Here is a 72,089-nt window from a genome sequence, read left to right as displayed (position 1 = left end):
TGTTCGGATTGATGATGAGAGAAGTAGCGATGTTACGAGTTTACGGTTACAGGCACGGCTATCTTTCACTACAAACGTCAAAAGATCACTTACTGAAACAAGGATCGCGTACGCCCCCATTCTGTTTCAATTAAACCGTTAAACTGTCAACTCTAGTGCAAACATGGGACACGGGACTTGCACCCAGAATGTTGTTGGGGTTTTTTTTTTTGGGGGGGGGGGGGGGCTGAGAAGAATCCTTTTCAAATCCGGTTACTTGTCTACATACAGGTATTTCTATGTTCCAACAATAGATAAGAAGCGGCAGAGAGACGGATCAACTACACTAGCAACTGTCAGTTGGAAAGGGGAAAACAGGACTAATACTTGATTTCGACACATAGAGAAATAAATTTGGACGATTTACTACACACATTGCCATATTTTCAGATTGGCAACGCCACATTGAAAGATTTGGTCGCACTTGGACGTGGATACTTAGAGATTTTCTAAAATTTGGGCGGAGTCGCTGTCATCGCTATCTGCATTTGTTAGAATATAGAAACTAATGGGTCACCTTCTTTAATACAATAAATTGGAATATTTACGGTTGATTCAATTTTCTGCTAATCTCAGCCTCTCTCAATTATTAAGTTAATGAGAGTAGAATAATGATAATACATAATCAGTCATGCGACCCAGACCTATCAAACACACCGCTTAGATTCTATCACCATGCATTAGTTATGAACTATAAATACAGAGCCTGGATTCCTAAAGGAAAGATTAAAAATCCAAACATAATTCTAACATTATTCCAAGACGATGACATTGGGGATTTATATGTCTCAGATGACGTAACGCAATTCTTCCGCCTTTTATAACCGGTATCAGTTATGTCTTTGTCACGACTGGAGTTAAAACTCAGAGAAGATCATACGCGAGTAATGCTGATCGAACCGAATAACATAAAGGAAAAACGATGGATTGAAAGGCAGTTTGCTGTGTTGACAATCACTGGCGTATTTTGTAGATTTTCGGGAGATTTTTCAGCTTAAAGTGGTGTTTGATACTTTGATCAGTTATTGTAAATTTGATGTGTTTGTTGACGACGTTGTCGAGGTTGTTTATTCGGTCTGAAAACAATCAACAACACCAGTCTGACAAACAAACATTGTCAATCCTCGATAAACAACAGTTTCTTCTAATATTCTTCCACTCATGAGAAAACATGCAGTTTTAGTTTTATGAAATATGAACAATTTTGATCCCCTGTCCTGTATAAAATATGACCATATTAATAGTTCGCCACGACCTCGTTCTCTTCGTCCCGTACTTTTCGCGGACTTTTCCGTGGTTACGTGTCTGTAACCAACTATACCACAATCTACCTCCATCCACTCCCTTGAACAGTTCGATAAAACAAAGCGTACTTGGAAATATTTGAATGTCTAAGACAATTGAATTGAATTGGTGTGTTTTTGAGCATTCTTTTGGTTTTGCCAAGGAGTATGTGAAGCATGCTGAATCACACGAGAGTGGTCTTCAGTTTAAAGCCGCTATCCTTTTTTTGTTCTTTTTTCATGTTTGTCAAAATGGCAGCCGTTCAAGACCAACTTTTCTTAAATGCACCATGAGCGCATATTTTTATAGTCTCATTTATTAATCCCATGGCGAGTGACAGCGCTGATAGTTATTTATATCATTTTAATAAACTAATAAGAGTATGGATATTCTTGTACTTTTTAATTGAGATGGGGTTTACCGTACTGCATTTCTGCACCGCCGGAGCTATATTAAAGACGGAATACACCATACAGTGTGCTATGAGGAAACTTGTGCCCGGATAACAAAACTACAGCTAATTCTTATTTCAAATTCCAACTGTCAATGGTTCTCTTGCGTGCACGCCTATGTGTACACGGGATCCAAGTCTTTCATCCAATCCGAACGACTACACTCTGTTCTTTGTCAGGTCCCCCATTCTCCACCACTAACAAGGAGGGAAACCATACCTGAACATCCCGAGGAACATTTTTTACAAAAGTGTTTGCTTAGATATATATACACAGCAAAAGTGAAATGGTTAGGAATGTTTATTATCTTTCTCACATATGCCACAAATCTATTTAATGGCCGTGAATTTACAGGAATAGAAATACTGGTTCCAGCAGTTTATTAAATAATATTTTCTCAAACTGAAATTTACTCATCCAAATTTTTCAAATTCCTGAACAATTTCTAGCATATCTCTTCTCTAATCAGTCACAAGAAATTATTCACCGACCACCTTTACCGCCATTGTTATAATATTGGCCAGGATTGTATTCAATACAGGCGTCAAGTTATGTCTTAATCAGATCACTAGAGTTTATTAAACCCCCATAATAATGAGTTCATATATTAACAGTGGATCAACAGGATATTGCAATATTTGACATTTGAAAATGACCAATGCAGGACACTGGGTTCATATAATGATTGAGTTATGAGTAACGACATATTATTAGTTTCATAGAAGTGAACATTGATCAAAATATTGATTATCGTATCGATTTTCCTATTTCATATATCATTGGAATTAGTACATTACATGTATATCCAACAACGTAAATTTGATTATTCTATATCTTAATCCAATATATGACACATGGGTTCATTATTGTCACATTTTCTATTGATCTTTTCTATCAATGCCAAACGATATTGCAAGAAGAGTATACAGGGTAGTAGAAATGTACCCAGATGATATTCTTCCAAATGGATTAAACCAGACTTCTTCTTGCATCATTGGAATATGGTAACCATTTATAAATGTTTAATTGCATTTCTAGATTGTAGTTTTGAAACTATTTAGTTTTATATCTATATGTGTGGGATGTATATAACGATGACCAGGGGGGGGGGGGGGTCATTATAAAGACAATGCATCGCTAGTAATAGGCTATACATATCTTTAACTTCAGTAGAAGATTTATCTCATATTTAAAACGAAACAAAGGACGCAGGGTAGTGTAGGGAGACCGAAGTTGGGTATTTTATAGACAAGATTATGTACTGTAAATGTTTGTTAAACATGCATTATTCAAGAGGTAAATCTGCACTCGCAGGTCTTTCTTTAGGCCTGAAATTTAATATAAACTATTAATTAGACATTTATTAACATGAAAAGACCTTAACCAACTCTCGATGCCATCTTATGTGTCCAAGTTTCATTGCATTTGATCCGATCTGCTGTTCAGTGCCCATTGATGATTAACCGCAAAAATGGATAATCGAGACTTTGTTAATTAACGCGACAGCGGTAACAATGACAACCGAGGCTATAGTGATTTTAAAGTAAGCTTTTCTATGCTTAGAGTGAAGAAATGTGACTGAAATTTCAACATATTCCCTTTACATTATCTAGTTTTTAACTATTATAGTGAGATCTGCCAGCTCCTTATCAAATCTCCCATAAATGTATATTTAATTAAATACCCCAACACAGCAAATTAGGCAACGTTAAGATTACATCTATATTACTATAGAACAACCACCTGACAGTATTCAACTTATATTTCTTAAATATTCCATGTACCAAACCCTCATCACTGAAACTGATAACCCATTCAAACGCTTAAGTTGAACTGGTTTAAAAAACCCGGGGATTGTTAAACCAGTTTAACTTTGTCGTCGGAACGCAAATGTGGGACACAAAAAGTTTTAAAACCCCAGCTTAAACTGGTTCATCTTGGCCGTCTGAACAGGCTGGCTTAAAACCCCGGCTCCAGCCCGCTTTGGGCATGCGCAGTACAAAGTAAGTTGCACCCCTGGGAAAATGGCGACGTCATGCAGTGCCAGTGTTATCGAAAGCGTGCAAGAACTGAATAAAGAATATGCAGCTACCCATGCGTAGTTAACTCTAACCTCCGACCGAAAAGGTCAGATTAGTTAAACTGGTTTGGCTTATAGCACGTGTGAACGCAACACGACACTGTCTTAAAAACCCCGGCGATTTTGAACTGGTTTAAAAATAAGCGTCTGAACGGGATATGAGTTATAGACTAAACACTTAATGTGGTAATTATTAGTAGAGTCAACGTAACCATATCTCTTTAAATATCATATTTAAATAGAAATACTTAAACATGGCTCTCCTGGTTAATGGAAATAGTAGTCTACCATACTAAGTGTACTCCTGTACAATCATAGGTAACCTTAGTGTCGTGTTTTATGTATAGAGAACGGGACCACAAGGTGTAATGATGGTGGTTATCTGATCCTGTGACAAGAGAAAAACAAACACAAGGTTCATATGCCACGTTTCACATCTGCTCTTTCAAACATTAACTCGTTAAGCTGTGGTAAATACAGTCTAAAGTCGGTCTGTGTTGGTCAACAAAGACTGAACAGTTGATGACAAATTTACCTTGGTGAAGGTTAGCCAACAATCAGTTAGTGCCGTCCGGATAGTTCAAACTTTGCTTAAAGGAGAACAAGGACACGTTCACGTGATTTTATTAAGTTAATTCAATAATCTTTGAGCAAAAAGGGTAGAAATCATTGAAGTTCATGTACCTTGAATTGAACCAAGTGATCTTTTTGTAGATTTCGTTTACAAGAACTTGGGTGTTTCTTTTTTTTTATATCAAAATATATTTTGTTTGACGGATTATTTTGTTTGATAGATTTAAATATGGAATGCAAGGTCACTGTTCAAGTGTAAGCTTTTTTACCTAGTCGTGAAGTTCCAGTATACAGATGCTGCAAACTTTGTCAAGAGATATTTAAAACGCAGCAATAACCTGAATAATTATATAAATATTGGGGGGGGGGGGATTCTGAGTCTTGCTTGTCAGGACGCTGGTCGCCAACCCATGCCTGACAATAGCATCTTAGCATTCCTTGGTGTCAGAATAATGGTTCTAATAGAACCGTCCATGTTAATTCACCATTTTTATTTATTAATTGGACTATATCTGGTATTTATCTTTACTTTAACGAATCGCATTTCAGAACTAAATGGACAACAACTTGATAGATGCAGTATCAAACACTGAATACAAAGGTTAGCTATATAAATGTGCCCATGTAAACAAGAAGTGGTATAGGGTGTTATAGAAGGAACACGCTACGATATACGCCATTACTAAATAAAACAATGGTCAGATTTCAGACCTTTGGGCTACTTGATATTAGATTTAGGCGCCATGTTATCTAAATACGAAAAAAAGTGCAAACAGTTGCTAGCTTTACGAACTTGCCAAATTAATAAACACTTCAATCAGATGAATACAATAATAGGAACAGAAAGAAACAATCGTGTCGTGAGATTCAGAAATGTCTGATGAATTCTGATTACACAAACAAATTGCTGAAACATCACTGCGTAAAGTCAAGTACACCCTGGTCAAATGTTCTCTGTCCTTTAACCAACATGACAACCCACGTTAGCTGCGGTGTCTATTAAACAGTCCTTTATTTATAAAGAGCTATAATGATTTGGTTAAATGCCCCTAACTATTGTATTGTTCTCGTCATGATCGTTGATCGTACTATACGGGTCTTTACCAGTTTCTTTATTACTCGTTTTAAATGAATTTGGGTATCGTATTAACTAGGTGGCGTCTTATAGGTGAAAAGATTGGTCTTTAACTATAGATGATCTGACTATAAACCTGACTATACGACACAACTGTTGTAAAATAATACGTCTTAAATGCACCGTGTATAGGACGCACATTCTTGCATAAAGATAAATAAATCTAAATTTGAAAATGATATCTTTTGTATATTATTCTTGTGGTGTATTTTTGTTTCCTCCAAAATACTAAAAGAAAGATGTTTATTGGCTTAGATTAATTGGGTTTTTTTAAAAAAGCAAACAGTTTTTGTTCATTTAATGGATCTGAATGACAACAAAATGGAGGGGGGGGGGGTCTATCGGCTTCTGCCTGTTCTCCAATCCAGTTTCTGTGAATAAATATTGTTTAGAAAAAAAACTACCTTCACACTAGATAGATAATAATAGAGAGAGACATAGAGAGAGGGCAGTGGGGTTTAAGGTCCACTCGGCACAAACTAGGTAATTTCTGGACTAACATACGGTTCAATTTTATTTCAGTAATTCACTTGCGTGTAGGGGTCTTTAGCAGTAGGAGGAAGCTCACTAGGTTGGACTGGCGACCCTACTCCTTGTCACGTTCAAACGGAGACTCGAAACCACGCCACTTGACTCAATGTCAGACCTTGTGATTGCACGTTAAACCACTAGACCACTCAACCCCTAGATAGTAATAACCAACAAAATATATTTCCTACTTTTGAGAGTTTGTATTGTTATCCTTGTCAGTGGTCCAGGACAGAGGGTCTGACACAGTGGTCCAGGACAGAGGGTCTGACACGGAGCAGTGTCTAGTCGTTTGTTTGTATGGGACGAAACTCCGAGATTCCGTGGCGTGCACTTTAAAGAACCATTGACCGGTGGGATTCGGAAGAGGGGTAGGTCGTAGTGCGGCTGTCCGGACACAATTGTCATTGCAAACTGCTTAGCGTACACCCCTCTGCAGAAAGTAGGACGTTAAACCCATTTTATTTCGCATTTTTATCCACTTTCAAATTCCAGGATTGGCAAAACATTAAGGAAGAATCTTCAGGCATGTTACCATTTGCTTCTGACGATAATTCTGTTCCAAAAACTTTTGCTAGCAGACGAATCGAAATCTTGTCACCGAGGTCGTGTGCTCGGTCTATATACACACGTGTTTCAAAAATAATATACACTTACGACTTCTGCTGCCCAATAACCCTCTGTTTATTATTTAAAAGACTACCATTTCAATAGAGTCTATTATTTTAAGATTTGTACACACGGTTTGTCAATTTAAAATCATTCGGTTTGTTATCCTCGTTGTTTGATTTCAAAGTAAACTAACAGAAATACAATCTGATTAAAGTACAGATCTATATTTCGTTTCGTTTTTTTATACTTTCGATGGCCTACACAACATGAAGATCTGACAAAAGACCGACTTATGACCCTATGACGTCAGACATTTGATTAACCAATCAGCATTGATGTTACTAGTGGATTACCCACAGTTCCGTGAAAACACGCCTAAAGCTCGCCGTAACAGACCGTTTCATTGGCTTATCCCCGACACCATTCAGAACACGAGTTAAATAACAACTCTTCCAGATCCAAGTGTAGTAAAGACAACAAGTGAAACGAAATTTTGAACTATAAAAACGAAACGAAATAGGATCTGTGTTTTAACCAGATTTAACAGAAATATTATATTTTTTCTTGGTCTGTAAATGGACCATAATACGATATTGGAAATTTTTTAAGAACAAAATACGATATATAATAATTAACTTTAATTTTGAGATCAAAGACTAGCTACTCCTTATATCGCCATTATTAACAACGGAGGTAACAGGTGCTGAACGCCATTGCTTCGCTGTTTGAAATTTTAATAAAATGAAACTATTATAAAACGACGGTTTAATATATCCAATTTGCTTACATTTTAATTACATATTTACAAGCCTAAATTAGTACAAGATCTATTCTTTACTTTCTCCTAAATGCGCATGACTTTGACATCAAATGAACTATAACCTTTGTAGTTTATGTGAAATGTATATACTCATCCTCTTAAAATTGCCATTTTTATTTTCATTAGCCGTGCCCCTTTCTTGATTTGCATATCTCTACGAGTTGATTAAACGCCCCTATCGTAAACAAGAGTACATAAGTCACGGTAAATTAACTTCAAAGAACTTGAGGACCTCGTTATAAGTGAAGTAGGAATGGTTACTTACAGACCTCATAACAATAAACATGGCTGCTCAAGATGTCATAGGTTGCAACTTGTAGAGTTGCCAACGCAACCCCATTTAAAGAAATATTTTACGGAAAACGAATGAGAGATTTATTTTATTAATTCTTTTGTTACTGGCGATTAGGTAATTTAACAATCGGTACATTTTGGTGGTCGGATTCCAATAAAAGATAACAATTTTTCCCAACCACCTCATCGACTACCAACCATGGACTGGACAAAGACTGTGTATTTCATTCGGATTTTGTTTTACTTTTCGTAACATAAAATAATAAAATCCCCCTCCCCCGATCGGTAAAAAATAAAAAGAATACAGTCAATGATGTCGATCTTCATCTACTAATATCTGCTTTTAAATACATTTTATTTAGAATGTTCCATGATCCAAGTTCTAGCAAACTTTAATCAATGGATTTATTGCCGACTTAGTTCTTATAGTTATCCTACATGTAGGATTGGGGTATGGGGGTATGGACATGGAGGCACTCAAACCAATTGAAGAGTCAGCGAGTCAAATGTTACTGACGCACTGCCCTTCTCCATGTTGATCTCTCTAGCCACGAGCCTAAAATGGAACATCTGTTTCGTTTCGTTTTTCGTCAAAAACAAACTATTGTACTAAAATTTAAACTTCATCTGAAAGAATCTGAAAGAAGTTTTATCTTAAAAGGATCTTGTTAGTAGCGTAATTAAATTAACTATCTATACATTTGACTGTACATGTAGACGTAACAGTGAATATTTCTGAAATGACATGTTGGTAGAAACAATTGGAATTCCCGCTGGAATCTTATTAATTCAAGTTTTAAATGTATTAAGTGGATGTCATTCAGCTAATGGCTGTTTTTCTTCCATTCTAGGTCAGGGATAACAATCCTTTGTTATTATTTCTAGTATATAATTAAAAAAACCACAAAGTATTAGACAGAGAAAGATTAACGCTCACTCGACATAAGCTAGGTCATTTCGGGACTGGCATGGTACAATTGAACTTCATTAGTTCGTGTGGGTCTTGAGAAGTGGGAGGAAACCGGGAGAAAACCCATGAGGTTGGGCAGGCTACTCTATTCCTTTTCAAGTGCACGCTTAGGATCGAAACCACGCCCTCGACTCATTGACAGACCTTATGATCTAAAGCGCACGCGTTAAACCACTCAACCAGCCCTGCACTTGTGTAGACTGGTATACAAGAATGACCATGACTACGAAGACGACTACAGATGTTACCCAGACAACATCATTAAAATAAAGAAACTATTTTACAAGTTCATCATTATGTAGTACGGTATGTAATTAACTTTAAACACCCCCACCCTCAACAATAGGAGAACCAACCAAAGTGCTACAATAATAAAACACAGTTACAACTTTCACAGCAACCAACGCAACCCCTATACTATTAAATAACAATTTTCAAATAAAAGAAGGACATACGTTGGATTTATTTTACAAGATAACAAGCCCATTGTTAACAGAATGTAATCAAATTTAACAACCCACAATTTAAATTAAATTTACGAGTGGCCAATGAACCTTGATGAGGCTGAACTCTAAACAAAATGGCGGACCATTTACTTTATTTACCCCCTTTTGTCATTAACAGTAAATAATTTAGACAATATATAATAGAGAGGCTTACCTCATACTTAAACAAGACACGCATATTACTCTTTATGAGTGTTTTAAATTCTTTATATAAGATGGCGGTTGACTGTGAAGAACTTTATTAGTTTGCAATAAATGGCTTGTAATGTCTTATTCCCCGTACAGTTTTAATTAAAGGGATACAGCTTTCAAAAAGGTATTTAAAAAATAAAAAATGACATTGTCACGACTGAATTGATTTTTATTCATTTCCAGGGATGCCAAATGGAAACAGATACCCTCGTCACAGATATATTAACCGAATATTTGAAATATTTGAATGTTTTGAATGTGCACTGCATGAGTAAATCCGCGAGAATTTAGTATGCGACATTCACAGTAAAGGAGAGACGCAGTAGATGTGTTATATGCTAGTTGGGTTGCTGAACCATCTTGAAATATTATATGACTTCATTATTTTTAATTCCGGGGTTATTTAAGTGCCAATAAGGTTAAAAGAACAGCCCATCGGTCTATTATTTTACAATTGTTTTGTTTTCAATTACCAGTTTACTCAGGATGTTGAGTGGAGCCGCAGTGGCTCAGTGAGTATGCGTTGACTGCTAAAAAGAGGGTCTCGGGTTTGGTCTCGGTGTTGGACGAGAAAGTTTATCTGGATCTTCCGGTGTGATTTTCCCTTGTCAGTAACGCAGAGCGGAGGGCCTGACAAGAAACCGCGTCTAGTCGTTCGAATGGAACGTAAAATAACCCTTAGCAGTTGGAATTCGAATTAAGACTAAGTCACAGCGCCGGTTTCCGGGAATATCTTTCCTCATTGCACACACCCTGGTGTACGCCATCTTCATAATCCCGATTGGTGCATAAAAATAGGACGTTAAACCCCATTTCATTTCATAATATTTCTATATCTGGATCAATTAGTATAAATCAGTTTTCTCCAAGTGTGACCGCAACAAGCACTATATCTTCATCTTTAGTACTCTGAAATGAACAAAGTATTCAGCTCACGTGCAGATTTTATTGTTCCTATTTATCTATTTTCCTATAATTCTTGATGCATCAGGCTTTAAGGAAATATACTGTCAAATCTCATCTCATCAATAACTGACAATAGTTGTAATACAGAATACAACAAACTATAGAGGATGACGTCTTGACCCTCTAATTAATCAATATCATAATTAACTAATCAAACCTTGTCAATCATTAATGGCGTAGCGATCAAACACTAGCCATTGGCTAATAACTCAGTTGTCATCGGGTGATTGACAGGTTTTATAGGGCTTTTAAAATATTGAGTCAATCGTCATATAGATTTACTGCTCAGATCTGCACCAACGAAATACTCTAATATAGATATCTACATAAATTTACTTCAAGGAACAAACAATGGACAGACCTTAAATATAGATATCTACATAAATTTACTTAAAGGGATAAGCAATCAACATACGCTATCGACAAAAGGGTATTCGATCCATTAGATTAGCTTAAAATATGTTATCTGTGAACTTGGAAATCATATTTTATTGCAAAAATATTGTTTATAAAGAGATAAGAGCAATTTGTAACAAATTCTCTTAATCTCTGCATAAGAGATCACTCCATTTCTGTCATAAACAAGTGTAAAAATGAAACTATTCTCTCGTCAAATTTTTAATGCCTATCTCTCATAAGAAACACATCGCAAAACTTGTATTTTAAAAATAACAAGAAAACTCGGCCATCAACATCCCGCTCCTCTTGTATGCCCAAAACAAAAATTATGAAATCAAAACAACAATTATTAACTGCTATAATAGGTGGATATGAATCTACGGTTTATGAGATCCGCAAACAAAACCGGATCGGAAAGTCGGACTTGACCCCATTTCTTGTCCTAGATTGTTGGTGCTGAATAAAATTTATCTGAGACTAAGATGCCTTTTTAATCTATTAGAAATGAAATTGAACCGACTACTAAATTAAATCTACTCATTATCCAGAAATCTTACAAATCTTACCCTTCACAAGAAACAAGGTCCAATCGTCTTCTGTGAAACCCCATTGTTGGCCCTGAGATACGAGATTGATTTTAATAATTGATTTGTCCAGATCCCTGGAAGATGTATCTGTCAAATTTTTCTACTGGTAACGCAACTGTAGGTAAATACCCGCCCTTTTTAGTTTTATCCCGGGAATTAATGGAACGTGGAAGCCCGGGCCCGGGCATATGTTTATTGATATTGGATACTTCTTTAGAACTGAATGGCTTTAAAACTGAACGTAATCAGTCTTTGAGGCTGATTAGCAAATCGGGGTTTGTGGGGTGGACGAGTAGTCTAAAGCTTACGCTTTAGATCATAACGTCTGTCATTGAGTCAAGTATCGTGATTTGGAGTCTATGTTTTTACGTGATGAGCAGGTCGTCTACCCAGCCTAGCGGGTATTCTCCGTGTCCCCAGGTTTCCTCACAGTGCTAAAGACTCTATGCGCAAGCGAATTATTGAAATAAAATTGAACTAATTTGTGTTGAGCGGACGTTAACTCTCTCTCTCTATAAGCAATCACCATATTCCCTGTTAAAGGATACAATATCTCTTCACAGACAATCTTATATCACACCATGATGTGAAAACCATAACAAATCAAGAGTTTATTTTAAAATCTTTTTCACACGCATAATGACACATTGATAAGAGATTTTACAAATATCATACAGTAACGTTGTTAAAACAAAGAGACTTTTTAAAACAAATATGAACAAGCCCAATCGCCCCAGCCGAATTAGCAAACAAATACAACTGATTCACAATTTACCACTACTCATACAAATATAACCGATATCTTTCTGACTTAACTCAATGATACCCTTGTCTTCGCCAGCTAATTTACAAATAAGAATTTTATTCGTGCCCATAAACTACAAATTATCTTATTTCTTTATGTATTAAAGGTGAATTATGGAAGATTGGATAAAGAGCTGGCAGTTCTCACTATAATAGTTAAAACTAGATAATGTAAAGGGGGTATGCTGAAAATTTCGGTCAAATTGTTCTACTCTGAACCGAGATATTAGCGATTGAAGTTTAGGCCTAGCCTCGATCAGCATTACTAAAGCCGGTACGATAAAAAAAAACATCGTGTCGATTTCCATTTTTGTATTTAATCACCAATGAGCGTTGGGCAGCAGATCGGATTCAAATCCAGTGAAAATCCGATACATTAGAGTGGCATCGAGAGTTGATTATGGTCTGGATAAGTTAATTAATGTCTAATTAATAATTTAGATAACATTTCAGGCATAAAGAAAGACCTGCAAAAGGCAGATTTAGCTCTTGCATAATGCCAGTTTAACCTTAACATGGTTGGTAGAGAATGGTCAAACCATATGTTTTACAGGGAAGCGAATAGGCAAGTCGAACGTTTTATGTTTTCTAAAAAATGACAATATGTTAATGATTCCCTTTTCCTTCGATTTATTAAAAAATTATGCCTTAACATCTGCCTAAAAACTTTCATCTATCAAAAGACTGAAATCACAAAAATATATAAATATTATCCGAAACGAAACCATCACCCCAAAATAAGCACAATAAAGAGATTGAGATTGAGATTGAGTACAAATCTAGTATTAAATTCTGTCAAGTTTTGTTTATTCTAACTGGTATTAAATAAAATATGTTTAATATTGACTCTATCAAATACATGCAGATTATAGTGGACAAGCAGTGGACATTCCAAATGGTGGATTAAATACACTGACTATCGTCCTACCTTGATGTGAAATATCAGTCAACAACTGTCAACATTTATATAGTGGGACTGCTGTTGTATCTACTTCAGTTTTCAATGATACATTATGTAAGAGCTGAATCTGCCCATTGCAGGCATTTTTGCCGGTTTCAAATGCTATGTAAATTATTATTTGGGCTTTTATTCACATGGCAAGACCATAACCAACCCTCTAGGTCATCGTATGGCTGAGATATTGAATAGATTAGACCATACGCTCAATATAATCGTTCAACGCTAAAATAGATATAAAAGAACTGATAATCGAGACTGATAATGATTCTTGACAATCGACTATTTCTTGTTAAAACTTCAAATATTCATAACTTTGCCCAGAATAAAGTAATTTGACCGAAGTTTTGATTACATATATATCTATTTTTTGTCATCTATTTTCGAACAATTATGGCAAAAAGAGATAGCTCTTCATCTAAATCTTACATAATGCAACTGTAAATATTAACATAGAAATATTATTTACATCCTCATTCAATTAATTATCGATGTGAAATTATTGCGACTGGCTTCATGCTTTATGGAAGACATTTCAGAGCAAAATGAACGTGCACTGTTACTATTCGATTTTTTGCATTTATGAATTTATAAGCTTTAGAAAAAGTGGTATTTAAATATTTGTAATTACACACGTGACGAAATAAACATTTAAACAAAGTACGTAGGAATTAACTCATCAATCTCAACAAAAACTTGTTTTCTATATTTCTGATTCATATAATATAGTAGATCTATTTCTGTTAACATAATCAATCATTCTTTAATTGTACAGGCCTTACTCATCTGCCCACGTTAGACCACAATGTAGACAAGTGTTAGTCGTCCTATACGGTGACCTGTTCAGAAAGACATGTCTTTGATGTAGAACATCGAATGAATTTGCCGCGCAAATCAAACATACGCCTCGGTATTAAGTAAACTGCCCCAGTTCATAAAATCATATAGCGTAGAATATTACCAGGTGAAACTCAATAAAAGAGCAATCCGATTGTTTAGACGAGCCCGCCATAACCCCGAGGGCTTTGTGTGTCGTTCTAATAAAATTGCATTATATCAGCCACTCCACGGAACAAAACAGCGTCCAATTCCCCTCTCAGCTTCTAAAAAACAGCATTGAGAAAAGAGTAAATAAAAATAATATTATATTAGTTTTTCTGTTTGAATTTGGAGTATTTTTCAATGTGTCCGTCAAAGACAGATAAACAAGGGCCCCTACTCTGACACCGAGGGACCAAAACAGCCGGCTTTTGTCGCAGATTTTAATCACAATTTTTTAATATCCTAATAAAGACTTATAGATGAAAGACGACCGATTCAGGTCCATCGTTTTCTTAATCGATTCAGTTTAACCCAATATTATCTATAATAACAATTCTTGTGAGTTCCAATTTAAGTAGAGTAGGAATATATTAAGGAGAGAGTTTTGTTAGCTTAATTAAAGTACATATGAAACAGTGACATGTTTGTATGTAACAATAAACAGTTGGGTTTTTTTTAAGATACGGTGTCGGTGGTTTGTCCCGGTACGGCTCGGTATCTTAATTTTTTTTAGTTACAAAAAGCAACTCTAAGCATGGTTAGGTCCTAATATTAAGGTCAGCTGCAGATTTCGTCAAGGTCACAAGATGTTAACATGGCTAGCGCTAACACTAATCTAATTCACAATTCTCGTCAACAATCACGTACCCTGACCCTGTGCATACATGATATATAATACAATAAGAGAGAGAGAGAGAGAGTGTGTGTGTGTGTGTAGGGGGGGGGGGGGTTGTAACGTCCACTTGACACAAACTTGGCCATTCCGGGATTAAAATATGATTTAATTATATTTCAGTAATTCGCTTGCGCGCGCGTACTGGTCTTTAGCAGTAGGGGAGAAAATGGCGAAAACCATACTCCTTATCAGGTACAACCAGGGAATCGGAAAAATATTACAATACGCAACTGATCTAAAGTAACGTTAATGATGATAATAAATATTATTATCTCCCATTCCGGGAGATAATCATCTGTTGATATTTTGATTTTCATTTCTTAATTAAAAATCAAATAATCAGTTTGAGTATATGTTAGCGTGGGTTAAGTTGTATAAAGGTTAGATACTGTCCGATTAATGAAATTTACGACCATGGCTTTAATGATTGGTCGTACATATATTTTATTTAATCAGCAGAATGTCGAATTCATCAATCAGTGACCTGATCATTTTTAATATTTTAGAAAAAAATACTTTTTCGTCGCGTGGCTTAACGGCGACTCCCGTGTTGTGAAAGTCGCGGGTCGCCGTTATTCTAGTACGACGGAAAAGTCGCCAATCGGCGCCTTTTTCGTCGTGCTGGCTTAACGTACGGCGACTCTCGCGTTGTATCTATAAACCCGCCGATCTAAATGGACGCTTTCAGCCACCATATTGTAGTGTCCGAATTGATGTGACTGTTCTGAAAATTAAAGTTATTATGAAATAGTGATAGAGTGAAATTAACCTATTCTGAACTCATATAACATCTAGGTTTAATATCTGGAAATATGATACATGTAAACAGATGTATTGGTCTGGTCTAACCGAGCCAAACATTTCACATGACAATACAATACAAATACTAATCTAGTCACAAGAAATAAAGTCAATGTAAGGGATGATTGAGTCGTGATACTCCGGCCACAAATCGGATTATTTCTTGCAAATCGACTCTTGTCTGGCATATCTGTGACATATTAAGACGCTGTGATTGAAGGATAAATATTTTTAGAGTCGTAATGTCAGTGTCTACGATTTAATACCAGTTGTCCAGTGTACCGTTAGATAATTATCGCTACAGTGTTAATAAGTAATAATAATAAATCCCTTTAGATCTCATCATTCTTATATCAAATAACATTATTACCTGGATATGAATGAAAGAATAGCTTACATCAATTAAAGACGTTATGATGTCAACGTCTACTATCTAATACGCGTTATCCAGTCTTAGTGATCTGATTTCAATAATACAATTGCAATACATCTCTGAATATACGAAACACCCAACATATGTTTTGTTATTTTGTCTGATAATAAATTTCATGTGTATGTTGGTAATTTTGTGGAATGTTGTCTTCGAGTAGGTTTTTAGAAATTCATCTATATGTTATATGGATCTTGGTGTCATTTTTGGTGGAGATGTAAAACCGAAACCCCACGTGCAGATTGATCATGTGTTGTTGGGATTGGTAGAAAAATATGTTAAACACCTTTATTAGTGCAAAGTATTCGCCATAACAATACCAGAACAGTCTCATAATGCTCGAGTTACTTGGTTGATTTGAGTTATATACCCATTCCTTCCTTTTACTTACTCCACATACTAGAGTCTTAACTAGTACGACCCATGCCAGTTTCGAATACCGGCCTAGCTTGGCCAAGAAGAGTCGACCCTATTTTCCACGATAGGTTCACTGCACAGACAGAGAACGTGTGCTTACTCGTTGGGCTGGAATGAAACATCGAGGCCTACCTGTGCAAGAAGAACCTTTGACACTGCTAAGAAGAGTTGGCGAAAACACGAAATCATCCTCCCTTTCATTCCACATGCGACAACAGTAAATAAAATTAACGATATGTTAGACCCAAAATGACCCAAATATTGTGTTAACGAGACAAGAAACCCCATTCATACCCTGCTCTTTTGTTTCATAAATTGATATTTCATTATATTAATATACTATGTCGGCCAAATACTGGTCTGTTGAATAGAAAGCTCGATTTTAACAAGTGTCAAAATGGTTGTTACCCTTCATTATCTTTAACGTGATGACATGCCGCCATGACACCTACTTCACATCTCAGTATACAAGTGAGTCTGTCATATCATCCTGTGTTGACGATGGGGGCAATTAGTTCGAACATATTAAAATGTCGTGAATGGAATTTGTCTTGTAATCAAGTGTATGATTGTATCAGCACTCACCGAAACTTGCATTTATTCCGGTTCATTTTTAATAGGCCTCGGGCGATAAAATGGTACCATTAGACATTCGCTATATTATACAACCTTTGTCAGTGTGATAACGATAACTGGTCTGTATATCCTATTTTCAAACGGAAATCCATATAAAAATAACATAGTCGTATTCGCTGGGCTGCAACTTATAACTAGCTTACATGTTTAGAGAGCTGTCGTGGCACAGTGATTAAGGCGCTGGCTCGCTAACCTGGAGGTCCAGGATTCAATCCTGTTGACCGAGAAGGGCGCCTCAGAATTTCCAGGAGTGGTTTCCCCTTGACAAAGATGCAGGACGGGGGTCGAACAATGGAACCACGTCTAACGGTTCTGATGGTACATAAACCCAAGTATGGCGTCGGTGGACCTGTTTTAAATCTGACTGAATCCACGCTGGGGGTTTATCTAGGGTTGCCATTTTGATTTTGTTTTCTTAATCAAATGTTTAATAATCAATCTGTGAACTTATTAGCGTGGATTAAGACGTGAGACATTTGATATTTTCCAAAAAATGGAAATCATGCATAGTTGCTTTAAGATAAAGTAATATTTAATAAGTCTGAACTTTTATGAAAACAAACACCATGATTCCATTTAATTCTAGCCGCATTGATTAATTCTAACCACATTAATTAATTTATGGTTAATCAACGCCTAGCTTGTCATATTGTCAAATATGGTGGTAACACTTGTTTACATGCAGAGGTCAACTAATTTCTTCATGTGCACTTTAGATGATCATCAATTTGGTGATTACCTTAAAAAGGTCATTTGAAAATGTCGCCCATCGTTAATCAAACTTGTCATTGGTTGATTTGGCCGTCAATCAATGTGCTGTAAATGTAAATATTACCACATGCTTCTTTCTTTCATGCAGACCGCCATAATTTTAAGAATCAAATATGAAATTAATACACATGATCGCCGGAAATATACTTAGGCTCTTTTTTGTGTATCCCCAATGAGTGAATTTCCCCAAAGTATATATTATTGTCATCCGTAGGTTTATCTACAAAGACAGATGAAGTTCATTTCAGGATATACGAAACTGACCCAGTGAGATAATTGTCATTTGTAATACAAATATTACTTCAGGGCAAAAATGTAGCAACTTAGTACATATGACACTGGAAAAAAACCCATGGTATTACTCATACTATATATAACTTTAAAAATAACAAGGGGCGACCACATCGGAAAACTACGAACAAGTGATCTCCAGGCTAACGAGCCAACGTCTCATTCCCTGAGCCACAGTGGCTCCCATCTAACTTTCAAAGGTTCTTCTACGTATATGACAATGAGTGCAAGAATGGGCCTCGATTTTTGTCTCATCCGAATCACTAGACGACGTTTCCTTGCAAGACCCACTGACAATGGACCCCGGGCTGGAAAAATGCGAAGAACTTTTCCGGGCAACACCGGGATGGATCCCGTGACCTCTTGGTCAGAATCATACACGTGAAACGAAATAACGATACAATTTTAATCAGATTGTCGTTTTTTTTACTTAACGTTATGTAGTGAAGGTTTATAAAGAAGTAGAGGAATTATTGTAACTAAAAATGAATTGCACCACCATTTTGCAGATAAAGGGAAATAACTGTTATTTTTAATCTGAAAATTAAAGGCGATTTTTTTTTTCAATTGAATGGCGGTTATAGATAAGGTTTTTAATGAATGAATGAAATGGGGCTTAACGTCCCAGCTTTCTGCACCTACCGGGATAATGAAGACGGTCATCAAACCGACCAGTAGTAAATATTCACTTGGCTACTATTATCACTGCACGTGATAACGTCGGGTCGAGTTAATAAGCACTTCGTATTAACTTTTTTTCTTCTGCAAATTAAATTCTAAAACAATTTTGTGAATTTTTAAGAAAATAAATAAATGTGGTGGAAGTATATCTGAATACGAATATTCCAATTTAGTGTAAATGGGTTCATAAACTAGTATGCGGCATAAAATGAGCAAGAGGGACCAACTCAGCACGGATCAGATTGTGTCACTTCGTCTGATGTAAACAACGCGCGTGCTATCGAGGACGTATGTAATTTCAACTTTCAAGGGTTCATTAACAAGCCATCCATTCGAACGACCAGGCACTGTTCTTGTACAAGGCATATAAATTTATACCTTTCTTCAATTGAAAAAATGGATTGAATGAAGATTATGCTTAGTTTTATGTATGTAATTACCACCACAAATTTAACAACGGTCCTATAGACAAAGCCAGTTAATGTACACATATGAAAGAAACTACAAATCATTAATATCTAAATTTAATCCACAAATTCAAGATAAAAAAAATATAAGGTGGTATGTATCTTAATCAAGGTGAATATTAAGAATTGTTGATAAAACCAGCGATTACCCAATGTATGTTAACCTGATAAAGGGGGATAACTCCACTTTTCCTTTAGGATTGTTTTCTAAATTGCCAAATTAATGTATAGTTTGTCAATTATTAGAAAACCCGCGATCTATTAAGACAATATTTAGATCATTTTGACACTTACATAAGAATAATTTTATTTAACTTTGTTGCATGTGCAATGGTAATGAGACGAATTTCAAACTAACAGGATCTGTCAACCACTCGAAGATCATCAGTTGTACGTGACAAGGAGTAGGGTCGCCTGTCTAACCTCGTGGGTTTTCTCCGGGTCCTCCGGTTTCCCCCCACTGCTAAAGACCTTTACGCGCAAGCGAATTATTAAAATAAAAATTAAACCATATGTTAGTCCCGAAATGACCTAGTTTGTGTCGAGTGTACGTTAAACCCCATTTCTCACTCTCACTCTCGAAGATCATGCGGACAAGACAAACTATACAAGACATTGCGAGAAATAAACAACAAATATCAATTCAAGTCGTTAGCGTCCACTGCGCTGTAAAGCCCAGGTCTGTAATAATAAAGACTTCACTAAAAAAAATGATTTGTTTTATTGATTTACAAGAAAGACGTAATGCGACCTGTCTTGACGGTGGTCGTCTTCTAAAAGACCCAATATCTTCCAGTTGACGTCATGAGCGAGCGTCACGGATAGCATTTTGAAAACGCTAAAAATTAGTGAACAACCAGGAGAAGTCTGCAAACCTCGTCAGATTCCGTTACTCTACATCTAGCCTCGGCACCGGTTTACTTATTAGAAAAACTTGCCGCTTAAAAGAAGTTACCAAAATTGCGTCGTTCGAAGCATGTATAGAATTTTCAGTGCAAATTAAGTTGTCCTTGTTTGAAGAAAATCGGATAAACAGCTTCACACTTTGAAATATTTGAATGATAAACATTCTTACAGGCGTCGTCATGGGCAACGCCGTTGGTAATTCCAATGGTGGACTTCGTCATACAGACGAGGCTAGATGTAGGGTACTGGAATCTGCTGAGGTTTGCCGAGTGCAAACAGGAGCCCACAATCTCAGCATATCAACAATGACACGCCTTCTTTTGGAGTTACTGACCTTTCTTAAGTGTGAATCAGTTTGGTTCGGTTCTGTACTTTTTGGTCATCTTTTCTTTGTTGGATAGATTGTGACAAGTGTTGATCTTCAAAAAAGAAAAATTTTACAGCTCTCTTCTTAGAGATAAACTAGTGATGAGGTATCAGATGTTCATATCCCAAAGCTGTCGATCGGGTGGGATGAAAAACGAGATACCGTGTATATATTGGCTTGCACGTACAAGAACCCATGAAAGTTGGAATTCGATATAACAGAAGACCATAGTGTCCCTTGCCAGGCATATCACATTATATGGTGTATGCCGGTCGTAATTAGCATAGTCAGGGCAGAACAGTAAGACGTTAAACCCCATTTTATTTCTTTTCCTAGATAAGGTTTATAATCTGTGTTTTTATCATAGGCGCGTAACAAGGCCTATCTTGATCTTACAGGCTGATATGACCATATACCATTATAAGAACCTACAAAAAACAGATTTGGTTTCCACAGTTGCTCAAACATCTAACCTTCACTAAAACCCTATAATCAAATAAACGGAGTTTTGAAAATAAATGAAACAAAATTACTTATTATTAAACGGTACACGGTATACCGTTATAGCCAATAGAGACTTTTGGCAAGCGTAATTTCCTGGTCCGTATCGCGTATCCGTATGGATTTTGCGTGTGACGTCATCAATGTCTGTGTATTTCTCATACGTGATACGGCACACGGATACGACAGCACGTAAGGAACGGCTTTCATACGGAAATGGTCCGTATAACACTGTCGTCTTTTTACCGTCTTTTTTGCTACTTTTAGACGCTGAAATGTTGCATCATAGCGTTTTTATGAATCTATGTGTATCCTGGAACACGAAGGTGTATATTTGATGTGATTTTAACAGTGATAACGACTGCAATGTAATCATTATTTTTGATGGGTTTTTCTCGGAATTTTCATTTTTTTCCCGCCTGTCTGCATACTGGTTGATCTATGGGCTAAACTTTCTGAAATGATACATTAGTGAAACCAAAAATTGCTAAAATCTGCCAAAACTCTAAAACTACATTGACGCAACGTATCACGTATACGATACGGATACGGGATACGGATGGGGAAGATCCGCTTGCCAAAAGTCCCTATTCTAACCTACGAGCGTATCCCTGTCGAAGTCAGGGTTATCGCAAACAAATTATGAAGAATCTTTGATCTCTGCCTGGTCTCCAATTCTAATTATCCGTAACGCAATACACGCCTGTAAGTATTTATAGACAATAACTATTTCGGAATTTTAATCCAAAGCAATTATAAATGTTTGGTCAACTGTTCCAAACTTCTCGCCGTTGTAATCCTGTAAAAATGAAAGGAAAATTGTGAGTAATCTCCCTTCCTATATTCTTAGAACGAGGAAAAGAAATGAAATGAAATGAAATGGGGTTTAACGTCCTACTGTTCTGCTCCTAACCTGGGCTAATGAAGACGGGCATACGCCATACAGTGTGCTATGAGGGAAATTTTGCCCGGACAGCGGCACTACGGCCTACTCTTATATCGAATTCCAACTGCCAAGGGATCTTTTACGTGCACGCCAATGTGTACACAGGACCTCGGTTTTTCTTCCCATCCGAACGACTAGACAACTTTCCTTGTCAGCCCCTCCGTCCTGCATCACTGACAAGGGAGAACCACGCCGGAAAATCTGAATGAACTTTCTCGGCCAATGCAGGGATCGAACAAACGAGGAAAAGAGAGGTCGAGAGAGAGAGAGAGAGGGAGAGAGAGAGAGAGAGTGTGTGTGTGTGTGTGTGGGGGGGGGGTAACATGGTTCAATTGTTTATTTCAATAATTCGCTTGCGCGTAGGGTTCTTTAGCATTGGGAGGAAACCGGAGGACGCGGAGAAAACCCACGAGGTTGGACAGGCGACCCCACTCCTTGTCACGTAAAACCACGTCAGTTGACTCAATGACAGACCTTATGATATAGTGCGCACGTGCTAACCATTCGGCCATCCAGCCCTCACGAGGAAACTACCTTTAGGAACTAATACATTAAATCATATTATAATCATTGTAAAGCGTCATTGGACATTTTTGAGGGTTAAAACTACTCACAGCCAGGGCGGTTGTTGGGTAGAATAACAGACCGACAGTTGGTAGTGAGCTTTTGGTAACAAAACTTACGGTTTTAGTTGTGATACAGGGAGCTAATGATTGAGTAAGACGTTAGCTCTCTAACCTGGTGGTTCGGTGTTCGATCCGTGTGTTGACCGAGAAAATTCATCAGAATTTTCCGGATAGGTTCCTCCTTGTCAGGGTCTGACAAAGGACAAAGTATAGTCGTGCGGATGGGACGAAAACAGGGTCCCATGTAGACATTGTCGTGCATGTAAAAGAACCCTTGGCAGTTGGAATTCGATATACGAGAAGACCGTAGCGCCGCTATCCGTGTAAATTTTCCCTGAGAGCACAAGGCATGGCGTATGCCCGTCGGAACAGATCAGTAGGACGTTAAACCCTATTTCAGTTCATTTATTTGTGTTATAATAATTGTTATCTGAAAGAGTATTTGTAATAACAGTCACACTTTCACTTTTATCGCACCCTAAAACTCGTCGAACAATATATCAACGGGTGATCTAAGAGGATTTAGGCTTACAGACGAAAAGTATTTAATTCCAGTAAAAGTGGAAGTCAGGTCCTCTTTGAGAGAGGGAGGTGGGGCGCGGCTTTAATATAGCTTGTACGTACGTAACAAGGAGTCGGGTTGTCCAACCTTGAGCGATATGTTAGTCCCGAAATGAAATAGTGTGTGTCGAGTAGACGTTAAACCCCAACCTCTCTCTGGTATGTGGCTAAAACGGAAGAAAAAACCAACATTGAATTATATCACTCACTCATGTGCGATAATATCGTTTGGGTTTATTTGGGGTTCGATCTATAAACTTGCAAATTTTGGAATCCGGTAAATGCATTTTGGTTAAAATTCCACGTAAAGCCACGTATTCTTAACTGTAGGAGTAAATTGCCGAGCAATAGCCAATTTTGTATGAGTCACTTTTTAAGATCTTCTGCATATGATAATAAAACATTAATTCAGTGAAGATAATTTTTTAAATATAAAATTCATAATTCACATTCGCTGATTTCTGTGAGACCTTAAGGCAGGGTTGTTTTTGTCTGTGCCGGGTCTTGGGTTGAGATTTGGGAAAGGGGATTGTTATCGTTGGGCATTAGTGACTAAGTTTCTATCGTGATTATTTGAATAGAATAATATATGTATTATCATGGTGATGTTTGAAGGGTTTGCATGGGCGTCCTTGGAAATGTTTGACTGGGGGGGGGGGGTGGGGGTGGTTGGTGCCCAAAAAATGTAGTTAGGTTCTTAGTATGTTACATAATAATAATAAATTCGCTGTTAAATTGGACACATTTAAGAACACAATATTTTTTTTATACAACTTTTACAAAGTACAATAAAATTGTGTGCCCAAATTTTCCAAGGATTTGCTGCCCAAAATGGGGGGGGGGGCTTCCTCTAAGCCCCCCCCCCCCCCTAGCTCGTACACCTATGAGGGTTTGTGATTACGCAACTATCTATTGAGTAACTTATCTAAACTATACATGTACTCAGTAGCAACGTTTAAAACTGAAAGATAATAATCGTCTAGTGTTACCTTCAGGGTTGTTTTTATTTTAATGCGATTAAAAGAAATTCTTTGCGGCAGTGAGAAGACTTCGTAGGAACATTTCGTCATTATTTTGTAATTCGAGTGCGCTTATCACAACTTGTTGTTTACCTTTTACGCAGTCTTCTTCTTTCCAAATACCTATTCAGAAGGAGCTTTTAATTAAAACATCTTAAAGATACATTCTCACGACAGTATTTATAAGGTAGTTATTTCTAATATAAGTATGGCAAATTTTGTATATATGGAAAGTATAGACGCCCAATCTTACCAGAAAAATACTGGATTACTCGAAAAACACCCATTGGGCAGCGGTTGTTATTTCTTGATCGAATAGTTAGGCGGTTTGGGGAATATTGAGGGGTGTAAGCGTATAACAGGTATCTGTAAAGTTTTATATGTTCTAATTTGAAAAGCAGACACTGAACTGACAGACAAAGTAATGTTTCCTATGAAATTTGTAGGAACAGTCAGCTGTGGTCAAGAGGCAAGCCTAGAGTATGGCAGGCACAGGTGGACGAAATCACGGAAGGCTAAGTCCATATTCCCTTCTGTAGATTGTAACCGCGTGCACCTTTAAAATAACAGACCTTTATTCTCCTGAATTCCATTATCAAGACATGCAAGACTCATCAATATTTTACGACCTTTGGAACTCAAATATGAGTTTTAATTTTTACGCCTATCCTCGATTTGACATGCAGCATAACGTCACTCACTAAATCTGACAATCATTACTCAATTATTTGCCAACTATTACACTACAGATTTGATTGAAAACAATGACCTTATCTTTAGTATAAATATAAAATCGTCATTTTACCACCGATAATCGACAGCTGTTAATTCCCATTGATATTTGGGTGTCACGTGATTCCTGTTGTATACCTATAAGTAATAGATATAGATATATATGTATACGCGCTTACCTTCTGCTCCTAAACAGGATAATATTGGACAAGGTCCGGAATATTAACAACAGGAATTACACTTTAACATTTCGAGGTAAGTTTTTCAACGCTATAAATTTTAACTTTCAAAAAAGGAATAGATGTAATTATTTTCATATTTCAAAATAGCCCTAAACTCTGCTCATTACGAAAAATCCAAGAACTGTCCTATTTTGATTCGGCGTAAATTTTTGAAAACCGTTATAGGCTATAGTACATACGGCTAGTGTTGAATCTCTTAAAGTCTATATCTCAGCAACGGGTTGAAAGATCTGCTTTAAATATTGAAGCCACTGTCGCTCAGTTAGTAAGAACTAACTCACTAACGGAGAGTTGGCCGAGAAAGTTCTTCTTGTGAGTGGTGGTGCAACGTCTAGTTCTTCGGGTAGAACGAAAAACCAAGACCCTGCGTTGGCGTATACGTATAAGAACCATTGGCAGCTGGAATCTATGAAGATGAGACAGAAACAGTGCTATCCGTCAAAATATCCCCCATAGCACTCTTCCCGAAGAGTACAGAATGTCGGGACCTTATTAAACTCATTTCATTTCTGTCCCATATTTTGCATGTCATGTATTTTGAATAGTAAAGTCAATTATTTCTTAAAGATGGTATAATTTATGAGTTGTGCCGTTTTAGTATATCGTGATGATAATAATTTACTCTCTCTGGCACATAATCGATACGATATCGATCCAACGATAGATCACCATAATCATAACAAAAATGATATTAAGAAGCCACTGTTTCGATAATTGAAGACCGGAGGCTGTTTTGTCATAAATGTTGCAAAATTGTAGCTTTCAGTAATATTTGAACTCGATCGCTTTTGAAATTTATCTGAAAGAAAAGAAAAGCATCTAAATAGCTTTTGGGATTGTCATTATGTAGGCTATTATAAACAATGTTATTTCTTTTACATAAGAACTTTTCACGGTTGAACGAACTTACAATAATAAATCAGCTTTGATCACAAACAGTGTAAATGCTATAAATAATGAAATAAAAATATTGAAAGAGTTTCATGGAGATTATATAGTTTTCAGGTAACCATTTGTTTCGCTTGGTATAGCCAGTGACGCGTCTCAGGGATATAAATATTCGCTTGGGATTTTGTATTTGTTTAACTGGCTTATCGAGTCGCCCCATCATTGCTTTTGTTCATATCCCCGAAACCTTCTTCGACTTGCATGACAACACTGTGACGAATTATATAAAACGTTTTCAAATATCGTTTGTTACTCCTTGATAACGTCTTAAAAGGTTTATGTATCGATGTTTTGGAACCTTAAAACAGACGAAAATGGGTCTAACAGCACATATTTATGTAATATGAGTGTATTAAGTGTGTTTTTATATTGAATTTTTAAAATATTTATTGCAATTTTTAATCAATCATGTTCGGTTAAATACACAAACAACGACAGTCGTTTATCCCTGCTTAGTCCATTCTACACCTTTTTTTAAAAGTGTTATTTTGTCGTTTGTAAATCATCCATTACTAATTACTTCCGCATTGTCTTGTAGGATATGTTTGTCAATGTTCATTACAAAAATGGTGCCCGAAATCATAAAAATACAAGACTCGTGTACTGATTTTAAAATGTTCATTAATGGGATCCCATATTTTCACGACAAGCTAACAACATTAATATCGATTGAAATGAGACAATACTGAATTCTAATTCGTGTATTTAATTTCAAATTTTATGGAAAATATAGAGTTAAGGATTTAGCACCCTTAAATGTAAACAGGTGCTTTTTTAGTAGTAATCTAAGTCTGGTTTTCAAAAGTTTATTTGAGAACATTTGGTAGGTATTCGTATACATTAAACTGCAAAGATATTCGTATACATTGAGTTGTATTAAATATCCTTAAGATATTATGTTTTACATTATGGACAGATTGCACATGATACGAGTTATAAGGATTCATAACAACTTTACGAATATCCAGAATAGAACAATGCCCTTTCGATGTTTTCTTATCTTTTAACCAACTTAACACATATTCGTTTTCTTAACCTATTTACTGTCGAATCAACTCATTTCAACAACACTCTTATCTGTATGAATTATTTCCGCAGGTAAAAATAAAGAGAGATGTCTAACGGAAAATCAATCAGCTATTGTGACTATTTAGAGGTGGGTCATTGCTAACATGTTTACGAAGTCACCTTCGTTTTACATGCGCAATTTCTAAGGTTTTTACGCACGTAACAATCACCCGAGTTCAACATTTGGGTTAGTTAAACTATAAGACTCGTTCGCTGTATGTCAATTGGTGGGGTTTCGATTCCCCGTTTGTACATGACAAGGAGTAGGGTCGCCTGTCAAACCTCGTGGGTTTTCTCCGGGTCCTCCGCTTTCCTCCCACTACTAAAAAAGACCCCTACGTGCAAGCGAATTATTGAAATAAAATTGAAGCATGTGTTAGTCCCGAAATGACATAGTTTGTGTCGAGTGGACGTTACCCCCTCTCTCTCTCTCTCTCCCTCCCCCATCTCTCTCTCTCTCTCTCTCTATCTTTCGCTGTATAATTTGTGATACAGGCAATTGTAGTAGTTTACAGATCCTGATATTAAAAATGCCTTATGTAAGATCTAAATCTACCTTCTTTAGGTCTTTTTTCTGGCTTTAAATGCTATATGGATTATAAATTAGACATTTATTCATATGACAAGGCTATAATCTACTATCTAGAGCATCGTGTGGCAGAGATTTAAATGGATTTGAACACGCACGAGTTTTAAAAATTTAATGATAAAATGGATAATCGAATATAATTTGAATATAATTTTCAATATAACCATTTTTCATTATCTATTATTGAACTATCATAGCAAGAACGACCAGTTCTTTATCTAACTCTTGCATAACGCACCTTTAAGCCCTATTGTCCAGGACTAAGGCTCGACATATTATTCAATTTATGTACATTTTGGTCTTAAATTTGCATGCTCCCTTGAACAATATGATACTGGGTATGTCTCCTTTAATATGATGTGGACATAATTGTGAGGTATTAGTTGTTAGATAATAGAAATATAATAGTATTAATCTACTGAACCTGCTGTAAAACCCACGGTCTTGAATACCTAGGTCTAAATAAGATCATTATCTATTTATTAGAAATAGATGTGGACTTTGCCCGTTCACCACCTGCCATCATTTCGTGGCGCTCCATCCATATTTCCAAAAGTTTTACAATTAGGTTTCCGAAGGGTGGCACCTGGATAACATTTATAAAGTGGGATGGGATGGGGGGGGTCATCCCTAAACCCATTGAAACTGTATATATTAAGAAAATAACTAATTTACATTTTCAAATAGTTGCACAGTTTGCTGAATGCCCAGTCGATGACGTCATCCATCCATGATGAACATCTGTTTATCATCACTCATCAAGGTGAGTACAGCATCAGGTGGTTTAGAAAGATCAACCAGTGGGGCAAATATGTGAATATTGGCACCACCGGATTTCCATAATTAACAGTATGAGTTTTTGTCGATGTAAAAATAACTGATTTTTTGTTTTATTGTGTAGGAACACATTTAAAACTGATTTTTGTGTTATTGTTTAGGAACACAATTAATTTTTATAAATTCTTTGAAATATAAATAATTGTATACATTAAGACATAATTGGCCATAAAAATGATGCGGTTGATGAAATTAGAATTTTAATATGGATTGACAGCGGAGTATTAAAATGATGTTTCACAGAAATATGTCTAACTTCGTATACTTGTAACTACCTAGGCACATTATTGATTGTACGTAAATATCATTATATATTTATGTGGGGTGGCCGTATGGTCTATTGCGTGCGCTTTTGATCATAAGGTCTGTCATTAAGTCAATTTGCGTGGTACCATTTCTCATCATGACAAGGAGTAGCGACGTCTGTCCAACCTCTTGGGTTTTCTGGGTTCCTCCAGTTTCCCCCCACGTCTAAAGACCCCAACGCGCAAGCGAATAATTGAAATAAAATTTAACCAGATGTTAGTCCTGAAATGATAAAGTTTGTGCCGAATGAACCTTAAACCCCATTCACCCTCTTTCTATATGTATTGTTTATTTATTTACATTTTTATTACAGCTTATGAATTGTGGTTTAAACAAATTTTGTTTGAAATTGATTCGGTACGAGAAGTTTTCAAAGCACCGGTAAGACAATACACATTTCCTTCTTTTAGTTGTTTAGATTTAAAGGTTTATTGACACGCCCATCTTCCTAAATTTCCATACAAAGACAAGGGTATATCTCATGGTATTAAAATTTATTTTTATTTCGTTACGATTTTATGCTTTCTCCTTCCAACAACATCCGTTTTTGTCTAAATAATCCCACAAAGTTCTATTTAACCTTGAATGTCCCCAAATTTTATAATAATTACATCATTTACAATAAAATAGTACATATTTTTTTACTTTCGAGTTATCAAAATGATCTGAGGTGAAATTTCGCTCGATAGCTATAGGTAACAGTTTGTTAAGATATAGGGGAAACATTTGACTTGTTCTCTCTTTAAAAGTAAACTAGGTGCCTATCCCCCCTCTCCCCACCCCCCCCCCCCCCCCAAAAAAAAAATACAAACAAAAAACCGCTTGACGCGGTCTCTACCCTGGACCGTCTGCTGCTAAAATTGTGGACACGCCCCAGTAAACCCACAAATAAAACACATATATCAGTTTTAGGCCACACAAATTTAAAACGGTGCAGTGTTAAATTCTCTGTCCTCATGTTAGAAATATACATACTTCCTGTTTCGAAATTAGAGCCGCGTTTCTCATTGGCTGTGTATAGTACACAAGTAAGGACGCGGTACAATGATAAAACTTTTCGTAAAGTAAAATTCAGCCCGTTAAAATATGAAATACGAAAATAAAGCTAATGACGAATTGATGGTAATCAGATTGATTTGTCCTTCTATGTCCGACTTTCTTTATGTTTTTAGTAATGTTTAATATCAACGTTAAGAAAAAAGAACAACGATTAATACTGCATAAATGTTATCCTTTCTGAAAACCACTTCAATAGATCGCAAGCACTATCAATTTTATTCAAATATAAAGAACGTGAACTTTCATGTTCAAAGTCTCTTGAGAAGGACCACTTGTTTTAAATACAATCACTCAGAGATGGAGATTTATTTTGAAAATGTTGACATGTTTAAACAAGTGTAACGATAATATATTTTCTCTTTGCATATAGAAATAAAGTTTTATGATATTATTTACACAAAGCCATTTTTTTCAATATGATGCATTTAAACAATGTTATTGCAATTAAATATTTATGTTTTTGTCAATAAAGTTTAAAGGGGAAATTATATTTAATAAATTGACTTTATTTGTCAAGTTAAAACACTGGTTCCGAAATCCTCAAAATTTGTCATTCAACGTTTTCAGATAGTCTCTTAAAGGGGTGAGATATTACGTTCGACTCCTATCACTATAAGGAGCCGCGGTGGTTCAGTGAGCACATTGGCGTGCACGTAAAAGATCCATTGACAGTTGGAATTCGAATTAAGAGTAGGCCGTAGCTCACTGTATGGTGTATGCCCGTCTTCATTAGCTTAGTTTGGAACAGAACAGTAGGACGTAAACAACCCAATTCATTTCATTTCATTTTTGGCTCAATGAGTAAGTCGTTTACTCGCTAGAGTTTCTTTGTTCGATCCGGTGTTGGGCGAGAAAGTTCCACGGGATTTTCCGGCGTCATTTCCCCTTTTTAGTAGTGCAGGATGGAGGGCCTGAAAAAAATGGCTCTCTAGTAGTTCGAATGGGAAGAAAAATAGAGGTCCCATGTACACTTTGGAACTTGAAATAATAGTAGGCCATAGTGCCGCTGTCTGTGCAAAATTCCCCTCATAGCACACTGTACGTCCTTTTCCTGTCTTCATTAGCCCAGTCCGTGCAGAACATGAATGAATGAATGAAATGTGGTTTAATGACACGTCAGCACCAACCGGACTATTTATTGCGTTAAACATATGGTTATTTATTTCAGAGCGGCTATATTATATTACAGAAAAATATTTATATGCATAAATTAAAACAATATCACGGTAAATAAAATAAAAAATGAAATACATCTTCTATGCATATAAATATTTAAAAAACAAAAATGAAATGATGATATATATATACAATTAAAATTTATGATAAAAACCTGCCTCGTTTAAAAGGTCTAGAATGTTACAAAATAATTCCGGTTGGGCAAATAAATGATTTAATGTTTGGTAATGATGCAGAAAAGTTGGAAGTTAAACCCCATTTCACTCATATTTAACCTGTTCATATTGATCATCGTTATGTTCAGATACCGGGAAGCTGCCATCCGTTGTTAAGTTACCATTTTAGACCGATATTTATGGATAGAATTTAGAAGACGATGGTGCCGTAAAACCTATGGGCTGCTGTGTATGCTCTCAAAGTCTATATTCCTTTTTTATTCTTACATATTGTTACCTTAACTATAATAATTCATGTGATGCGATATATATATATATATATATTGATATTGTGGTCTTTGTACTTGGTAATAAGCATCGACAGTAACCACCCGTCCTCCAGATGAATATTAACGCATTCTAACCTCTTTTCTTTCAGCGCTTGGATGAAAGTAAAACATTATTAATTGTCAATCGTCTCAATCGAGTGGTGCTCATCTTAAAGGTATGACAGATCTCCGGACACTTGTTTTAATGTTTATAGAACAGCCTTTAATATTCTTTATTTTTGGAATTCCATGGACGAATACTGACGATATCTCTTTGATCGATAACTTAAAGCTGATTTGAACTATTAGAAAAGAGAATTTCGCGTTAGTAAAACCTTCAGTAGTCTTTTGGCAGACATTGTTAATGAGTACGGAACATCGATGAACTATAATGATACATATCTGAGTTGATTTGAGGTGGGTAGTGAGGATTCAGGGGTCAGTCCAAATATAATAATAATATTTCATTAGCTTTTTGGCGGACATTATTAATGGGTACGGAACATCGATGAACAAATCATACATCGTGTTGCTTTAAGGTGGGTTTCGGGGTGCAGAGTGTCCATAATTTACCCTGTTTATCCAAATATAACGATATTTCTCTTTAAATCGAGACGAGCCTCTTAAATATTAAATGCATACTATCTTTAAAAAGAATCTTGCCCGATCTAAACTTTTCTATAGATAATCGTTATTTCAAAATCTTGAGCGGCTCATTCAAATTATACGACTTCTTAAGGAGATACTTCATCGCTTTCACAATCGATTGCTATTGTTTTATTTTCATTCACTATAAGGGAATATTATGTCAAGCACAAGTATCTGTTGTTAATAGATCATTCAAGATATAAAATGATAAAGGCCACTGAACTAAAATGAGTGCATATTTCACAATCTGTAATTATCGCGTGCACAATTGCAAATGACCCCGTTGGTAGACAAGATTTGACTTCAGCCACCGTGTTCGTATGTATCAGATTCAATTAAGTGGAAAGCAAGTAATAACGTAGCCCTTGAAAATGGCAATCCTTCTTGTCAAGATGGGCGTAGGCGTAGCCCCCCCCCCTCCCGATTCGGTGAACCGTCCATTATTTCTCGGGCAATGTATTTCCGTTTTTCGGGCACAAACATCAGAGAATGAGACCATATATCATATAAATATTATTGTAGAATATTGTAAAATGAAATGACGCTTAGTTTACGTTTTGAATACTATAATACTTACGCCCTCGCGCAATAACATTTGTGGAAAACTCGTTGTAATTTATGATTAATTCATTCTGAAAATTGGCTGTGATGAAGAAATTTTTCGGGCAAATGGCCTCAGCCCCCAATTTAGATTAGCTCCCTATGCTTGTGAAGATGGTTCATCAGTAAATTATAAGACGTACTTATGACAAACTACTCTACTTCAAATTTATTTGGGCGACTTTTGGAAGAGCGTTCTCTCAATGTTATCAAGCTATTCAGAATGAAAGGCAAAATACAAAAAAACTATAACAACAGATCATGAAACCATACATGGCAATAACAAAATCAAAGGACGTGAATTCAATAGGCTGATAATACATAAATGAACTTCCTTAACATACGATTTAGATTTCCATAAATATTTAATAGGCGATTGATGATCCAGTAAAGGAAAGATATCAAATTGAAAGTATAAATAATAAAACCATATAGTTGAATTCTGTCTTTATATACAAGTGCGTTGACTATAGCACGTGTGGCCTCATTCGATGGAATGTTTTAAATGACGATTGTGATGGCTAATGACCAAACACTATTTGACACGGTTTTTTTTTTATCTTTCAAAGATCTAGATCTCTTCTGAGAATTTCGACACAGTTTCTATCACTTTACATTTATCGACAGCTCAACCCTTTCCCTGTCTAAATATGCAATATCCAATCCATAGTTCTAACACTCAAGCATTGGTTCCAGGGTGTATTCGCGGAGAAATAATTAATTCAGGTTTTTTATAACCTTTTTAGTTCGAGAAAACTAACTCATCCGTTGTTGCCAACCATAACGTTTGCTACCAGAAAGGCCATAGAAAGGCTCGAGGTTTGGCATAAGTTGTTTGTAATGGTAATAATATAGTTTACTTAACCAGCAATGGTGACATGTTTGAAAAAATGTCTGTCCATTTATATATATTCCTTTATAATTTTTCAGCTTTTGGTGGACCAAATCAACATCCTTGAAACCATGACACCGTTAGATTTTCTAGAATTTAGGTTTGTAAATGTACATGATGCTTTAATCTGTAAGCTGGACCGATTATTGTACAGCCAATTAAACAAACATCTTGAGGCCCCGACCGTCTCAAAACATTTACATCTCCCAGAAAATATATTTCTTTAAGCACAAGACCCATTTTCATCTAACAGAATAATATATCTTGGTAAAGACTGAAAATAAAGTATTGCTTCATAAAATAACAATACATTAAACAAATCCATTATTACAGTGCAGCAAGTACCTCGTCTGCCGTTTCTATTTCAGTGGGCATTACTTCCTCACTATCAGGTAGTGCCACTGCTCATGGATTTTTTGTATTACAATTGCGGCTACGTTAAAATTTACAGAATGGAGTTTCGAGTTCTAGTTCTCTGCACTAACTGGGCTAATGAAAATGGGCACACGCCATGCAGTGTGCTATCAGGGAAATTTGACCAGATAAGCGGCGCTACAACCGGGCCCGTAGCCAGCTCATAAAATTTGGTGGGGCTACGGAATGTTTTGGAGGGGCTGAGGATGTGGCCGGCTAAGAACGCTTCTAAGAAATATTGGGGGGGGGGGGGGCATAGCCCCCCGTGGCTACGGGCCCGGCTTCAACCTACTCTTCTTCGAATTCCAACTGTCAAGGGTTCTTTTACGCACATTCCAGTGTGTAGACCTTCCGACCTACACAACCGACAAAGGGAACCTGCGCCGCAAAAGTTCAGAGGAATTTTTTCGGCCAACATCGGGACCGAACCCGGGATATCCTGGTTAGCCAGCGTCTTACTCACTGAACCACCGCGCTTCCCTAGAATGTAAACTGAGCTTGGAGTATCTCGGAATGATAAAACGTTTTTTAGCAATAATTGCTATTGATTTATGATCACGAATAGGTAAATATCATTATAAGGTTATCGACTTGCGTTGAAAGAAACACAACTAATGGAACCCATCGTCTCTGACACAGGTGTGTCTCCTTATATTCTTTTACCTGTATCTCATCTATTATATTCTCTGCTCAGGGGCCGTATTCATGAAAACATAAACTAAAATATTTTAAAAGTTCTGTCCTTTCATTGGCCAAGAGCTACAATTTGTAGTAAGATGTTAACTCTCATCCAATGAGATGGCTGCTTCCTTAGTTTAAGATTTCGCGAATAAGGTTCCAGGTGTTTTACATTTTATCATATTCCTTTTCCAGAACAAGTCTGGCCACAGCATCAGGATTTCAAAGTTTGCAGTTTCGTCTCTTTGAAAACAAAATGGGTGTTAAAGAGGTAAGACACACGAAAGTTACACTGTCTGTCTAAAACTCCGCCTGAAAACAGACACAGTTCGACGATTTTAGTCGAAAACACCAAGTATACTTCGTGAAGTTTGAAAACTATTTACTCTGCTTTTATTTAATACAATCGAAAATGTTTTTTTTTATTCTTTGTGTCCATCCAAGATGTAAAATAGATTAGAACGCCATTACAAAATGTTTGAAAATGGCGTCCATTCAGGATAGTGATCTATCCTCAAAGTAGATGGCCCTCTCGGTGCAGAAACAATAATACTTTTGCAATATGTTATGTAAATAGGAAGTGTTATATCTGCATCAAAGAAAGGCATATCATATAAGATAGAAAAGATGCATGCGGATGCTACCAATCAAAACTAGAGTATACAGTCAATCAATACCTCTATTATTAAACTTAATGCGACACATGGAATACGTCATGGCAATCGAAGTCGCGACTTGACCCGTTACTCGGTTTGACGTTTTTCCATATTTATTTTTAAATTAATAAAACAACAACCCTTGTCTTGATGTGTTTGAAAATAAAGTAGTAGTCATACATAATATAACAATTCTAAGTAGATCTAATAGTAATAAGTAAAATATAAAACATATTTTTAAAATTAATACAAGTACAACACCAAATCAAATATTTATACTACTGATAATAAATAGCTGGATTGTTGAGATCCTTTCTAGCAGAGTGGATTCCAAATAGACACTCATTACAAATAAGTATATATACAATCTGTTACAAGAGTTTTGACATTATGAACAACAAGTAATCAGCTGGATTTCATTTGACATTTTGACATAACGTAATAATTTTCTGAAAGTCATTACTTGCACACCGTTGCAGTTTACCCCGTGTAGATTATCTATCGCCATTGACAGTGCTATTTTCTCCCAATTTACAGAATATTCGGACAAACCTAAAGTTTATGTATAACTTTTCTGTGTATACATGATTGTTATCTGCTGTTGTTGATATGGGTACTATGAGCAAATCTCGAAACACTACATCCCTTTCCCTTTAACATTAGAGCACTTTAAACAATCCATCACTTTCCTTTTAACATTACAGCACTTTAAACACTCCACCCGTTTCCCTATAACATTACAGCACTTGAAACACTCCAACCCTTTCCCTATAACATTACACCATTTTAAACACTCCAACCCTTTCCGTTTAACATTCCAGCACTTTAATCATCCCATCACTTTCCTTATAACATTATAGCACTTTAAACAATCCATCACTTTCCCTATAATATTACAGCACTTTAAACGCTCCACTCCTTTCACTATAACATTACAGCACTTTAAACACCACACCCCTTTCCCTATAACATTACAGCACTTTAAACACCCCATCCCTTTCCCTATAAATTTTAGCATTTTAAACACGCCATTGCTTACCCTGTAACATTATTGCACTTTAAACAATCCATATTATGTTCCCCATTAAGATTATAGCTCTTTAAACACTCGACCCCTTTCCCTATAACATTATAGCCAAAAGTACAATTCCTTTCCCTATATTATTATAGCACTTTAAACACTCCACCCCTTTCGCTATAACATTATAGCACTTTAAACACTAGCATATATAAATAGGGAGAGTTAACCCCTTTAAGTTCTTCTACCTGTATACAAGAAATGACAGATGAGATTTTAATGAAAGTAACTGTTATTGGTATTTCATCATTATTGTACTGATCAGTCGCGTATATAAATTGGTTTCTAGGGAATAAATGTTTTATTATCTTTGTAGAATTTGATATCATTCTATTATTTATAAACAAACAAGCCACCAAGAAATTTCCTTGTTTAATATTTGAAGAGAAGTCTATCACGATGATTTCTTTATTAGTTTTCAACAATCACTGCATCTAATTGATTGGCGGTGGGGTTTTTTTTTTTTGGGGGGGGGGGGGGTTAATTTCCTGGTTAAAGTGAATGTCTATTTTTGCATCACACTCTATACAATATTGCACCACGCTTTATCCAAATGAAATAAAAGGGACTTAACGTCCTACTTTCTGCTCGATCCAGTCTAATGAAGACGGTGCCACGGCACGGTCTGTACAATATTGTAGGGGGGGGGGGGTGGATGGCCGAATGGTTAGCACGTGCGCGCTGTATCATAAGGTCTGTCATTGAGTCAACTGGTGTGGTTTTGATTCCCGGTTGTACGTGACAAGGAGTAGGCTTTATCCGGGTCCCCCGGTTTCCTCCCACTGCTAAAGACCTTTACGCGCAAGCGAATTATTGAAATAAAATTGATACATGTGTTAGTCCCGAAATGACCTAGTTTGTGTCGAGTGGACGTTAAACCCCATTTCTCTCTCTCTATGTACAATATTGCACCGCGCCCTCTACCTTATTCGTAGACTTAAAAACAATGACGGGACGTTTATGTTAATATCATATAGGTTATGAGCTAAAAAGAAAACTATAATGGCCATTCGTAGAATTAAAAAATGGCAAGAACGTTTTCAAATATCTATGTCAATGGGGGCGCCCTTTTCTTGATAAAGATAAGTATACACGCATGGACAGACTATTATAGGTCAAAATCATATCGAGTCTTTCAATTGCTTTCATTGGTGTGACACAGGGTTCGTTTCTTGTGTCACTTATTTTTATACGCCTACATTTACATGTGGACGTGTATTGTCGTCGCCCTTGTCCGTCGGTACGTCCGTCAAAAATTTGTTAGTGGACACTCTACAGGTCACAATTTTTATCCGATTTCGACGAAACTTGCAATATAGTTTTTTTCTGCCAAAGATGTCGGTTCTTGTCGAAATTGACATGTATCGGACCGTAAATGCCTGGATTATGGGCCCTGATTGTGAGAAAAATCCCATTTTTAGCTTGGGGACACCCTAGAGGTCACAATTTTTATCCGATCTTGACGAAACTAGAAAAGTATATGTGTATAACCCACAGATCTCGTCTCCCTTCGATATTCGCGCATATCTGAACTAACATCCTGGATTATGGTCCCTGGTTGTACTAAAATCACTTTTATTTGGCTCATTCTCCGTCCATCTCGTGCAAAATGTGGGCGTATCTTGCATGGGAACCACTTGTTCTATTAAATATTGACGATCTTTTAGATTAATCTGTACCCCCAATTAGTCCATTTACGCAAATCTAATGATTCGACTTTAGTTTCCGGCTATTTGGGGTCTGGTTTTATATCAAAATCACTCTTTATCACGTATTTGTTTTACACGCCCACATTAATCTGTTTATACCATTTCAATGTAAACACAAACTCATTACACTAATTGACTTAGCCAGATATTTCTATATGTCAGCAATATTCAGTATCCGCATTTTATATCCGCAAGATAAACTTTATATGAATAAGTCAACAGCAATATTATTTTTTTATCCCCATTTACTATTATTTCATCACCTTCTATTTATTTTTTATGTTTTGTTCGCATTGGGTAACAATATGCACATTGAAAATGACTGTTTAATATATCCCTGTACTTTATTTATTCACGCCTGAGAGTGTCACAGTTTGTTAAGAACCATAGTAATTCCAAAACAAGTACGCCGCCAGCAAGACAAGTCAGATGTTCGAATTCTTAATTGATAATATCTTTGTTGAATTTGGAGGGGAAATATATCAGCAAGTGGTATGTATCCTCATGGGCACCAACTGCGCACTTTTGCTTGCTGATTTGTTTCGGTATTCTTACGAAGCCGTTTGTATACAGGCACTCGTAAAACAAACGATTAGTCAGACGTTTTAATTTCACTTATCGATATATCGATAATGTTCTATGACTGAATAATTCTAAATTTAGTGTTTATTTAGAATTCATATATAAAAACGCTACTGACAGTGACAATTACGCTTCCTACTAATCCTACTTGAACCTGCGGCTCGATGTTGACAATTGCCATAAACTTGGTGTTACATTATAGGATCAACGTGATGACTTTAACTTTCCGATTGTCAGCTCTCCATTTACAAACGTGATGACTTTGACCTTCCGATTGTCAACTTTCCATTCATAAGTAGTAACATTCCACTGACACAAGTTTACGGAGTGTATGTGTCTCAGTTAGTCCGGTACGCGAGAGCTTGTTCTTTTTATGTTGATTGTTTAAGTAGATCGAGACATTTGGAATCTGAACTTCAACTATAGGAATACTTGCCCACTAAAATTAAATAAACGTTTTAAAAGATTTATGGTCGTCATATTGACCTGATTGGTAAATATAACATGTCTCTTATTCTATATATTTTTAATTTGACACGTATACCATTTTCCTGATTATGTCAACGACATCTGTTACTGCTGTTCATCATGTGCATTATGCATACGGCAGTCCACTTGCTGATTACGCTATTTGACCGTGTTATCTTCTGAATGTTTGGATGCCGCCATGATGGGTGTGGCTCCAGGCAGGGTAAGCTTACTCTTCCGGACACTTGTTACCACTGTTCATCAAGTACTTGTACAAGGTAAACAGTCCATTTGCTGATTGCACTTTTTTGCCGATTCCATATTTAGGACTTCAAATTTTTCCTAATTGGTTTGGATTGTTCCTACTTGGTTTTATTTATTTATGAACATTGCTATATTTTGTATATCTTATGGTTTTGATTCGAAAACGCTCTGTGATAATTTTATTGTAAACTTATCTTTTTTGTTTGAACAGTAAATATTATATTGCATGTTTATTTCCATGGACTTAAGCCCTCCATTTATGGTTTGGATTAGAAAACGCTCTTTGTTGCAATTTACTGCAAACTTATCTTTTGTTGTTTAACAGTAGGTATTATATTGGGGTTTATTTCGGTTGGGGTTTATTTCGGTAGACCTAGACTGTCAGTTGCAGATTTATTGTGAAGTTATTTTTTTCTTTTTTGTCTTTTAGTACCTACTATTTCTTGTTTATTTTCATGGAGTTAGATTGTCACTTGTAACAAAATCTACCAGTTTTATTTATTTATGTGCGGTTCAAATGTTATCATGCATGTGCCCTTTACTTCTTTTATTTGGTTGTTTTTTTATATATTCAGGATCAGAGAGTGAAATATAACCAACAACATTATATACGTGTTTTTAATGATCCAGAATCAATTGCAAAACTTAAAGATTCGCTCGATTCTCCTTCATTATTGGCCTTGGTTGAGGTGAGAATATGTTTATGCATTAAAAAATTTAAAATTTAAAAAATAGATGGAAACTATAGTTTTGGCAGTTCGAGAGTTATTTAGAAGATAAACACTTCCTGTTTCGCATTTAGAGGGGTGTTATTGTCCAATGGACATGTCTTGAGATCATTAGGACCCGAGAAATTACTAATAAAAGAAATTACTAAAACAGAGGGATGTTGTTGTCCAATCGACAGAGTCTAATTGACCAATCAAAACGCAAGATTCACCCGTAAGCATGTTAAAATATTATACTTTATACATCAGCCCCACTAAAGTATTTCGAACAGATTAACTGTTTAGCCAAGAAATCGGGTTATACTGTCATTACAGTAAATGAACCAAAATATTTTAAACATTAATCATAGCTATCTTTTGTTATAGGAGAGAGGGGTAACACTCGCTTAGTCAGATACCGTATATTTGAATGAAATTGTGCTTATAAAAAAGAAATTTGCAAAAGATAATAATTATCGCAGAATATCAAAACACCCCAATACCACTTCCGCCTTTATTATGTTATTAATGTCTTTAACAGAGATGGTTAGAAAGAACACCGGGATTAACAGAAGAAGATGGCTTTAATTTCTGGGATATATTTCAACAAGTTGTGAAAAGATGGCAAGATGATTCTTATCTTTATCCTGCTCAGGTAAATCATATTTACTGTTAAACATTACTGGCTACGTCGCATCTCTGTAGCCTAGTTAGTAGGCCCACGATCTGTATTCAATGAAGAGTCACGGAGGCTAAGTTGATAAGACGCTGGCTCGCTAGCCTGGAGATCGCATGTTCGATCCCTGTATTGGCCGAGAAGGTTCATCGGGGTTTTACGGTATGGTTTCTCCTTGTCAGTGGTGCAGGACGGCGGGCCTGCCAAAGAAAGCTATCTAGTCCTTCGGATGGGACGAAAAACCGAGGTCCCGTGTATACATACATTGGGGTGTGCGTAAAAGATCCCTTGGCAGTTGGAATTTGATAGGCCATAGTGCCGCAGTCCGAGCAAAACAGTAGGGGCGTTAAACCCCATTTCATTTCATTCCATTTTTGTGTTTGTAGACTGAAGAAGATGAAGACGTGAAAGCCGGTTATTTAATGGACTATAATAAAGCCAGGGTAAGTACGTTGCTATGGTGTAATTAGTGTCAAGTTTACATTAATTAATTGTTCGATTTATTAGGTTCGAAAGAGATAAAATTTTTAAACGAAATAAAACGGAATTATATATACATAGAGGATATTTGTCGTTTTAGAGTGAATAACATATGCGTAGCATGAGTGAAAATATAAACGTTTTCTTGCTTAGAGATGAAATAAAATATGTTATTCACGACAAAACGACAAATGTTCTATTTATTTTATGATTTTACAATCATTTTAGGTAAAAACAACTAGCCAGTGGAATAACATTTTTATTTCACTGATAAAACGCGGTATTCCACTACTGATCATAAAATAAATGTTATTATTTTTCATTGCACTGTATAGAGGCTGAAATCAATTACGTTTTTTTATATTGCCTTGATGGTGAATTGAATATCTGCTATATAACCCATACTGACTAACCGCGAGGTCAATTTATTCAAAATATAAACTTGGAAAATGCATCCCGATATACATCTGGAATGTATATTTAAAAAGTGGGTTATTCGTCCATCCCTCTAAACAGATTTTGACATGTAAGCATGATATTTGTATTCAAAACAAAACACAAAAAAAAGGTATATATGGATATAGCTACTTCTCTGTTATTCAATAACAACGTTTCATAACACATACAAGTTACCTTTTCAAGTATTTAGACACAAACTACTTAATAAGTTCACTATAATTTAAGGTACCTAATTGTAACTACTGAGTCTGTCGCTGCTTCGTCCATTTCATGCATTTGTCGGCTTTCAAATATAGCCGTTATGGAGATGACGATAAAATTCCCAGACTATAAAAAAAAAAGCTTTACTCAAAGGTATCACAGAAGGTCTATTGCTTTTAAGCAAACTTATTAGTCGAGTAATTTAGATAGTTTTTCATGTATGTCGATAGAAATAACTGTATCTTTAAAATTCAACTCAGTTTAAAATACAGTAACACAGTTTTGGATGTTTCTATAAACAGTTTGATTAATCGTTATTATTTTATTTTCTAATTGACAGGAAACGTTTGATTCTTTGTTTGACATTGACAAGTATAATGCTCAAAGAGAAAGAGGTAAAACAACTATATTTATATTTTCAAACGTTGGTTTATTAATGGATGTTATCTTTGAAACTGCATGGATCTATAGTGTATCTAAGTATATTGAAAGTCGTTATATAAACTTTGAAACTGCATGGATCTATAGTGTATCTATTTAAATTGAAAGTCGTTAATATAATTTGCTAATGTTTTCAAGCAGTTGAACTAAAAATTTATTTCATATTTGATTGATTTGATACACCCCTAATAAAGACACATTATGTCTAGCTACTAGCTATCTATTTAATATATCTAAAAGAGAGATGGTTGTGGGGGGGGGGGGGGTAACAACGTCCACTCGACAGATAAGATAAGATAAGATAAGATTTTATTGTATCATTGCATCCACCAAGGACAGCATACACAGTTTAAACAAAAGTTGATCATACAATTGTAACATAACATCTGGGGTAATCCTTTATGGATGTACAATGTGATATAACAAGTCTATAAGCATTAAAAGATGGTCGGTATAATGTGAATCAGTATAGAGCTAAAACGAAAATTATCTAAACTAGCCTGAAAAATAAACAAACTATTTCTACCGTAAGTATTAGTATAATAAACATATTATATTGAACTGGGGTGTTGGTTAACAGGTAACTCTGATGCTCTTTCTTGGAGACACTTATATATATATGAAGCAACCTGACTGGCAATTTCGTTTGGGGGATTTAAAACATTAATCATATTGCACGAGATGTGCGGATTGCTTTTGAAAATTGGCGTAAATTTTGAATTTCTAAGATTGTTATATTTATTACAGTCAAATATGAAATGATATTCGTCTTCTATTTCATTATTATTACATTGATTACATAAACGTGCATGTGGCGGAATATTTTTATACAGACCACGCTCTATCTCGAGATGGTGTGTGCTAAGCCTAATCGAAGTCAACGCAATTTTATGGGCCTTCATGTGGTTCAATTTTTAATTCAATAATTCGCTTGGACGTAGGGATAATTTATCCAATAAAATTGTCGGGTATATTGCGCAGTAGCGAACTTTCACATTTTAGAGATAAATGTTCGTTGGGTTTGAACTCAACCAGGTAGTCAACAATTTGTGATCAGATTAATATTAGTAGTAACACTGCCACTATCTACATATCCCCAACAACATCTAAGTAAAATTATGCGACCTGTAATGAAAAGTTTCTTAAATCCTATAGCTGATAAAGAAAGACAATTAGATGATTCTGGTGGAGCTGGTAGACCTATTATTGGATTAGTTCCATGCTTCTTAGATCAGACTAAATCCTTTAATTAATCCGTTTTATTTTATTATTAGGTGAAAGAAGACTAAGTCACAAAGCCTTTCAGGGAGCTCTTCTTATTTCCTTGTACCGTGATGAACCACGCTTTAACCAACCTTTCCAAGTTTTAACCTTATTGATGGACATCGACTCATTAATTACAAAATGGAGATGTGAGTAAGACAAACAAAACGTCAATCAAGTCTTTATTTATAATCTATACTCATTGTTTTGTCTGCTTGGAAAAGAAAATGGGCCGTTAGGAAACAAATATACGAGATTTGCATTGTTGACAGAAAAACAAAATGGCGGCTATTATTGACTTTTAAATGAAATAAGACATTTATTAGAACACATAATTAATCGATAGTATTGATGCAGCACAAAGAAATATAGATGCAATTAGAATTGACATAGAATGTTTCCTTTGTTAGAGTAACGCAATACAATAATAAGTGTTATAATTAATATATGAATGGGACGAATCGCACCAAGCAAACCAAATCCAGACAAAAGATTCAAATACAGAAACATATTTTTAATCATCAATTATTATGTCAACTTGAACTCATTAAATCTTATTTCTATCCATTTAAATTTTATTTAAGGGTTTAGGGCATATTATCAAAATATCAGTTCGTCTATTTAAAGAATTAGTAACTGACATAACTTTCTGAATGCATTTATTTTATGGGTTATATCAATCTGATTAAAACACAGATCATATTTCGTTTTATTTTTAATAGTTCAAAATTTCGTTTTACTTGTCTTTACTACACTAGGATCTGGAAGAGTTGTTACATAACCCGTGTTCTGGTTGATGTGAGGGATTTGCCAGTGAAACCATCTGTTACGGCGAGTTCTTGGCGTAAGGTGCAAGTAACTGTTGGTATCCCACTAGAAACATTAACGCTGATCGGTCAATCAAATGTCTGACGTTAGAGGGTCAAAGCCGCTCGTATGACCACAGACGCGACCTTCCCCTACAACCGGCCAGATCTTCATGTAGTGGAGGTCATTGAAAGTATAAAAAATGAATGAAATATAGATGTGTGTTTTTAATCAGATTGTAGTTATATCTAATTAATTGTTACATGTAGATAACCACGTGTTAATGGTGCAGAGAATGATTGGTAGCAAGATTGGAACTGGTGGGTCGTCTGGATATCAGTATCTACGATCAACAATAAGGTATTTGTAGATTGTTTCTGTTACTGGGTTTTCTTTTGTATTAAAGGGACTTCGTGGGGAGGGGGGGTAGAGGTTTAGGGTGTCGCGCTTCTTGGTGTGGCCGTTTATGGACTGGAGATAGGGACGACTTGTTTATTCCTGGTACTCATTTATTTTCCCACAAGAAAGACCCCCGTGCTTGCGCTAAAATGATAAAAATAAATCAGTTTGTCTGCGGAAATGAAATGAAATGAAATGAAATGAAATGGGGTTTAACGTTCTACTGTTCTGCTCCTATACTGGGCTAATGAAGACGGGCATATGTGAAAGCGGATGTTAAACACTAATAGAAAAAGAAGAAGAAAAAGAAGATATCTCACCATTGTTTCCTCTCTCTCCACAGTACAACGAAAAATTCACTCTTTCATACTTGACACCAACTTTACAACTTGCCACTCAGGTTTGAAAATAAATTAAGTCGGGGTAATTGACTAGAATAGACCAAACTTAGAATTAATACCAGTGATGTTTTCTCGGTTATTTAAACTCAAGGACCAATCTGATATTGACAAAGTACTCAACGATAGAGGTTCTTAACGAAAATGTACTATAGATGAAACAATGACATCTCCAGGGCAAGGTACGCGCATTTAATATAACTGAAATATCTGGAAATATCCCTTTAAATATGAACAAATCTTTAGAGTAAATCGAAACATCGGTTATCCATTATTGTGCATGATTTCATACTTAAGGGAATACCCGCTTTATATATGTATTTACGGTTGATGTATTTTACCTAAGAGTATACATGTAATTATTTCATAACATTTGTATTTTTTGTTATCCTTCAATCAGCTCTTGACTTAAATTATTATCTAAACATGTTCTTCAATTAAAATGTACCGTTTCACGTAATTCATTTAAGGAATTGCATTTTTCAATTAATAATTGAATGGGAGACTTGATTATCTCGAAGATCATTTACTACTATAACTGTAAAGCAAACATTCCACATGAAATAAAATGAAACGGGGTTTAACCTGGGCTAATGAAAACAGGCATACGCCCTGTAGTGTTTTATGACGGAAACTGTGTCTGCCTATTCTTATTTCGAATACCAACCGTCAGGGGCTCTTTTACGTGCACACCATGTGTACACGGAACCTGGGATGTTTGCACTCATCCGAACGACTAGTCGCCGATCCTTGCAAGGCCTTCCATCTTTCACCGCTGACAAGGAGACACCACGTCGAAAAACCAGAGAACACCTGGAACGAACCCGAGAACTCGTGGTTAGCAAGCCAGTGCTTTATTCATCGAGCCACACCGACTCCAAAATTCCATATGGACTGTATGATAAACACAGACGATTACACTAAGGTGTCTAATCAGAATATATTTTGGAACGCTATATTATATACTCTTTAAAAAAAAGTAGGGGATATTCAGAAACAATACAAAACTGCGGAAATACGCTGCTGTTTTTATTAGAGGTAACCAGTGTATGTTAATAACAGGCCAATTTCCTACACATGAACATAAACAGTTCATATGGGCGACTTATCTGACGGTCCCATTTCACTCGCAAAGAGATACACCGTCAAAAGTGAAAATGGATGTTTTTGATTTTTGTCTTAATAATGAGTAATTGCTCCACCACTCCCCAGACATTCAGCAATTCGTCATGGCATGCTCCTAAGCAACCGTCCAATCACAATTTGGAGCAATCTGACCTACTCCTCTTGCAGTGCCACGGACAATTCTTGCAGTGTTGTCGGTTAACGTTGACGTCGACGAATACGTCTCCCTATCAAATGAAACGTAACACACTAAAGCAAAGATACGCTAAACAGTAAATTTTATGCAAGAACCGATAGGAAAGCAAACATGGATAGATAAACCAGCACGCGGCAGTTTTCATCAACCCTTCCTTGAAGTGTCAAATTTGACAATGACCCCCCCCCCCCCACGTTTATCGCGATATTGCGTGTCGCATGTGCAGCTCAGTGGTTCTGTTGGGGCGATAAGTTCTTCATCTGCGAACATACTCTCAAAGCATGTCAAGTGTCCATGACTATTCACAAACTGCATAGTTATTTGCATTTCAATATCCCCCACTTTTTTTGAAGAGTATATATTACATTTACCCAGACAGTGCACTTAGAAGGAAATATATAAAATTCAGATTCCGGGATTCAAAGAAATAGTTCATAAGACTCGGAAATTGTTGTCATTGAGATAATCTTAGAGCTTTTTAAAAATACAAATTATCAAAATGTCCTTTGAAAACTATTTCCCAAAATAACCAGAACGTGAAAGTACACTGGTCACGATGTACTGAATATTTAGATTAATTGTAACGATATTGGATGTAAGATTATCAATTATTCTGGCATCTGATGCGTGGGGATGCTTTGTATTTAATCCTCTGAAGACGAAATCAGAAAAGATACTGTTTATTTCATAAAAAAAATTTCCAATTACTAAATCATTTTTAAATGACGTGCAGTTGATGATGAAAACCATTTTTCTGAACATTGGCATTTAATATTTAAAATGTATGTTTATAGTTTTTCGACTAATATATTCTTTTTTTAAAAGAGTTTTCATTTCTCTTTGTTGTGAGTGCAGAATAGAGGGATGCTAAACTCCATTTCATTTCTTTGATCTGGATCAAAAATAAAATTATCGTTTTTATTGGTTTGTTTGCAGGTATAACCTTCTTCGTCCGTCCTCATTAGCCTAATCGGTGCAGAAAAGTAGGACGACGTTAAACACCATTTCATTTACTTCATTTTATGTCACTGATTTTGTTCAAAATTTTACGTAATGTGTCTCTGGTAAGCCAAAAGGATGCTATCTATTTAAAATAGCAAATCTTGTTGATTTAGGTTGAAATACATTTGGTTAATCTGATGTATTATGACCATAAGTGATAGGATCATCTCTATAAGATGACAAGTTAAATAGCTAAATCTTTAACTCAGTGTTTTCTATAATATTCTGTTAAATGTCAACGTTGCCTTTATCGATTATATTTTTTAACGAATACAAATTTTGGGTTGTTTTCTAATTTTAGTTTTAATTGAAAAAAAAAATAATTGTTCACTTTATTTTGATCAAAGCGGTTTATCCCCTTTAACACATCCATAATAGCAATTAAAAAAACTATACCTTCTTTGTACAGAATTCTGAAACCAGCCATTATGTACGATTCCCCCGCATGGCATTTGATCATGTGAGAGTTTAGTACAACAGAAAAAAAATAACAACAAAATAATTAGGTTGGAACATTTGATTTTATTCATTTTGTACTTACAAATATAGATTCGATTGTAGGTATTTGTACTTAATTAATATAAATTAAATATATATTGGAGTTCGTTTCTTTGTATTTGAACATAATTAGTATAAAGTTAAATTGGAGTTTTGAATGTATAGTTTTGTTTCTTTGTATTTTCAGTGATCGTTATAAGATATTTTTGGATTTATTTAATTTATCGACATATATTATTCCTCGAGCCTACATACCGCCTATGAATAACAGAATGAAAAGAAGGCTGAGTGTGCTCTCGGTAGAAGAGATGATCAAGTTCGGAAAACAAAATGGCTCCAAAACAGACCTCTCAAAACAAAATGACTCCCAAACTGATGTCGCTAGACTGACCAATGAAATGAAAAACAAGTTAGCTATGAAGGAAGTCGATGATGAAAATGCGAGTGATGAAAAAGTGAAATTTGAAATATGAAAACGTGCAAAAAAGCATCTGAAAATGGGATAAGGACTAATAAATTATTGTAAATAGTTGTATATAAACAATTTATATGAATAATTTTAACGCAATCTGATTAAAACACAGATCCTATTTCGTTTAATTTTTATAGTTCACAATTTCGTTTTAATTGTCTTTACTACACTAGGATCTGGAAGAGTTGTTATATAACCCGCGTTCTGAGGGATGGGCCAATAAAACGGTCTGTTGCTGTGTGTTCTTGGTGTGCGATGCACGTAACTGTCGGTATCCTACTAGAAATATTAACGCTGATTGGTTAATCAAATGTCTGACGTCATAGGTCAAAAGCCGCTCGTATGACCCCTGATGCGACCTCTCATGTAGTAGAGGCCATCGAAAGTGTTAAAAAACGAAACGAAATACAGATCTGTATTTTTATCAAATTAGATGTTAACGGGAAGTGCAAACTTATTGGGCTTATTTTCTAATCCTATTTCAATATTCACATAGTATAAACATACAATATATAAATCTGATTATGGAAAATAAACATATGCTATTAAAACTTAAAATGTTCAAATATGTAGGGGAGAGGGCGGGGGATAGTTGTGCCACTTGACACAAAAATTACCATGGAGTCCAAATTACATGTAGTCATAATTTGTGGCAAAACTATTTTTAAACATACATTATGCAAAAGCTAAATCTGGCTATTGCAAGAATTCTTTAGGCCTGAAATGTTATCTAAATTATTAATTAGACATTAATTAACTTATCCAGACCATAATCAACTCTCGATGTCATCGCTAGCCAGCGATGTTTATTGGATTAGGTTCCGATTTGTTGTTCGACTTCCATTCATAATTTACTCATGAAATGGATAATCGAGACTATGTTTTTATCGTACCGACTTTAGTAATGATGTTTAATCAGCGGGATAAGTTGTGTCAAGGCTCAACTTGCCCGTTCTCACCATCTTCACATATCAAAACCAATCCAAACCAGTATGCTAGAATTCCAACCATCAATAGTGGATATCATTTGCCAATTTGTCTCTCAATGAAGTCGACACGGTTAATGAACGAGAAAACAACAAACCTATATAAATCTGATACTTCCACACAGCGGGGTTTGAAGTATGGGACTTTAAAACTGTGTTTATGCAGGTTGGGATGGGGTGATGGACTGTGGCGGTAGAGTAAATATCTGGCAATTTTATAAATGCAGAAGCTGTAAACCACCATTTCTGCTCATTCAGTTGCATACATGTATTGGATTAGAGTGTGTGAGACCAAAATGGCACCAATTCTTTGTTTGTTCCACGTTTTTTCGATGAATGTACGGACCCCGACAACTCCCAGTTTGGACACGCGCCTGGGATGGGGATATTAGTGGTAGTTGGGCTATGAATTGGCATCCGTGTTATCATTTGGATAAAGCTCACCAATTATTCCTCACCAATGAAGGGCAAAAGATGTTTTTAGTTTCTCTCCCCCCCCCCTTTTGCATGACAATTTTCATTGAGGTTTTGGTGTAGATTCGAAGAAAGGGGTTTGAAAATACATTTTTTGCCAGGTTTTGGTGAATATTCATGATTTTGAGGCGGAAGGATTCGGGAATTCGAGGTTGGTTAGGTTGAAATATAGGACTCAAAATTGCAAGTTTAATAGTCTTTAAGTCCAGTTTGTGTATTCAGTTTTCCCTGGTGAACCTCATACTTGCTTTTGAGCAAGAGGTTAATTGCCACATGTTGCTCAATCTGTGGTGGAAGGCGTTCTACCCAACGAAAATTGGGGGAAAAGTTAGAGCCGGTTTAAGAGACGAGAATTAACATTAAAGTCAATGGGGAAATCATTGGTGATCTGAGGCCATTTACTGCGCTTTCAATTTGAATGTAATCTCCCTTTGAGTTGACTTTTAATGCCATTAATACTAATAATCTAGTTTATTTTCCTCATTTTAAAGGCACGTTAGAAGATCAGAAAGAATAATAAATTATCTGAAGATTTTATGAAGTTTATATGTACTGATTCTTTCTGTTTGCGGGGGGAGGGGGCGAATGGTTAGCACGTGCGCGTTGTATAATAATGTCTGTCATTGAGTCAACTGACATTTATTTTCTCTGTAACAGTAATGATGGGTTTTCTGTGTGTTCCCACTATCTGACGTGCTGTCTCAGATGCCTGTGTGAAGGGATTCTGCACGTGCTGTCGCAAAACATGGCGGTCTTGTCGCCTATTCAATTTATAAATACAAGGAAGTATATTTCCAAGTGTAGGTCCAATATCCAAGTCCATGTAGAATAGGTTAATTCAAGTTCGATTTTATGAAACATGATATGAGGCATGTAGGTAATTGTTAGTTCTCGTTAGATGTTAATGTTGATAATATGGTACACTTGATTTGACATTCACTTAATTCTATTGGAGTCACTGAATTATTAACATTCTACAATATATTATGTTTTGATCAGGACAGCTCTTTTATTAAGACTGATTATAAATATATAGAGGATATTTGTCGTTTTAGAGTGAATAACATATTTTATTTCATCGAGAAGCAAGAAAACTTATATTTTCACGAATGCGTAGCATGAGTGAAAATATAAACGTTTTCTTGCTTAGAGATGAAATAAAATATGTTATTCACGACAAAACGACAAATGTTCTATTTATTTTATGATTTTACAATCATTTTAGGTAAAAACAACTAGCCAGTGGAATAACACTTTTATTTCACTGATGAAACGCGGTATTCCACTGCTGATCATATAATAAATTCTATTATTGATACGGAATGTGATAGTATATAGTATGTTTAGTATATAGAATTTTGATCAAATGAGGTAAGTTAACAATGATGGCCCTTTTATATAGGTGTTCAAAAATCTCTTTCATTTTCATTCTGCATTATTTATTAACTTATACAAAACAAAAGTTTTGATACAGTCTCAAGCCATACATTTACGTCAAAATCCAAGTGTATGGGAATAACATACGTCATTTACAATACAAAACGTGTTTCAAATTACTTGATAGATCTTAAATTATTAAGGAGGGGGGTGTGTAGGTATTAATGCTATTCTGTGTCAGTTTTTAAATCCAAAGTGAAAACTTGGTTATTTAGCCACCATCATTAACAATCCAAAGTGAGAATATTTTATTTTTTGGTGTCTAACGCATCCCCAAGTAGATTGAATATTATCATAAATGAACGCTGAAATTAAATATGGCATGCTTATGATTCATTTAAATTAATATAACAAATGGGGTGAAATGGAGTTTAACGTCATACTTTACTGGGCTAATAAAGACAGATACGTCATACTGTGTGCTATGAGGGAAATTTTGCCCTGCCCGGACAGCTGCGCCAAGACCTACTCTTATACATCGAATAATGGGTTCATTAACGTTCACGCCAACAAGTACACGGGATCATTATGTTTCGTCCCATCCGAATGACTAGACATTGCCTTTAACACTAACAATAGAAACCACGCTGGAAAATGCCGGGGAAGTTTCTCGACCAACAAACACCGGGATCGAATCCCGGGCTTACCCCAAGTTTTTTCTTTTAATTATATAACCATTATATATTATATCTTTTCCCTAAAATACAGAACGTGACAAGGAGTAGGGTCGCCTGTTTAACCTCGTTGGTTTTCTTCAGGTCCTCCGGTTTCCTCCTACTGCTAAAGACCCCTACGCGCAAGCGAATTATTGAAATAAAATTGAACCATGTGTTAGTCCCGAAATGACCTAGTTTGTGTCGAGTGGACGTTAAACCCCATATCTCTATCCATCTCTCTCTCTCCAAAATACAGAACAATATGTTTTAGTAACTTCTTTAATTACATAATAACATAAATACAATATACATAATGCAACAATTGCAAACCATTTACATTCATTCTAAAAGACCCAGCTTTACCCTTTCTGAGAGTAGTCAAAAACAGTGGTGTTTTACGAAGGACTTATATACTATTCAAAAAAAGTAGGGGATATTTGATTTTGGGGGCATAATACTAAAATATGCAAATGACTACGAAAAACGTCACTATAGAACCTAACAGAAGAAACATTTCCAGTTACATGTGACGCCCAAACGCACCAATAGCTACCGCATGGAATGCATGTGATGCTTGGGATCATCATGGGGGTCCAACCCAAGATTTGCACGACTCTGACTTTGAATGTTACAGTCATTGTGGCATTGAATTCCAGGGTGGAAACATCAGTTTAATTGTTTTAGTGACCAGAAAACAAATTTTGATATGCGTCGGCTTACCCAAAATGAAAGGTTACGTGCCCTTGGCATGCTACAGATCGGCACAACACAGGCGGTTGTGGCGCGGACGATGAATGTTTCTCAGTCTGTCATAAGCAGGCTATGGTCCAGATACCGTGATACACAATCTGTACAGGACAGACCACGCTCAGGTCGACCAAGGGCGACAACTCAAGCCCAGGGTCGATTTATCCGTACCTTGGCCTTGAGAAATCGTGTCATCACAGCAAATCAGATCAGCGCTCGTCTTCAAACAGACACTGGTGTGAGAATGAGTGGCCAGACGATTCGGAATCGACTGCATAGGGGTCACCTTCGCGCCCGACGTCCTCGCGTGATCCCTTGTTTGAGAGATCATCACATTCAGGCAAGACGTCGTTGGTGTAGGGATCGTCAACACTGGGATAATCGACGCTGGAGCAATGTGATGTTTTCAGATGAGTCAAGGTTCACTGTTGATTTTTTGGACAGACGTAGGAGGGTGTGGCTTCGTCGAAACGAGCGCTTCCAAGACGTTAACGTCATCAGACATGATCGATTTGGGGGTGGTTCTGTTATGGTGTGGGGAGGCATCACTGTTGCTGGAAGAACGGCTTTACATGTTGTTGCAGGGCGTGTTACAGGCCAGTACTACCGGGACAACATCTTGGCAGTCCATGTTGTGCCGTTCGCACGACGTCATGGCCGCCGTTTCATCTTCCAGGATGACAACGCAAGATGTCACAGGGCCAGGATCGTTACAGGTTACCTCCAACAACAGAACATCACCACATTACCTTGGCCAGCACTGAGTCCCGACCTCTCCCCCATCGAGCATGTCTGGGACATGCTTGGACAGAGGTTACGTCAACGTCAACAACGTCCTGCCAATGTCCAAGAACTTGCTGCTGCGTTGCAACAGGAATGGGACAATCTGGACCAAAATGACCATAGGCGTCTCATTAGGAGTATGCCACGTCGGATCAATGCTTGTTTGGCAAACAGAGGAGGATTTACCCGTTACTGACTTGGTTGTGATGCTGTGGTAACTTTGCTGTTTGACCACGGGTATCATTTTACCCTTATAATGGTCAGTCTGTGCCTTACTTAGTCTAACGATCATTTGGAATAAATCGATGAATGTGAACTTCATTTCATTTTGTCATTTGTTTCTTCGTCAGTTTCATTAGGTGACTTTAATAACACTTAAAAATCAAATATCCCCTACTTTTTTTGAATAGTATATAAGATTCTATTGATGAAAGCAACTGTCATGCAGTGTGCTATGAGGAAACTTTCGCCTGGACAGCGGCGCTACGACCAACTCTTATATCGAATTTCAACTCCCGAGGGTCCTTTTACGTGCACGCCTCGGTTTTCGTCCCATCCTCAATCCTGCACCAATGACAAGGGAAACCACGTCGTAAAATCCCGAGGAACTTTCTCGGTCAACACCGGGAGCGAACCCGAGACCCCCTGGCTAGCGAGCCAGAGTCTTACTCACTGATTCACCGAACAATATTGTATCACTGCAGTTGTACCTAATAAATTCATCACTGAAATTGTACCTAACAAATTCATCACTGAAATTGTACCTAACAAATTCATTCATCACTGAAATTGTACCAAACAAATTCATTCATCACTGAAATTGTACCTAACAAATTCATCACTGAAGTTCTGTCTACACAAGTTGATCACTAAAATTCCGTCAGCACAATTACATCACTGAAGATCTGTCTGCACAAATTTGTCATTGAACTTCTGTCTGCACAATTTTATCACTAGCCTTAGGTGTCGCTGAATTTGTGACCATACTATGTTATCATTAAAGTTTCCCCGCACTCTTAACTTTTTACCCCACAGTTGCATTGCTAAAATGTTATCCTCACTGAAGGTCTGTTCTCGCAAAGTCACTTCTGATCTTACAAATCACTTCATTTCTGTTCAAAAAGTCACGTCGATCTTACAAATCACTTCATTTCTATTCACAACGTCATGACTGATCTTACAAATCACTTCATTTCTGTTCACAAAGTCGAGACTGATCTTACAAATGAATTTATTTCTGTTCGCGAAATTTTCTTACTAAAGTTCTGTCCTCACAGTAGTATCCTAATGTTCAACTGTTCACTTATTAGTCCGGTCGCCAAACCCAATACTTCAAGTGAATCTGGAAATTGTCTACAAAGTTGTTTTTTTATGATTGATTTTAGTATTCTAGGGTGTCCTCTTTCGGAATCTGAGTGGTTAACCTCGGTCAGCCTTGAGCGTTTTAAGAAATTCAAGATGGCGTCCAAGGCGCCCGCCACATTAAATAATCCCCTATAGCTCCCGTAGTATTTATTCTAGGATGATAATTTTGGTGTCTAACCGTATATTTCTTGGGTCAAGGATACAATAAAATCGTTCATTATGTTGTGGGGTGAATAGATGATAGTAAAATCCAAAATGCCAGACAATATTGCCCTTTAACTCGTTAACGGCCGTTGAGGGTAAAAATTTCACCAAACAAACTATAGTTTTGTGGAGGTTATCTTCCTGTTTTGCGAGTAGAATTTGTTTTTTTTAAATGTTCAACAAACAGCTTGTGTCTCCCTTTTCAGGACCGACCCATGTGGCCCTAGAGCCTCTGACAGGGATGTATGTGGTGTTTTCCTAGCACTCCTAGGCTCCTATGACCAGAAATATATAGTTTGATTTAGATATAGTTTGGTTCGGTGAAATAATCGCCTCCAAACGCAGCTAACGAGTTAAAGGGCCATATTGTCTGGCATGTTTGATTTTACTATCAACTAATCACCTCACAGCATAGTGAACGATTTCCGTGTATTCCTTGACCCCGAAAACATACGATTAGACACCAAAATTATCATTCTAGGCTAAATACTACAGGAGCTATAAGGAATTATTTGAAATGGCGGCAGTCTTAGACTTAGACGTCATGCTGAATTTCTCGAAACGCTGAAGTTTGACAGAGGTTCACCCGGCAGATTCTGAAAGGACACCCTCGGCTACTAAAATCAATCATAAACAAAAACTTTGTATACAATTTCCAGGTTCAGCCAGAGTTCTGCCGGACTATATAACTTAGCCCTCACAATGTTCAATGTGCCATGATTCCATCCTATTAGTTTCTCCAAATGTCTGCATTATTGACTGTTAACCCGGATAGTGGTTTTCACTGAAAACAATAATGTACAACACGGGATTCACATCTATATAAAATGCACTGCACTCAAAACATTGTTATCACAGATATAGCTTAAAGGATATAGAGGCATATACACTTTATAATTCTTTTCTTTGGTCATCCGTCTCCTTCATCCAGACGCCTTCTCAACATCCTAAAATCGCCAACTATTTTAGGTATATCTAACAATACTAACATTCCGAACCCCGTAACTATGAAAACGATCCCGATCATTCCAATTGCAGAAGAACTCGGCCTAGAATCTGAAGCACTTATCTTTTTCCTGATGGTAGCAGAAACTGTCTTTTTATCCACGTATAGTTCTTTTTGAATACTGGCTATAAGGACCGATGTTTCCGATATGTTTATCATAGAATTGCGACATCGACACGGACACATTGGTGATGCTGTGGGCATTTTTAAAAAAGAGGGTGTCTGAGTAGAGGTTACAGAGTTCGATAAAGCTTGTTCCACTGATGAGGTTTCTAGACTTGGAGTTAAAAGTTCTGTTTGGTGTATTGGTGATATAGATACCAACGTAAAGGCTGTAGTACTTCCTTCTAAAATAGTTACCGAATTTGAATCCTCCGATGTGAAACCAGCAGTAGTCAGTGTGACTTCCAAAGAGTCACCCCCAATATCAGTACTATGAGATGAAGTGTCATCTTGTATTTGTATTGAAGAGCTACTGGTAGTCGTATCTTGAACTTTAGCCTAAAACGAAACAAAAGTATTAATAATTAGGTGCGATATTAAAATTTCCCCAAATACCTTTGATGTTTAAAAGCAAATCCTGGTTTATCCTTAAACAAAAGAACTAGCGAAACGATATAGACACTTCGCTACTATATCGTATCGATAATTACCTATCCATGGACAGGTGAGAGACTACACTACTGGAAAATCTAACAAGTTAATAGAAGGTCGAAATACTGGAAATACAGTCCACTTAACGGGGTTTTTATGGATTGGTGTGTGCTATGAGGGACATTTTCCCCCCACAGTGTCTCTGTGGCCTAGTATCATTTCGATTTTCAAGCGTCACGGACCCTTTTACGAGCACGTCAAATTCAGAATAGTCGAGGGGGGGGGGGGCTAGCCTCCCTCCGTGTAACTCATACAGATTGAAACACACAGAGGTTTCAAAGGCGAATCATTATCTGGTAGAAAAGAGTAATCATGAGCGGGATACCATAAGTTTCCTTTTGCAATTATACTATTCAAAAAAAGTAGGGGATATTTGATTTTTAAGTGTTATTAAAGTCACCTAATGAAACTGACGAAGAAACAAATGACAAAATGAAATGAAGTTCACATTCATCGATTTATTCCAAATGATCGTTAGACTAAGTAAGGCACAGACTGACCATTATAAGGGTAAAATGATACCCGGGGTCAAACAGCAAAGTTACCACAGCATCACAACCAAGTCAGTAACGGGTAAATCCTCCTCTGTTTGCCAAACAAGCATTGATCCGACGTGGCATACTCCTAATGAGACGTCTAAGGTCATTTTGGTCCAGATTGTCCCATTCCTGTTGCAACGCAGCAGCAAGTTCTTGGACATTGGCAGGACGTTGTTGACGTTGACGTAACCTCTGTCCAAGCATGTCCCAGACATGCTCGATGGGGGAGAGGTCGGGACTCAGTGCTGGCCAAGGTAATGTGGTGATGTTCTGTTGTTGGAGGTAACCTGTAACGATCCTGGCCCTGTGACATCTTGCGTTGTCATCCTGGAAGACTAAACGGCGGCCATGACGTCGTGCGAACGGCACAACATGGACTGCCAAGATGTTGTCCCGGTAGTACTGGCCTGTAACACGCCCTGCAACAACATGTAAAGCCGTTCTTCCAGCAACAGTGATGCCTCCCCACACCATAACAGAACCACCCCCAAATCGATCATGTCTGATGACGTTAACGTCTTGGAAGCGCTCGTTTCGACCACGCCACACCCTCCTACGTCTGTCCAAAAAATCAACAGTGAACCTTGACTCATCTGAAAACATCACATTGCTCAAGCGTCGATTATCCCAGTGTTGACTATCCCTACACCAACGACGTCTTGCCTGAATGTGATGATCTCTCAAACAAGGGATCACGCGAGGACGTCGGGCGCGAAGGTGACCCCTATGCAGTCGATTCCGAATCGTCTGGCCACTCACTCTCACACCAGTGTCTGTTTGAAGACAAGCTGATCTGATTTGCTGTGATGACACGATTTCTCAAGGCCAAGGTACGGATAAATCGATCCTGGGCTTGAGTTGTCGCCCTTGGTCGACCTGAGCGTGGTCTGTCCTGTACAGATTGTGTATCACGGTATCTTGACCATAGCCTGCTTATGACAGACTGAGAAACATTCATCGTCCGCGCCACAACCGCCTGTGTTGTGCCGATCTGTAGCATGCCAAGGGCACGTAACCTTTCATTTTGGGTAAGCCGACGCATATCAAAATTTGTTTTCTGGTCACTAAAACAATTAAACTGATGTTTCCACCCTGGAATTCAATGCCACAATGACTGTAACATTCAAAGTCAGAGTCGTGCAAATCTTGGGTTGGACCCCCATGATGATCCCAAGCATCACCTGCATTCCATGCGGTAGCTATTGGTGCGTTTGGGCGTCACATGTAACTGGAAATGTTTCTTCTGTTAGGTTCTATAGTGACTTTTTTCGTAGTCATTTGCATATTTTAGTATTATGCCCCCAAAATCAAATATCCCCTACTTTTTTTGAATAGTATATTATGATAATGGTTATCAAAGGTGTGAAGATAACTTAAGGCACCATGCAGTCGCGCTTTGACCATTAAGGCACCATGCAATAGCGCTTTGACCATTCAGGCACCTGAGGGGCCCCCACTCTAGATTCCAGTAAGCGTTAAGGTGATGGTCTACATCTTGATCTCCAAATATCAGTTTAAAGAAATGAAATAAAATGGGAATTAACGTCACTGTTATTGAAACAGATTTCTGCGGCAAAGAATTGCCTGACGCTCTAAAACCCTACAGATACCTGTATAGAAACTAGATTTTCATTATAGGGTTCCACGATCTTGACTGGTCAGCGGCCGGTGGCAAACCAGATATATATACTTATACTTATAGAGCAGTATTTCGTAATTTGAAATTACAATGCCAAATGTGATAGATCTGCAGTAACAAAATGTAAATTTTACCGTGTGGCAAAGTTGTTTAATAAAACAAGCATTTTTATACACATAACCTTTATATTAATCATTTCTGACAAAGCGATTACGAGAATCAATAATTTATAGTATTTGGTAAATATATTACCTACGTATATTGATGTTTAATCTACGCGTCTACAAACCTGCGAAATATTTATACACGTTAATTGAAATGTTAGATTTTTAAAAGAGGTCACTATTAGAGGGATCTGGGGGATTTTAATGTAGTCGTATATTGTTAGCACAATAGAGGCTAGAGTAATTCAAATATCGTTTGAAATTGATATTGATTGATGGCATTGGAATAAAGAGTTCTAATTATATTCATCGAGTTTCGATAATAACTTCCATAATTATTCCAATTTGTCATGAAATAATACCGTATTTGTCCTGATATTTATGTTACTGGTATATAAAACACGGTTGCCAGGCAAAGAAATATATTCCATTAAAAACAAAAATCATACAGAATAGTCATAATTTTATTGTTTTCGAGAAGGGAATGTAAAATGGTTAACTCAGGGCCATCGGAACCGGATTGAAGCCCCCAATAATTTGTAGACTATGTGTTCAGTGTACAAATTGCCTCGGGAACAAGCCGCAGGGACCCCATCTTGCCTTGCTCTGCTGACTGCATCCCTATGCATCACCACACCCCTCCCCTTTCCACCCAATGTGCATTTTGTTCAGAGAGAGAGAGAGAAATGGGGTTTAACGTCCACTCGACACAAACTAGGTCATTTCGGGACTAACATATGGTTTTAATTTTATTTCAATAATTCGCTTGCGCATAGGGGTCTTTAGCAGTGGGAGGAAACCGGAGGACCCGGAGAAAACCCACGAGGTTGGACAGGCGACCCTACTCCTTGTCACGTACAACCGGGGATTCGAAACCACGCCAGTCGACTCAATGACAGACTTTATGATACAGCGAGCGCACGCTAACCATTCAGCCATCCACCCCCTGCATTTTGTTCAGACGGACGTGTAAATTCGGACGTGTAAATTCGGACGTGTAAATTGTCAAGAATTAGTACAGTAGCAGTTGCGTATTTGGACAATCGGTATTCTTCAATAAATTCGGGCGTATTTTAATTCATACTTTGACATCAGAGGTTATTTCACTTTGAGCATTCAAAATGTAACGGTGAAAACATTATAAAATCATTGATGTCATTGATGTTTCTAAAAGTTGAATTGTGAGAAAACAAAATCAAATATTTATTGGTTCTAAATAACAGCTACAAAAAGTGACCGACAATGTTGAGGACAGTCAAAATACGCCAATCTGATTAAAACACAGATCCTGTTTCGTTTCGTTTTTTATAGTTCAAAATTTCGTTTTATTTGTCTTCAATACACTAGGATCTGGAAGAGTTGTTATATTACCGGCGTTTTGGTTGAAGTGAGGGATTAGCCAATGAAACCGTTTGCTAAGGCCACTTTTTGGCATGCAAAGCAAGGAACTGTTGGTAAAGCACTATAAACGTCAACGCTGATTGCCTGATGTCATAGGGTCAAAAGCCGCTCGTATGACCCCTGGCACGACCTTCCAGTACAACTTGACAGATCTCTATGTAGTGTAGGCCATTGAAAGTATAAAAAAACGAAACGAAATATAGATCTGTATTTTAATCAGATTGAAAATACTCCATCAACTATGGAAGCTCAAATAAACAATGTCTGTAAAGTGTGTTACATTATACGGAACATTAGTCAGATTAGAAAATTTATCGACTTTAGGGTCTGCTTGAAATAAGTTTGATAACGACATGATATGGATTATATGTATTTATTTTCCACGACTTTACCGATAATAAAAATAATGTCGATTAACATATTGAGCAGACGGTTATTTCACAATAAGCTAAAGTTCTATTAAACATGTTCCAGTTCAATTTCAGGTTAGTTACGGGTTTCCCTTGATGAATATAGCTAAACTGATCCGCAGCAAATTGTAGCTCCATCTTAAAACTGCGCTGAAATGGGGTTTAAAAACTACTCGACACAAGCTAGGTCATTTCGCGATGAACATATAGTTCAATTATATTTCAATAATTCGCTTGCGCGTAGGGGTCTTTAGCAGTGGGAGGAAACCGCAGGACCCGGAGAAAACCCACGAGTTTGGACAGGAGAACCTACTCTTTATCACGTACATGGCACTTGACTTAATAACAGACCTTACGATATAAAGCGCACGCGTTAGACCATTCAGCAATCCAACACACACTGATCTGTAGTGAATATTCGCTAGGCCGCTACAAAGGCTTTCACAATACCTCTGTGAAACCACTTCAGCATTATCTGTATTGAACAGTTCATAATATTGATTTATTGATAATGTCAGGTACATTACACGTGTAGTTGAAAGTTATGTAACTCATTTAGTGTCCTTGAACCCATTAGGGCATTAGCACTTCTACGATGTACATTTATCTCCATTTCCTTAACAAATTAATATAACCAAGCTTTGATCAAAGGATACGTAATTTCAAATATTCAATAAAATTCCTCACAATTAATGTTTTTGAAAATTGTCGCCAGTCTTGGGTATCCAAGTAAATACTGATATTCATCTACAACGATTTGATAAGTGAGATTAAATGCTAGGTTTTATTGACAATATTATTAACAAATATATTTAACTATTAAGACATGGGACATAAAAAATCACTTAAGTTTTTATATCTTAGTTGTGATAACCGCACAAAACGAAGTTCGATTATCCTGTCTCTGTTAAAATATAGTATCGATCTAAATAATATGTACGTTCAATTTGACAAACTATGACCTTTGACTTTCTTTGATATATAATTGAGTGAAATATTATTAATTAGCACATTAAACACAGCCCTTCAGGTTGTTATGAAATGTGATTTATGTTTTTAGTTTCAATATTTGCATACCATTTGTCGATCTTAATATGTATTGTTCTTGATGGAGTGAACACAGCATTGTGGTAATAAAGTGGCATACTTTAGACGTGTATAATATACATAGCCTACACTAATATGCCCGAAGCACATTTGTAATATTTTATCGAGTAGTGAGGTTTATGATCATAAAACAAAATCGAAACGGGGTTTAACGTCCTACTGTTCTGCTACGACTGGGTTAATGAAGACGGGCATGCGCCATACAGTGTACTAGGAGGGACATTTTGCCCGGACAGCGGCGCTAAGGCCTATACTCTTATATCGAATTCCAACTGCCAAAAGATCTTTTACGTTCACGCCAATGTGTACACGAAATCTCGGTTGTTTGTCCCATCCGAACAAATAAAAAGCTGTCCATCATTCGGTGTTCTTAGAAAGGCGTCATTCAACGTTCTTAAAGAAATCAAGTAGATGCTTATAGGAGGCAGCTTTGGCTCTTGCCAGCCTGTAAGAGTGTCTGAAAAGTCATAAGATCTGATTTCTGGGCTATAAACCTATATGCTTTCAAGTTTCAAGTATGCGTAACGTTTAAAAAGATGTATGCACCATCCAATTTGTAGTTTCCTGTATAAATACGGGATTAGACATTGAAAACACATGGTGAAGAACTTGCTGGTGTGGGCCAAAATGTCACAAAATGACGCACCTCTGCATTGCAGACATCATTTTGACAAAACAAAATACAAAAACATTTTTAATGGGCATCAATAAGGATAAGTCCCATTAATTTGTATCGTTATTTTTACAGAGATATTGATAACAAGATCAAATGGCCGAATCGATATTGGTATCATGTTCTTAAAGGTCAAAACAATGATGTGTCGTTAAAATTTTACGCTATTTTTATCCCCTTTAAAGCTAATACTGTATATATGGCTAAGTTTGTTAATTGACAAATCTAATATACATAATTATATAGTTTTGACCCAGTAGGTGAAGTACGGTGAATAATCTACAATTTTCTTCGTATATAATTATTTTAAGAAAGAAAAGGAAATTTGTCAGGAAATGGACTCGATGATAAATCATTATTGCAAAATGAAGGGTGTCTAATCGTGTAGCAATTATTTCAAACTGAAAGTAATGTTTATACTTTGGAACGCGTCAGAGATTGTATTGTGTCTACCATGTCATCTAATTGTTTTGTCTACGTTTTTTATTTGCGGATGTTTCATTCTAACATACTCTACCTTGGTAGGCGAGGACAGGGGACTCACTGGGCTGCTGCCAAAACTAGTTCTAAAAAGCATTTTGCACCATAAAGAAATACGTCATATGTTACGGTAGAGTTTAACAAATGGATACATGTATGTGTTTGTACCAAATAAATCTATCTATCTACCATATCGACATAAAAATTGCGTGATTGTGACAACTAAAAATGACCAGAATATCGTCATTTTCACTGTTGATGCAAGGGCCCCAGTGACATTTTCAGCCAGGGGCCCCAATTCAAACATAATCTGTCCTGGGAGAGGGTGTGTGTGTGTGTGGGGGGGGGGGGGGGTACTTCGTTTCCTGTTAATTTCTCAATTTACCGTAATTTGCCTTAAATTCGCAATTTAGATGTTGGTTAAAGGAGCTAGATCTCTATTATTTGGCAAACAGAAATGGACACAAATGGGTCGCAACGCACATAATAATGTAATATGAATGTATTTAAACTAATTTACATTCAATCGTTTCTGTTTTACTGTAATTTCTAAACAATACGCGAAGAGTGCAAATTGAATGGTAGCCTTTGGCGTCTGGTTATTTCAGTCTACATCAGCAGTATTCTCGTGTGGGATATGTTTAGCCTCATTCATCGAGTCGCTTCATTACAAATGGCTCTCGAAAGCATTCTTGCACACGATTCGTGTGCCAATTTTAAAATTTTCAATTTGTCGTTTATATTGGATATCAGAAGCCCATCTTTTCACGATAACAACAGTAATGTTGATTTAAATTGACCAATAAGTGGTGTTTGCAATGTCGCGGGGCTGGTTGATTGAATGGTTAATGCGTGCTCGTTGTATCATAAGGTCTTTCATTAAGTCAACTATCGGTGTTTCGATTCCTCGGTTTGTACGTGACAAGGAGTAGGGTCGCCTGTCCAACCTCGTGGGTTTTCTCCGGGTTCTCCGATTTCCCCCAACTGCTAAAGACCCCTGCGCGAAAGCGAAATGAAATGGGGTTTAACGTCCTACTGTTCTGCTCCTAACCTGGGCTAATGAAGACGGGCATACGCCATACAGTGTGCTATGAGGGAAATTTTGCCCGGACAGCGGCACTACGGCCTACTCTTATATCGAATTCCAACTGCCAAGGGATCTTTTACGTGCACGCCAATGTGTACACGGGACCTCGGTTTTTCGTCCCATCCGAACGACTAGACAGCTTTCCTTGTCAGCCCCTCCGTCCTGCATCACTGACAAGGGAGAACCACGCCGAAAAATCTGGATGAACTTTCTCGGCCAATGCAGGGATCGAACACCCGACCTCCAGGCTAGCGAGCTAGCGTCTTACCCACTTAGCCACGTGATCCCCCGCGCGAAAGCGAATTATTGAAATAAAATTGAACCAAATGTTAGTCCCAAAATGACCTAACTACAAAGTCATTTGAATGAGTATAATTAATAATTCATAGTTCAAGCGTCAATTGGATGAATCTAGAAAATACTAAGTATGTAATAATTCATAATTCATAATTCAAGCGTCAATTGAAAAAATCGATACAGTAACTAAAGAGCATTAGTTATGTTACCTTTGTTTCAGACAATGTCCACGAGGGCCCATTGTGGCTACCCACATTAAAGAATCCTTTCTTTTGGTTGTTTACATAAAAATTCAAATAAATAACTAAAATCACTGCCTAATGTTTCCGCTTCGTGAATAGAAAACAAAAGTAAAGTTGTTGTGCCATGTCTTGATCGCGTAGATTTCATTGAACTATCATGGCAAGATGTAAAAATGACTTTACTCGGCATAGCTAGGTTATTTCGGAACATCATAATATAATAATTCTTTATTTCAAAAAGGGAGCCACGGTGGTTATGTGAGTAAGACGCTGGCTCGCTAGCCTGGAGGTCGTTGGTTTGATCCCGGTGTTGGCCAAAAAAGTTTATCGGTATTTTCTGGCGTGGTTTCGTCTTGTCACGTGGTGCAGGACAGAGGGCCTGACAAGGACAGCTGTCTAGTCGTTCGGATGGGGCACAACCCGTGATCCCGTGTACACATTAGCGTGCACGTAAAAATATCCCTTGGTAGTTGGAATTCGTTATAAGAGTAGGCATTTGCCCCACTACTGTACTACTAAAACAATACCCTGCCTACAACCATGACAAAAATTACATTTCTGTTGTATTCAGTTTCGCCAGCACTTCAGTCAAAGCCGTGCGTTTTCATTGAAACTCAGTATAATAATACGAGAGAGATAGAGTTGGGGTAGAGAGAGAGGGGGGGGGGGTAACGTTGACTCGACACAAACTAGGTCATTTCGGGCCTCACATATGGTTCAATTTCATTTCTATAATTCGCTTGCGCGTAGGGGTCTTTAGTAGTGGGTGGAAACCGGAGGACCAAGAGAAAACCCACGAGGTTGGACAGGCGACCCAACTCTTTGTCACGTACAGCCGGGGAATCGAAACCACGCCAGTTGACTCAATCTCAGACCTTATGACACAGCGCGCACACGCTAACCATTCGGCCACCCCACCCCCCCCCCCCTCCCAGAATAGGTAAAAAGAATAAGAACAGTTTGATAGGTTACTGTCACTTTATGTTCAACCTTTTTGCCAGAAACTTCGGAGATATCAAAGTTTATTATCAATCCAAGCATCAACAATTCACTTGGTTGGAAATGGTTGCATAAACCTGGTTTATGGTTTTAATAATAAAACTTAAGCTTCAACTTCTTTTATACAGTGCCGAAATTAGGCACATGGTGCCCTGGCGCAATTTATTAAATAGGGGTCCCTATCCACCCATTGATATTTAGTTATATACAAATATTATTGATTTGTTTTGAATACACACTGTAGCAATATCTGAAATCTCTGAATGATCAATAGTTAGCAGTGTATGTAAAAAACAAATCGTCGGTCAGTTAACTTCAACCAGATTAACTCCGCATTTAAATGACCAACATGTCATGAGAACAATGTCGCAACGACAATATTGTTACACTAACAAAGGAATCAGTGATATCAGAAAAATTGAATTCCTTCATAGTCAAATTCAGTGTTCAACAATGCCATATTGTTCAGTCCCTCCTACGTCATAGTGGAACGCATAGTTGATTAAATTCGTTTCAAATGATAAAATATCATACAAGCGCAAATACAATATTCAAATTAAAGTATAATATAAATAACATAAAAAATAACAGTTATTTGGTTGAATGTAATTTTTCAAATATAATTTATGCAGTTGTTTTCTATATGCAGGTACGCCATGGGTTATCAGACACTGTTTCTTTATGGAAGTAACCACAGCGTGTGTCAGACAAGGTCACTGCTCTGAATTGGACTGTCTGGACGTAGCCTCTTTCGAAAATCATGTTTTCACTTCGCACGCCCTTTTATACGATGGACCGTTTTATATGGTTCATGATTATACATGAACCTCGTTAAGATTCTGTAGTCCCCTGGGCTACAGGTACTATAAATTCAAGGGGTGCCTATGATCAAAACTAACTCATAACAAATAAGTCAAGAATAACTTACCGGATCAAGATTAACGCCAGCAGGAGAGCAGTATGTCTCCAAACGTGTTGCACCATATACATAAACACCAAATGTCACATTAGGAAACAGGTGAGTAAGATGGTTGGTATCTGGAATCATCTGAAAGAATCCTCCGACAAGAGGTGTTTTCCCTACTTGATTCCATGAAACGTTAGACACTATATTGTCGTTTAATAAAAGACTTTCTTTGGCATAACCTTCTATTATCACAATGAAATAGTTTGTATATCTTTCAGAGGCGACGTAACTATAAGATGATAACCATTGTTCTTCTGGTATAATTACAGTAAGGCAGGGATCAGTTGACGGTTTTATTGACGTGCTATAAAACAACATGGCTGTCACCATAATAGGCTTAGTACTTGTGACGTAGTAATACTGATCGGAATTCGCTTCAACTTCGAACCAATCACCGGGTTCAGCTAACACATGTTGTTCTGAAGATCCGAAACTAGCAAAATCCACCTTTGTATTACTCACAGTTGCTATGACTTTAAAGTAGGTTATCCCTAATTCACCCTGGTTTGGTGTTGGGATTACGGTGAAGGACCGTCCCAGAGACTCCACTGGAATTAACTGCTCCACTAAATGATCCTTGGTACCTTCTCTAAATCTAGTTTTTTTATTGCCACTGAAAACAGCTATCGGTTCATTACTCCGGATACGGGTACCCGTCAAATCGTATTTAGATTGAATTTCATAAGTCTGGTACTGATCAAGATGAAGAACAACTGTTTCAGATCTTGTATACATTGTTCCGTCGATTGTAAGGTTTACAGACATTGGTAGTAATATATTTATTATTGTAGAGTTGTGGATTGCAACCACAGCAATCTGACACTTTACTAGACACTCTCCATTCATCCAGGCGTGGGTGACTGCGAAATAATCATTGCCCAAATTGGAAATTTCAAGTGCTAAAAAGGTGTCTGTTGATGGCTGCTCACGATTTAAACCCACAACTGTCAATGCATTGGGCGCAGTCACGAGAAATGTTTTGAACTGCATCCCTGTGCCACTTAGTTTTAATGAGGCATCAAAGGAAAGAGTTATACCCCGTGTGCGTGTTACATTGAAATACGTATACTCGTTGCCGTTATTAATTAAAGGGGTCGTCACATGTCCCGAGGTTTGTTGTATACTGGAAGACGCTGCGCCAATGATAATTTCAACTGTGGAGTTCTCTCTGCCTGTTACAGTATCCATGAATACTAATACATAGGTGTATTGCTGGTAGCTATCTGAAAATTAAATAAAAGGCTGTATGCAAAATTCCAACTTAAAAACGAGTTAATAATGTTTTATTTAGGTCAAAAAATATATTGAATTGATTTGGTTTTATGTGTATTATGTCGATGAGCGATTTGAAAAACTCTATTAGATTCAATTTTTGTTTCTGAAGATACGATCGGAGTGTTTAACAATTTGGTGGTATTTCAAAACAAGTGTTATCTTTATATGTAAAACTTTCAAGGAGGACACGCTTGTCACCTAACAAAACTAATCATCCAAATGAATTAGACATAGATACGTCGTACCAGTTGTTCTATTATTTTAGATATTTTTTTTCGGTTTCTTTTTATGGATAAATATAAGCAAAATCAAAACGTAATTTTATGAACGATATTAAACAAGCCCCCTATTCATCCAAAATGTATGTGTAATTATGGTTAATCGACAATAGAATTGAGAGCAGATATGGTGATATGAATTATTGAAATCTTGCGTTACTGAATGTAAAACCTGTAATCTTGGACAATGGAATGGAGTCGGGTTTAGAGTCTTGTCAACACAATAGTTTGGTCATTTTGGAGACTAACATTTCCTACTGTTCTCTTTCGAATTCCAACGTCTACGTGCAATCCAGTGTACACACGAATGGACCTCGGTGTTTTGTCCAATCCGATTAACGTTCCTTGTCAGCTGCAAAGGTATCCGCCCCTAACAAGCGAAAACTGGTCTTCTGTGCTCCCCTCGAAGCAATAACACCTCCATGGCAGTCGTATTTAAACCATATCTCCACACTTTAAATATGTAACGAACCGACAGAAAACCATTTACCTATTGCCGTGTTCTAATGTTGGGAAGCTGCTTCATCATTGGGGCTTAGCTGTCAAGAAAATGTATGGGAAAAAATATAAGATTTCCGTTCAAATCACGTAGTGTGTTCTACATGTCATTGTGTTGTTTGCGTTTTTACTTTTACACGACTAACCTTATGTTCAGGTTGTGATATTGCGTTTAAGAGCGCAGATTTTCACACGCTTTTAAGAGAGAGCAAAGGATCTAATCGAAGACTGATTACGGCTCAATAGGAATGGCAGGCAAAAGAAAATATACGATTTCAAGTAGCGCTGTTGCCCAAAGTCAGGGACGATATAATTTTGGGCTTCTTCTGTAATGATAACACCTTTTAATGAGTTATAATCACAAAATATAATGTTAGAGACATTGTTGACAAATACCTTTAAAGGAGCTAAATCTCCAACTTTTGGCAAATAGAAATGAACACAAATGGGTCGCAACGCATATAATAATATAATATGAATGTATATAAACGTAAGCTTACTCTTCCGGACACCTGTTACCACTGTTTGTCGTGTATTTTGTACACGAGGAGCAGTCCATTTGCTGATTACACTATTTTGCTTGAATACACTATTTTGCCTATAACGTTTTTTAGGACTTCGAATTCTGTCTTATGGTTTGGATTGGTCTTACTTGGTTTTATTTTCTTTTTATTGCATTCAATCGTTACTGTTTTACTGTAATTTCTAACCAGTTATGTTCGGCAAAATACGCGAAGAGTCCAAACTGAATGGCAGTTTTTGGCGTCTTATTAGTCCAGTCTACAACGGTAGTATTCTCATGTGGGATGTGTTTAGCCTCGTTCATCGAGTCGCTTCATTACAATTGGCACTCGAAAGCATTCTGGCACGCGATTCGTGTGCCAATTTTAAATTTTCATTTTGTCTACTCATCCTGGCAAAATTTTTATTTTTTTGGACCATAGGAACAGTGCCCACTAATCTAGCATAGGTGGGAGTCGTGGCATTTTGGGCGTGTCTGTTAGGGGTAACCCACCACATAAACTGTCTTACAATGGTCATTCCTGAAAACTGTTATGAACTGTAGTGTAAGTACGGTTGTGGTAATATACTGATCAAGTATTACTTTGCTAAAATGCGCCAAACGTGTAGGTTTCAGCATTTCCCAATATTAGCTATGTCTGTATATCCCGAGGTCAGAAATTGTAGAAGAATCGGTTGGACAACATATAAGAATATTAAAATTCGTATAAAAAATGAAATGTGTACTTTTTATCCATTATTATCATCGCAACCATATTGGTCATATTATATTTTTATTCATCAATAGCAAACCCGTTGATATAATTTAATTCGGAAGACAGGTTTTTACTTTCCCCCTTAAAGACACAAGAAGCCAAATCAAAAGACAAGCAAAAGACTGCTGTTCATAAACATCTGAGTTTTAAAAGATTCTTGATTTAGCTCGTGGTGACGTGTACGATAAAGATAACAGAATTAGTATATTATATTAATATATATGTATAAGGCACACATAGATGACGGTATGAAATATATTGAAACCAGTGTTAACTTCAAATAGTCATAATTTAAGTCGAGATTGATCGATCTAAATAATTTTTACATATCTATTCTCTTGACAAACCCATAAAAACATCTCTAGGCCATCGGATGGCTCGGGTATTGAGTAGATTAGACAATGCCTGACTACGTTAAACGCTTATGGACGAAAATGCGTGACGTCACTCACGAAAACTGTCGATAAAGGACTGGGGATAGAGATATAGCTTCCAATTTCTTATACATATATATAAAGTCTTTTTTGGATTAAAGGCAATATAAATTGAATTGCAACCGATAAAAGTAGCCATTAATGGTTCGCTCAGAATAGTTATCTGGCTGAAATTTCAATATATTCATTTTGTTTAAAGGATCAATACCACTCTTGTTGTAACTGAATAATATGTCCCAATCTTTAATCTGGTCAACAAATTGTACTATTTTACAATATTCCAATTAATTGATGATACAAATTTCATCTTAACACACCTAATTTAAAAAATTGGAAAAATTCAACTAAATGATTTAAAAAGCCTGACGTAAAGCTTTTCAAATGTGACTTGGATTTAAAAATATTTTTGAACCCTCTGGACAAGTAAAATAGGATTTAATGGATAATTTACACAACAGGTAAGACACTAACACATCTAATGCTTAGAATAAGGCTATTTTTTATTTTCTGGAGCTGTCAAGCCAGCAAGAGTGTTATTGTCCCTTTAACTATCATAGGAAGAACGGTCATCTCTTTCTTAGGTGGGCGAATGGTTTAGATCATAAGGTCTGTCATTGACTCAAATGCTGTGGTTTTTCTCTGGGTCCTCTGGATTCCTCTCACAGCTAAATACACCTTCGAGTTATTGAAATAAAAATTGAACCAAATGTTAGTCCCGAAATGACCTGAATTAAACCCCATCTCTCTCTTTCCATCTTGCAAAATGCCTCTTAAATGAAGGTAATTTGATTGCGTGTGGACTTTTAAACTGACATGTTGACTCGTTAAAAAAAAACGTTCATGGTATTTAGTTTCCAGCCAATGTTTCGATGTCATTGCGATTTCCTGAACGAAATTTTAGCAAACAACCTGTAAAAAAACACTACAGGCGAACCTACACCTCTTAAACTGTAAAGGTGTTCTTGAGTGCGCGACAGTTCTTATCTACGATATCACCCATGGTGGAAGTGGACGTAAAACTCTAGGAATAAACGAACGCGAGAGTTTAATATAAGTAAAACGACGTAATCTTTCGACATAAATTCAAGGCCGGCAGAAATTTAAGATCGTTTATACAAAA

At 36.7% G+C, this 72,089-nt stretch overlaps 2 protein-coding genes across 2 annotated transcripts; one reads left to right on the top strand and one right to left on the bottom strand.

Annotated features, from left to right (window-relative positions):
* Positions 1 to 25,254: 25,254 nt before the first annotated feature.
* On the top strand, positions 25,255 to 49,390 carry LOC126830835 (tryptophan 2,3-dioxygenase). Its single transcript, XM_050561268.2, has 14 exons — positions 25,255 to 25,323; positions 27,357 to 27,414; positions 28,603 to 28,678; positions 29,372 to 29,439; positions 31,888 to 31,953; positions 33,956 to 34,017; positions 35,205 to 35,280; positions 40,342 to 40,455; positions 41,015 to 41,128; positions 41,536 to 41,592; positions 42,630 to 42,684; positions 44,005 to 44,142; positions 45,070 to 45,160; positions 48,606 to 49,390. The coding sequence occupies exons 2-14, from the start codon at positions 27,373 to 27,375 to the stop codon at positions 48,889 to 48,891; spliced, it is 1,245 nt and encodes a 414-aa protein (XP_050417225.1). The 5' UTR covers positions 25,255 to 25,323; positions 27,357 to 27,372; the 3' UTR covers positions 48,892 to 49,390.
* An 18,031-nt stretch (positions 49,391 to 67,421) lies between these two features.
* On the bottom strand, positions 67,422 to 68,053 carry LOC126830506 (IgGFc-binding protein-like). The gene is made up of 2 exons (XM_050560894.1): positions 67,535 to 68,053; positions 67,422 to 67,436 (listed from the first exon to the last, which is right to left on the bottom strand). The coding sequence occupies exons 1-2, from the start codon at positions 68,051 to 68,053 to the stop codon at positions 67,422 to 67,424; spliced, it is 534 nt and encodes a 177-aa protein (XP_050416851.1).
* Between the last annotated feature and the right edge of the window lie 4,036 nt (positions 68,054 to 72,089).

Source organism: Patella vulgata, chromosome 8 (assembly GCF_932274485.2).
Source record: "Patella vulgata chromosome 8, xgPatVulg1.2, whole genome shotgun sequence".
NCBI classification, from domain to species: domain Eukaryota; kingdom Metazoa; phylum Mollusca; class Gastropoda; family Patellidae; genus Patella; species Patella vulgata.
This window is presented reverse-complemented; position numbering and strand designations above follow the sequence as displayed.

Coding starts and splice junctions, on each gene's coding strand:
- LOC126830835 (XM_050561268.2), top strand. CDS start 27,373: ATGTCTAACGGAAAATCAATCAGCTATTGTGACTATTTAGAG. Junction 44,143..45,069: donor ATTAATTACAAAATGGAGAT/GTGAGTAAGACA, acceptor TGTTACATGTAG/ATAACCACGTGTTAATGGTG. Junction 45,161..48,605: donor TATCTACGATCAACAATAAG/GTATTTGTAGAT, acceptor TTGTATTTTCAG/TGATCGTTATAAGATATTTT.
- LOC126830506 (XM_050560894.1), bottom strand. CDS start 68,053: ATGAATGGAGAGTGTCTAGTAAAGTGTCAGATTGCTGTGGTTGCAATC.